General features: G+C 37.9%; 1 protein-coding gene across 1 annotated transcript; it reads left to right on the top strand.

The window, feature by feature from the left end:
- The first annotated feature begins 34,619 nt into the window (after positions 1–34,619).
- On the top strand, positions 34,620–69,473 carry LOC149791263 (m-AAA protease-interacting protein 1, mitochondrial-like). Its single transcript, XM_089969761.1, has 5 exons — positions 34,620–35,054; positions 47,472–47,543; positions 56,647–56,785; positions 64,265–64,391; positions 69,289–69,473. The coding sequence occupies exons 1-5, from the start codon at positions 34,635–34,637 to the stop codon at positions 69,380–69,382; spliced, it is 852 nt and encodes a 283-aa protein (XP_089825887.1). The 5' UTR covers positions 34,620–34,634; the 3' UTR covers positions 69,383–69,473.
- Positions 69,474–72,089: the final 2,616 nt, after the last annotated feature.

The raw sequence follows: 72,089 nt of genomic DNA, 5'->3' as shown, positions 1-72,089 counted from the left end.
GAACCACAAGATTCGGCCTACGTAGAACATGCTCGATGGTCACCGAATTGTCATTACTTATCCTTAGTGGGACCGAGACATTGAAGTAACTTACCATGATCTGTTTATGGATACTTTACAAGAGAACATTCGCACTTTCCCTGTGGAGTTGAGAGAAAGGATTTCCCGAGAGCTGGTCAAAACACAAGTGAAACGTAAAGAACAATTGCATCCGTTACGTCACCAGATGTTTAATCACTGGTACCTGAATGCTATAAAGGACTGATTCAGTTGAAAGTGTTCTATTGGACAGACATTGATCAACAACCCCCTGGTTTTAAAAAGGATTGGTTTGCTATTGATGATTCTATCTACTACAATGTAAACTTACTGCATCGAATTCCAGAGGAAGAGTTAACGAATTACCGACATCTTTTACACAATGTCAGCTTAGTGAAAGAGGAAACTTCTGAACGAATTGTAATGAGTAAATTAGTGACTAAACGATTTAAATTTGGCACTGAAGTAAAACCATGTCAGTGCAAACGGTACATTTCTTGTGTTAGAAAGAGGATTTAGTATGACCTATTCATGGAAATTTTGCTAGAGAACATTCGTGCTTTGCCTGTGGAGTTGAGAGAACGTATTTACCGAGAGCTGGTCAAAATACAAGTCAGACGTAAAGAACAGTTGCATCCGTTACGTCACCAGATCTTTTACCACTGGTACCTGAATGGTATAAGAGAACTGATTCGTCAGAAATTGTTTCAGTGGTCAGACCTTGTTCAATACTTCCAGGGCCCTGATGATCCACGTGTTCATCATTTTGGTTACTTCGAGATTCACCTAGTGCAACGCATTGAGGAAGACAAGTTAAAGGATTACCAACATATTTTACGTGGAATCTACTTAGAAGAAGAGGAAACTTCTAAACAAACTCTGACGTTTCGGTTACAGTATGCAAGATTTAGATTCCCCACTGGAGAACGAAGATCTCTGGCTAGAAAGTACGTGTATTGTTTCCGAAACAAAGAGAGTATAAAAACAGGCTGCCATGCCACGACTTATGTCACATGTAATTGAACAGATTCCGTGGCAGGAACTCAATGACCATATTCAAACCGTGGATCATTACCATCAATTATTACAAGAACTGTATCCATTCAATTTGGGACGACGCATAGTGTGTGTCTTAGTGACTTGTTTTCTAGAATTTCGTTTACCAACCGATTCCTTGTGGACTCTATACGATCAGTACTTACCACTCCAATGGCCTTAAATGGTCACGAAAGACTCCTTTTGCTCAAAGCTTTGCGTTTTCATCTGGATACTTCTCGACCTCTAAGGGAAAAAAAGATTCAATTTGGGACGACGCATAGTGTGTGTCTTAGTGACTTGTTTTCTAGGATTTCGTTTACCAGCCGATTCCTTGTGGACTCTCTACGATCAGTACTTACCACTCCAATGGCCTTAAATGGTCACGAAAGACTCCTTTTGCTCAAAGCCTTGCGTTTTCATCTGGATACTTCTCGACCTCTACGGGAAAAAAAGATTCAACTTTTAGCTACCCAAGACGTGTATGAAGATGTGTGTGTAGCTTGTGACTTACACCCCCATTGGACAGATGTCCGTGCCTGGAAAGAATGGGATTTTGAGGCTTGGACCCAAGAAGTGGCCCAGTATGCACGAGAGTTGTTCAAGGAAAAAGGTCACTTTTCAACCAGTGTTAGTGACAGTACCAGAAGAAGAACCCGTCACCCAGGACAGGACTGTCGTGGACATGCCTGAAAGACCCTTTCGGGAAGACACTTGTGTGACCTTACCCCCTATAGAACTGGTCAGAACATTACCCAAAACATGTTGTACATACACTTGTTTCTATTCCACGTTGATCGTTTTGATGTGTTTTTTATTCCTGTACATAACTATTTGGCTTTTATATATTTTTGTCTTTCGTGTTGTTCATATTTGAAACATTCAATAAACGTGTCCTGAAAAAAGTATATAAACTCTCGTCTTGTCTGTTTTCGTGTCACAAGTGACATTCCTAACACTATGGCTACCTCTGCTGTCTCTGCTCCCTCTTCCTCCACTGTAAAAGTCATCGACGAACACTTAGATTGTGCCAGTTGGAAGGCTTTGTATCTTCGTCATCCCTTTAACATGCTCATTGCTGGACCTAGCGGTTCAGGCAAAACCGAATTCGTCAAACGCTTGATCGAACATAAACATCATTTGATCGATCGACCACCTCAGCGCATCGTGTGGTGTTACAACGAGTGGCAATCGGCGTACAGCCTCTTGCGAGAAAATCAAGGCGATTCCATCGTGTTTGTGGAAGGCATTCCTAGCGAAGACGACGGAATCGTGTCTGACTCCCGTCAAACCCATTTGGTCATTTTCGACGACATGTTAGGAGAAGACGAAGAAGAAATTAAACTGTGGTTCACGCGCAAAGGGCATCATCGTAATGCCAGTGTCGTTTACATCACTCAAAATTTGTTTCAACAAAGTAAAGCCCATCGCACCATCAGTCTCAATGCGCATTACGTGGTCTTGTTTAAAAGCCCTCGAGATAAATCGCAAGTGCAAGTCTTAGCCAAACAGTTAGGAACGCCTTGGCTGACTCAGGCGTACGACGATGCCACTCAAACTCCACACGCCTATTTACTCGTCGATTTGAAACCTACGACCCCCGATGATTTGCGATTTCGTACCCACTTGTTTCACCACTGGTGCCAAGACGGAGGGCCTGTCCTGTACACGTCTCCGTCCTCGACTTAACTTCATTCCACAAAAAAATCTATAAAAACCTCAGACACTTTTCGTCTGTCTCACACAACGTCAACATGACGTCCCTTCAGTCGCATCTTCCCGTCAAATTGATTCGTGCCTTGTATGGCATCAGTCGAGAAAAAAATCCACAAACAGGAGCTCGTGTCTTAGAAGCTAGTCTCAAAGAAGTCTTACGATGGTTCACGGTGACAGCACGTCAATTACTACAAGGGATCATTCAGATTCCTCATCAAACCAAACGCTTTTTTGATCGAAACAAAGTCGCTTTGACCCAACTGGCCGATCCCCGCATCGACACTCAAACCAAAAAACAAATCATTTTGAAACCTGGGGGGAGCGGTACTCTAGGAGGGGTCATCATTCACTCTCTCTTAAGATGGGATCATAATGCCCCCAAAGTTTTCCCCAAGAAAAAAGTCAAACGAAGCTCCAAGAAGAAGAAAAAGACCAGGTCCCCAAGGAGAACTTCTCCAGTGGCAGGACCCTCCTCTTACCAGACACCACCCCAGAAAAAGAAAAGAAGCCCCCAGAAAAAGAAACAGAGAAAAGGTCCCCAGAAAAAGAAAAGTCCACAGAAGAAAACTAGTCGCAAGAGAGGCACTTCGGCCAGGACGCAACCTTACACTCGCAAACCACGACCTGCCACGGCGGTGACTGCGTCTCCGGCAGCCTCAAGTTCATCCACTTCTCCGTTGATGACACCAAGAACTGAAGAGTACTTGGAGACGTTGATCACACCAAGAACGTCTCCGTTGATGACCCCAAGAACTTCCCCAGTGGCAGGACCCTCCAATTTAGTGGCAGTGGCTGCTACTCACAAAGTACCTTCTCCCAAAATCAAAGTCCAAGAAAGATCGGGCATGTTACAAAGTTTGCTGAATTTGTCCAAGCAAGAACTGGCTCGATTTAGTCCGTTACGTACCCCTGTACGACGTGTCATGCCTGTCCTCAAGTTGATACGACGTGAAGACAATCAGTGGCGACGCGTTCCAGTATAAAAAAGGTGTGTGACCAAGTAGGGTATCAGTGTTTTGGTGCTCCTGAAGATGTCACCCTCCAGAAAACATCCCTCTTCTAAACAACCCCAAGGAAAGAAAAGAAAAGGACTGCCACCACGTTTAGTCAAACATGGGGACATGTTATCTGTCCTGTCCAAAGCTTCTCCACCCCTACGAAAAAAACTCATTCAATCAGCTTCCAAAGAGGTCATCGATACCGTCGGCGAATATTGTTTGAACGTCTTGAAAGGTACGATCCCTTTGTCCAAACACCAGAAACAATGCTTAGGCAAACATCGTCACGTTCTTCGCCAAATGGTTCAAAAGAAAATTCCCATTCGTCAAAAGAAGAAGATGTTGGTCCAACGTGGAGGCATTTTACCCCTCTTGTTAGGCCCATTGCTGAAAGGAGTCTTGGGAACCATGTTGGGAGGACTGGTGGGAGCAAGATAAAAAGGCTCTCTGAGGTCCCAAGATCACAGAATCGACCCTTGACAACCCCATGGAAGGACGAAAACTAGCTTTAGTGCCTTACAAACGATGGATGGAATACCATCGTTGGCAAGAACAACGCACCCCGCATTTACCTCCTTATCCCCATTTGAGCGAAATGTCCCAGTTACAACACGAACTGCAGTCCCTGATGGGTCGCCAAGATTTGTCCGAAACAGAAAAATCGCAAAAGTACGGTCAACTCTTGCAAAGACTACAACTCTTTCACCAGAAAGCTTTAGACGAAACAGCTCTACCCACTCTGAAAGATTTTAAGACCTTGATGAAAAGTCCAGCACCATCACCAGTACCACCACCACCACTACCAGTGACCAAGACAGAAAAAGAAGAAGAAGAAGAAGGGTTTCAAACTCCACCAGAAAAAGTACGCAAGTTAACAATACCACCTACCTCCAGAATTGTATGGATTAAAAAGATGATGACTACCCCATCTTCATCACAAGAGAAAAAGAAAGTGAAGACAGAAGTGAAGACAGAAGTGAAACAAGAACCGATATCTCCTGTTCCGACATCCTCCTCTGCGACACCTATTGCTTGTCGCACACGCAAAGCATTGCAATCCAAGAAAGTACCCCTGGAGAAAAAGAGTAGCATCTTCCAAGAGTGGGTGCTTTATTAACCCACAAACACAAAATGGAAAAAGTCTTAGCCAGAATATACTACGATCCCTCGCATCCTGCAGGTTACGCAGGAGTTCAAAAATTGTATCGTGCTGCCAAAATGCGACTGAAAAGTCTCCGTTTACCTCAAGTGCAACGATGGTTACAAGAACAAGCTACCTACACTTTACACAAACCCATTCGACGCAAGTTTGCCAGAAGTCGCACCCGAGTGCAAGGCATCAATCATCAATGGCAAGCCTATTTAGCCGATGTCTCTCATTTGGCCAGCTACAATCGTGGCTACAAATATTTGTTTTGTGTCATCGACGTCTTTTCCAAATTTGCCTGGGTCGTGCCCTTGACTTCCAAATCGAGCAGCGAGTTAGTGTGAGCCCTGCAACGAGTGTTGAAACAAAGCGGTCGTCACCCTCTTCGATGGCAAACGGACAAAGGCACCGAATTTCTGAACCAAGCTTTCCAAAAAGAATTCAAGAAACGTGACATTCATTTTTTTACCACCGAGAATCCCGAAACCAAAGCTAGCATCGTGGAACGTTTTCAACGCACTTTGAAAGAACGTATGTGGAAATATTTTACGCATCACCACACTCTGAAGTACATCGACATCTTACCGCACCTGGTGCAAGTGTACAACCAATCTTACCATCGAAGCATCGGACGTGCCCCGCAAGAAGTGACTCCCGAGAACGAAGTGCTGGTGTTTGAGCGCCTGTTTGGTACGTCCCCGACGAGGGCTGCCCCCAAGAAAAGTGGAGTGTTGACCGTAGGAGATTGGGTACGCATTGGCAAAACCAAACGCACTTTCGAATAAGGTTACTTACCTAACTGGACGACCGAATTGTTTCGTGTCACTGGACGAGTGCATGGCCGTCATCCTGCCGTCTATAAATTGGAAGACATGAACGGAGAAGTGCTCAAAGGAACGTTTTACTTACCCGAGTTACAACGTGTCACCAAAAAAGAAGACGTGTACGACATCGAAAGCATTCTCGAACGCAGAACCCGTAAAGTGGGTAAACGACGTGTCAAAGAAGTCAAAGTACGTTGGAAAGGATATCCACCCAGTTTTGATTCTTGGATCGAAGCTTCGCACGTCATCGACTATAAAAAGAAGTGACCATCATGCCCTTTCACACAGACGCAGCTACGTCGACCACTCCTTCACCCAGTTCTTCTCTGCAAGATTTACAGAAACAACCCTTGTGGGTGTGGTGCGGAGAACGTGTGCCTAAAACGCAAATCGTCTTTTTCTGCCAAATCTTCTTGGTGTATTGTGTCATCGGTGCAGCCATTGCCAATTTGAGTTTGCAACAAGGAGACAAACAATTGTGGACCATTTTATTGAGCAGTTGCATCGGTTACCTGCTTCCCAATCCCTCCCTGAAATTCTCTTCCAACGGGAACCACGGGAACCTTGTGTCCAGTGCCAGTGTCAGTCACCACTCCAATAACAACAACAACAACCCTATTTTGGGCGGAGACACGCCTCTGACGTCCAGTAACCCCTCCGACAGCCTCAGAACTCTGGAATTATGAGTCACCAAAACCAATTTTACTTAACCTTACCCAGTGACAGTTTCATGGAGGTGTTTCCCAAGAACACGTTGTGCTGTTACACGGCCAAATTACCTCAGGCCATCCCATTAGATCACGAAGCCCATTGGGAAGTGGCTTTAGTAGAAATCATTCACCCGACCCAAGTCCTCAATGTTCTTCCCAATCAAAACTTTTTTGATGTGGAAGTTCATGACGAACAATTGCAACAGTATTTGGATACCTATGACAAATATGACAAGAAAACCCCTGGCACAAAAAATCAAAAGTACACCACCTATCACTTGTTCGTTCCCTCAGGCTATTAATTTAGTGGTCAACATTTGGTCAGCACCATAACCTCCAGGTTTAATGTCGTGTTTCTGAAAGCTTTGGAAAGTGTCAAAAAAAAAATGTCACCATGGAGTACCACAAAGCAGCTCGTCGCTTCTTGATGAAATTTGAACGGAGTAAAATCGTGTCCATTTTATTTTGTCGTGAATTGTTTGACATGTTGGGCGGAGACATGGACATGAGAATGGCCATGCTCAAGAAAAACGAATTACCAATCATTTACGACATCGAGTCTTTTAGCAAGTTATTTCGTGCCCCGGTAGAACTGAACCAAGGACTGAATTTGATGTTTGTGTACTCCGATGTGGTGGATTATAACGTGGTGGGACACACCTCTGTGCCGTTACTGCGTGTCATTCCTTTCAAAGTGGATTCTGCCACGACCGCTGACGAGCAAGGTGGAAACACTTACCACGTTCACCGCGAATTTGTACATTCTCACTATTTGCCTGTCAGCACGTTGTATTTGGACACGGTCAACATTGCTATAAAAGGAGATCTGGGACAAAATATTCCATTCGCCAAAGGAAAAGTCACGGTGAAACTCCATTTTCGAAAACGGTTCTCTCACGACTCGTAAGTCATGTATCCAGTGTACAGAGGGGTTGCTCGACAGCGAGGACACGGTTTAGGAGATATGCTGAAATCGGCCTTTCGTTCGGTGGCCCCGGTGTTGAAACCGATGGTGACACGCGGATTGCACGCCTTGAAAGATGCGGCACTGACACAAGGCAAAGAATTTCTCCAAAATGTCATCATCGACAAACAAAATCCTAAAGAAGCCTTCTTGAGGGCTGGCAAGAATGTCTTGCTGCAAACGGGGAAAGACCTTTTGGGCCGACGAGAAACACCTATAAATGCCCTGCACGCTACCGAGTCAGACATTCAGCAAGGACAAGGCAGAAAGAGACGACGAAGAAAACACCCTTTCACCAGACTTCACACGTCTAAAGCTAGAAAGACAAAGAAAAGAAGAACCGTTCGAGACTTAGACGTTTTTGATCATTGAAAAACAGAAAAAAATGATGCATCGAGAGTCTTGCGCCTGTTCCAAGTCGGAATTGGATCTGTTTGCCATGCCCCCCACCATGATGACCATGCAAGAATCCCAATGGATGGAATTTCATCCCGTCTCCTCTTTGACGGATTCCGCTCCCATCGAGTTTGAAATCAAAGGACAGCCCGAAGATTACATCGATCTGAATAGCAGTTACCTGTACTTGAAATTGAAAGTGATCAAAACGGACAACACCAATCCAGGAGGCGATGCTAGAGTAGCTCCTGTCAACAATTTCATGCATTCCTTGTTCAGCGAAGTGGACTTGTACTTGAATAACAAACTGGTCAGCAGCAGCATGGATACTTACCCATATCGTGCCTACCTGGAAAATCTCTTGACGTACGGAAAAGAAGCCAAGAATACTCATCTGGATGCTTGCGTGGTATGGAAACCTGACACGGTAGGTGTAGCCACGTTTAGCGACACAGTCCTGACAGAAGATGACAATCCTCACAATGTGGGGTTTAACGACCGTCGTAAGAAAATTCTGCAAGGGCGAAGTTTAGAACTGTTGAATCGTTTGCATTTGGACATGTGGTTATAAGAAAAGTATTTGCTCAACGGGGTGGATATCCGTCTGAGACCGAATCGTAGCAGTGCCGCTTTCCATTTGATGGCCCATGCCAATGAATACAAAACTATCATTCAAGAAGCCCGACTTTACGTGCGTCGTGTGGAAGTGTTGCCTAAAGTGGGAAACGACGTCAGTCACACGTTGAGCAGAACGACCGCCAAGTATCCGATACGACGCGTAGAAGTGAAAACGTTCACCATTCCCGCTGGACAGCGATCCATGATCGAAGATCATCTGTTCCAAGGACAGTTGCCCAAGCGTTGGATTGTTGGTATCGTCAGGAATTCAGCCTTCAACGGAACCCACGATCAAAATCCTTTTGAGTTTCAACATTACAATGTGTCCAAGATCGAAGTCAGTCGCGACATTAAGACCTTGTGCACAAGACCCTTTGAGCCCAACTTTGTTGTCGCGAAGAATTATTTGAGATCGTACTTGTCCCTGTACGAAGCCACGGGACAGTTAGGAACCAACACCAGTCACGGTATTTCGTACGACGATTATGCAGGAGGCTATGCTTTGTGGGGTTTTGATTTCACTCCAGACCATGGCAGCGACGAGGGACATTTCCACCCTATAAAATCGGGTCAGATTCGTGTGGAACTTCAGTTTGCAAATCCACCTCCAGATCACACAGTGAACGTCCTCCTGTATGCAGAATTTGACAATACCATAGAAATCAACAGTTTGAGAGAAGTCATTCTAGACTACTAGAACCCATGGAAGACTGTTATCTCTCTTTGCCTAGTGGAGAAACTTTGAAGATGGAATGTGAGGAGACCGGGGAAGAAGAATCTCAAGACAAAGACGAAGAAGTTATCATGATGAAGTCAAAATGGCCAGAACAAGAAGCCAATTTAGTCTCCTGTTTTGCCAAACACTTGGTCGAAAAAATGACGGAATTGATCAAGAAAGATTGCTATGGATGTCAAAACGATCATCCCAGTCAAATTCAACACGATAAATGCTTGATGCTGAGTCAAGAAGAAAAATTGAACGAGTATCTGGACGAAGCTTGGAGTCTCATCTCGGACGAATTCGTGTTGCATGAGTGGTATAAAGACTTGCGTGAACATTCTTGTCCACCATTAACCACTCAAGAGATGCATCGTATCGAAGCTCTCCTGAATCAGAGTGGGGAGACGAAGCGAAGAAACAGTTATTTGTCAGACATTTTCAAGCAAAAAGTCAGGATCGAATTGATGACTTATTATTACCTGTGAAAAAGAAACAAACCACACAAAACATGGATACCTGGGAACTTTATTACCTTTTGAACCACAGTTCGTACACGGCTTCTTGGAATCCTGTCGTCTGTGCCAAAGATGAACTCCTTCATCGCAAACCTCAAGACCATCTAGCTTATGTGATCAACACGGACGACAGTCATCTCCCAGGAACCCACTGGGTAGCCGTCTACTTTCCTCAAGAAGGATGTGTGGAATATTTCGATTCGTACGGATTGCCTCCTTTGGAAGACTTTATGAGAAGAAATGCTCAGACCACCCGATTCAATAATGTGAAATTACAAGGCACAGATTCCTTGGTGTGTGGACAATATTGTGTGTATTTTCTGCATCATCGCAGCCTGGGTTATTCCTTAGAACATTTAGTGACTCATTTTGATCCTCGTTCTTCTTCTAGAAACGATGTGAAAGTAGATCAATGGTTTTGTGACCATTATGCTTATCTTTTGTCTCAAGCTAGGAAACGTAGTGTCCATCAATGGCCTAATGACTTCCAACAGTGGGAATCACAGTTTTATTCACAACGTTGTCAACCCTGTTTAAAGTAGAGTGATAATTGAAAAAAATGTTTGTAATTAGAAAAAAATGTTTGATGTTATATTGTTGAATTATTATTATTAAAAATGTTATAGTTGTTTGTTAGTATTAAGTGATTTTGAATAAAAAATGTTGTGTTTTGAAAAAAATGCCTTTGTCTTTTGTTTGGCTATAAGAATTTTGATTCATGCTCTTTGACTTCTTACTATCCCTCTCATGGCACTCATTGAACGTTCCGGCTCGAAAACCGTGAAGGGATGTTTTCCTTCACGTCCGCGCTTTGACTTTAAAAACCGGGGTAGTTTCCAGTCTAACCATCCATTGCCGACTCATCCTCCTACGAAGATGTGCTCCAAACTAGATAAGCTAAACGAAGCCTACGTGAATTTGCATAGGGTCAGACACAGTCTGAAACCGAAGCCTGAAGAGACAGAGAATGTGAGAATGTTAAAAGTCACTGAAGACCTGATAGAAGAGCTCTTCAGAGAAGAAGTGAACAGGGAGAAAGAAGAATGGACAGAGAAGTACAGACTTCAGAAACAGCAGAGAGAGCAGCAACAGCAGCAACAACAACAGCAGCAACCTGAACCTGACAGAGGCTTTGTCGATTGTCGTATCGACACCAAAGAATTCTTCTTCTCTTTCCGAAGAAGCAGACCTATCGGCAGAAAGTTTATCGGCAGAGGACATCGCATTCTTAGAAACTAAATGATTGCCGTAGCAAAAAAAAACAAAAAAAAACAGCCCTTTTCAGGGCTACCCAATATTCTAGAAAAGAAATAGTAATCCATTTGCCAATATGTGTATGTAGAGTAGTGTGAATATAAACACTGACTCTTTTGTGGTGTGAGTGTATGTGTTTGTGTATATGGTTGTGTGCTTGTAAGCACTCACGTACGTTTCTGTGGATAGTAGATTGTGATCATGTTTTTTTTTTTGCTGTTTGACGTGAGTGGAGAATAGATTTGGGATTTGATTTGATTGCCTTGCGTATGTGGATAGTATATTGAAGTGATTAATGAAAATTTTTAAATTAGTAATGGGTAATATAAAAAAGTGAGTGAGTGTTTCTTTTAGGTCCGCGCGTTTGTTTGGTCATGATCTAGGTAAGATCAATTTTGTTTTAGGGTGATGTTTTCCTTCACGTCCGCGCTTTTAGTATAAATTGAAACTCGCTCGGCAGTCTAGCTACCCTTGTTGATTGATCAACACTTGAGAATGAGCAGAAGGCTAGCAAAACTGTTGGAACTTCATGTGCACCTGGAATATTCCAGGCACATACTAAATGAATTGGCCGCGGAAGCCATTGTAGAAGAGGGAAGGATGAAAGAGGAGGAGAGAAGAAACAAAGAAGAGGAGGAGAGAAGAATAAAAGAAGAGGAGGAAAAGGAGAGAGGAATGGCTGTACCACAACCACAAGAAGAAAATTTCAGAATCCCAGAGACAGAAAATTGGGATTCTGAAGCCACTTATCCCGCCTCTGCTCTCCCCCAAAAAAGAGTGAAAACAGACTGGGGAAGAAGATGTGTGTGTGGTGCCAGGCCTGGAAGGTGCCATCATTAACCAGGTGCCATGGAGGTAAAAAAAATAGCCCTTTTCAGGGCTACCCAAACCTTTAGAAAAGAAATAGTAATCGATTTGCCAATGTGTGTAGGTAGAGTAGTGTGAATATAAACACTGGCTCTTTTTTCCTTGTGTGTGTCTGTGTGTGTATGTGTGTGTGTGTGTGTTTGTTTGTAAGCGCTCACGTACGTTTGTGTGGATAGTAGATTTGGGGTTTCATTTTAATGCTTTGCGTGTGTGGATAGTAGATTTGGGGTTTGTTTATTGCTGCTTCACGTATGTGAATAGTAGATCATATGAAATGAGAAAAGTAGGGGATGTTTTCCATCACGTCCGCGCTTTCACTATAAGAACCCACAGTATTCGTCGTTCAAACCATTCTACAAAAAGAATAAAAAAGAAGATGGCTTCAAACCAACTTGATAAAATGAAAACATTGCAAGACGTCCTGGACAATTTGGGTATGATGGAGCAAATGTTAGTTAGGTTAAACGAGGATCACTATTCTTATAGTCCCCATCGAGTGAAGATGGAGATCAACAATTTAAGAAAAGTAAAAGAATTGATCAGTGATCTGATGAAAGAAATAAAGGAGGAGAAGGAGGATGAAGAGGAAAGGATAACGATGAGAGTATGGAACGAAAAAATTGAAAAGGAAGAAGAAAATGAGAAGATGAAGAAAGAAGAGGAGGAGAAGAAGAAAGAAGAGAAAAGAAGGAAGAAAAGAAAGAAAACAAGAGAAAGAGTGTAGGACAGAAAATAAGAAGCTAGTGGAGAAATAGAAGAAATTAAAAGAAGAAGAAACCCAAAGGCCCTTTTCAGGGCCACCCACATCTCTCGAAAAGAGATAGACTTTCCATTGCCTACCGCTTTTTTATTTTTTTATTTTTAATAAAAAAACAAAAAAATCCCATGTTAAATTCCCCTTGTCCCTAGAATTGCTTTTTTCTCCCATGTTAAATTTCCCTTGTCGCTCAACAGACCCACGATTTATTCCCCGTGTTAATTTCCCTTGTCGCTCAACAGACCCAAAATATATTCCCATGTTAATTTCCCATTGTCGCTAAAGTGGCCCAGGGGTTTACGTAATGTTAAATTTCCCATTGTCGCCAAAGTGGCCCAGGGTGGTTTTTAATGCTAATTCCCATTGTCGCTAAAGTGGCCCCATTCACTATTCATGGATCTGTGTTTTAAGATTCCCTGGGTATAGCCTTGTAGTTTGGGCAGGCGTTTGTGTTCTTGTGTTATAAGGGCTTCCTGTAGGCAGATTACGTCCGGTTTTACGGCCGTATTATTCAGTTTGTTCTGCAGCTCTGATAGGTTTTTAAAGATTCCTCTGCAGTTCCATTGCCAGATGGTGATTTTATTACTGCCAGGGTGCTAAAATCAATCCAAATGGGCGACTTCAAGATGGAAAAGCTCAAACGTTCGTCTTTGGCTTCACATTGTCGTTTCAATGTGGTTAACAAAGAATCTCATCTCTTGGTGATGCATCTGTCCGCTTTCTCCAACGGTACTTCGGACTTTAAATCTTTAAACCTCACCGGATACGTGTAAGACGTAGTTCTAAAATTTCTAGAGGAGCGCTTTTCCGTCTCTCGAATGTGGTAGTACCTTTCGGGTGATACTGGTGAACTTTGGTTGGTTGTAGACTCTCTGGGTCTGGATTCGGGCTCATTCATGTCAGCTTCAAATTCGGGTCCCTATATCCATGTCAGACTATTGTCTTCCCTTTATAAAGGGTCAGTGTTTTCCCTCCCAGTATTCTTTTCACTCTCAAACCGACCAGAGCGATGGAAGAGCCCACACATATCGAACTTCTGAGCAGAACTTTGCGAGGTGTCTGACGAAAGTTTTCTTCAGACAAGCCGACGGATTGATCACCCTCCTTTCGAGATAAAAGTCAAGATGCTTGCTATATCTGTAAGAAGAAAGTGCATTGGGCTGCAGAATGTAAAGACCGTCAAGAAAGAATGACAGTTGTTAGAAGAGACAAAAGTCAAGATACTTGTTATCATTATCAAATAAAATTTGTAACAGAATATACTAGACAGAAAACGTAAGTTTCTCTTGGTTTTGATTTTGTATAATCGTAATAAGAACCTACACTCAAATACTCACTCACACACATCATGGGAAAACAAAAAAAGAGGGATTTTAAGTTTTAATTGATGTTGGCAAAATGAATACTATCTCCTTTCGAGAGAAGTGGGTGGTCCTGAATAGGTCCGTTGGGTGTTTGTTTTTTATTATAAATATGAAACTCAGGAACCTCGAAGTAATCAGCTTTAACCGCCTTAAGCCTTTGCCACGGCCTAGGCTTACTTCTGGCCTTGCTCTTGTCGATGATGATTTGGTAGAAATCACTAGGGCTGGTATCCCAGGTGAGATAACAGGATTGGGCTGTTTGGCTCGGGAAGGTCTTTTTCTCTTGGGTCGTATTAAAGAAGTCTGATACACTTATTTTAGACTCCTCAACTCTGCCAAAATGTCTAAGGGTACCGTCACCGTTTGACTTTAACTGTCCTTCTTCTTTCCTAGACCTTGTTTCTTCTCTGCTGCTGCTGCTTCTTTTTCGTGTCGCCTCCTTCTTCTTGCATCTTCTTCTCCCTGTTGATGTTGCTGTTGAAGGAGAAACGCTTGTTCTGCTTCTTTCTGCTGTTGTAAAAATTTCTCCAATTCTTCTTTTTGTCTCTGTTTAAAATCCTCGACGTGTAGTAAAGAACGAGAAGGTGGCGAAAGTGCTGATACCGGAACAGATTTTTACGAAGAAGAGATAAAATCCACTTAATCCCAATTAAACTCGGTCTCTTCTGGAAATAGGACTGTGTTGATTTTCGTAGCCGTTGCTATACTATCGAGTACGGCCGGTGCACCCCGTTTCATAGTCTTCTTAGTTTCCGTCATGTTTGAAAATTTTGTCGCATTGATTCACTGCTCACAGACGCTAGCGCATCTGTATAGGGAATGTGACGTCGCAGGCAGCTCTCTTCGGATTGAAAGACAGACTCCACACAGTAATTGAATTTTGTAAAGCATTTTAGGATTGGTGAAAAAACTCAATCCGCTTTGATCCGCTTTTCCACTATAAATAACCACGCTCACTTCATTCCCTTCACCTGTTCTCGTCACAAGATGCGAACTAACGTTGAATGATCTACCCTCGTATCATCGATGCTGTTCAGTGCGGACTTACCCATGTATATCAGATCATCATGGACAATCATCCGGATCACCGATACGAGAGTTTGGAAAAGAATAATCTATGTGGAGAGACCAGGCTGTCTGACGGTCCAGAAGTCAGAAGAAGTTTGAGGAAGAGAAGAAGACCCATACGATGCCCTTTATGTTAACGGAATGACGTTAACAAAACAGCAAAGGCCCTTTTCAGGGCCAATTATATTCCTCGAAAAGTTTTGCTTTCTTGCCTAAAATATGTTTTTTCTCTTCCCTCTGTGCGTTCAGTATATGTGTTGCTTGTTTCTTTTTCCTCCCGTGTGTGGATAGTATATTTGGGGTTTGTATGCGTGCGCGTCCGTTTTGTGACTAGTATATTTGTGTTTGTTTGGATAGTAGAGTGTATGTTTGTGTGGATTGTAGAGTGTGTGTTTGTGTGAATAGTAGATTGTATATTTGTGTGCGTGTGCGTAAGTTTGTGTGGATAGTATCTTTGGCTTTTTATTCTTCCCGTGTGTGGATAGTATATCCGGGGTTTGTATGCGTGCGCGTACGCTGTGTGAATAGTATATTTGGGTTTGTGTGGATAGTAGAGTGTGTGTTTGTATGCGTTCGTGTTCGTTTGTGTGGATAGTAGATATTGAAGTTTTTTGGTAGTACATATTGGGGTATTTTTGATAGTAGATATTGGGGTCTTTTTTACCTTTCCGTTCTGTGTGGATAGTAGAGTGTGTGTGGGTTTTTTCTCTTCCCTCTATATGGATAGTATGTTTTGGGTTAGTTTTCTCTTCTTCCGTCTGTGTGGTGGGTGTGTATTGGTGTGTTTGCATGCATGCGCGTACATTTGTGTGGATAATAGAGTGTGTGTGTGGATTTTAGAGTGTGTGTATGCATTGGTGTACGTTTGTGTGGATAGTGGATATTGTGTTTGTATGCGTTCGCGTACGTTTGTGTGGATAGTAGAGTGTGTGTTTGTGTGGATAGTATAGTGTGTTTGTATGCGTGCGCGTACGTTTGTGTGGATAGTATATTTGGGTTTGTTTGGATAGTAGAGTGTGTGTTTGTGTGGATAGGAGAGTGTGTTTGTATGCGTTCGCGTACGTTTGTGTGGATAGTAGATCTTGTTTTTTTTATAGTAAATATTGGGATATTTTTGATCGCAGATATTGGGTATTTTACCCTTCCGTTCTGTGCGGATAGTAGAGTGTGTGTTTGTGTGGATCGTAGAGTATGTATTTGTATGCGTTCGTAAACGTTTGTGTAGATAGTAGATATTGTATTTGTATGCGTGCGTGTAAGTTTGCGTGGATTGCAGATATTGTTATTTTTTTAAATAGTAAATATTGGGGTAATTTTGATAGTAGATATTGGGTTTATTTTCCGATTCCCTTCTGTGTGAATAGTAGATTTTGGCTTTGTTTTTGTCTCTTCCATCTGTGGTGTGTGTGTGTGTGTGTGTGTGTGTGTGTGTGTGTAAGTGTGTGTGCGCACGCCTATGTCTTTTTGTGTGAGTATGTTGTGGTCTTTCTTTGTCTCTATAAAACTCCCTTTATCCACATCAAATACATTTCACCTACCTACCTACTTACAGTAGGGCGTATTCAGGTCAGCCACTTGCAACACTGTTGCCATTATACCCATAGTGTTCAGTACAGTAACGTCACTGTAGCTGAAAATTTTGAGACTATAAATATAGATTTGGGTTTTTCCACAGGTTGTAGCTATAAAGAGATAATAGGGTTTTTAAACAGGAACGTCACACAAGTTGAGGCTATAAATAGAGAGTGGTTTTTCCAAAAGAATTTCCCACAAGTTGTAGCTAGAAATAGATTGTGGGATTTCACAGGAATTTCAAGAGGTTATAGCTATAAATAGATACATTGCTGTTTATCCACGATCGTCAAACAAGTTGAGACTAAATAGTTACTAGGTTTATCCATTTTAGTTTAAACCAATGTAATCTAATGTTTGGAGATCTGTTTAGTCTCTTTTAAATTCTTGGACAATTTCGTCATTTTAGCGTTACTTTTCGTCACATCTATTTTGGCGTTGTTTTTTCGTGATCATAGCTATTTATTGCATCATTACAATTACGCAAATTTATGAACACCGCCAACATAATTTCATTTATACATAATGCTTTATATATAAATCTCGGGCTTGTATTAGTATATGTCTGTCTCTGTCTCTGCTGTGTTTGACCCTCTATCATTATTGTCCATAGACAGGCCCTATACGATTTCCCCATTGTCCCTAGACAGTCCTAACCTATGTTAAACTTTCCCTTGTCCCGCTATAGTCCCACCCATGTTAAATTTCCCCATGTTCAATTCACCTTTCCCAATACGTTCCCAGGGTGTTTTTCCTTATATGTTCTCATTTTCCCTACGGTAATTATTTATGTCTATATGTTGTATTTGCTATATATGTCTATATCTCTCCTGTATTTGTCTCTCCCTAAAGTAGCGCGTATTCAGGTCATCCCTTTGCTACATTGTTACCAGTATTAAGTACTCTGACGTCACCTCACCAGTTCCATTCCTATTATCCTTATAAAACAACCCCACTTTCCCTCGACGCTATACAGTCCCAATATTCCCCATGTTCAATTCCTCTTGTCGCTATATCGTTCCAGGGTTATCTGAAATGTCTTGTCGCTATATCGTACCAGGGAGGTCTGTAATGTATTTTCCAGTGTCGCTAAATCGTCCCCATACACTACTCTTATCCTTGTCAGAGTTAACCATTTCGATTGATGAGAGGTCTCAACTCTTCTATGCCATTACTTCGTATGGTTCCCGTTAGAAGGAATCATTATTTTCGTTTTAAAGAATTTTAATTACGACTTAATTTTACTTGTTTCTTGTTCTACAAACTGCTCGGCAGGTGCGGCCAAATACACGGCTACTTGAAGGCGTGATGATGATCTTTGACCAGATGACAAAGTACGATTATCAGTGGCAGTGACATAATTATTGATCGAGTATATTTAGCTCCACCAGTTTGGTTTCATGTATTTAACTTCCCATTACCATCTGCAGCTATTTGGATTAAATGAACCCACGTTTGTAGAGTTAGCACATAGAAATCAAAAGGGATTCAAATATCCTAGTAGAAAGGGTACTTCTAAACATGAAGTGTTACTGTAAGTGGTGAGTAGTAAATGGGGTCACCCTAGCGACAATGGGAATTAGCATTACAGAGACCCCTGGGTCACTCTAGCGACAATGGAAATTTAACATGGGGAAAAGTCGTGGGTCACTCTAGCGACAAGGGAAATTAACATGGGAATAAATCATGGGTCTGTCTAGCGACAAGGGAAATTAACATGGGGAAAATTGTTGGGTCACTCTAGCGACAAGGGGAATTTAACATGGAACTATAGTGTGGGTCTGTCTAGCGACAAGGGAAATTAACATGAGGAATAGAGTTTGGGTCTGTCTAGGGACAAGGGGAATTGAACAAGGGGAATAGAGTTTGGGCTTGTCTAGGGACAATGGGAATTGAACATGGGGAATAGAGTTTGGGTCTGTCTAGGGACAATGGGAATTTAACATGGGGAATAGATCGTGGGACTGTCTAGGGACAATGGGAAATTTAACATTACGGAAACCTCTGGGGGATATAGCCTCAAGGGAATTTAACATATGGATATTGAACATGGTGGATCTGTATAGCGTCAAGGGGAATTGAACATGGTGGGACTGTCTAGAGACAATGATGGTAGAGGGTCAAACACAACAGAGACAGAAACATACATACACTAGTACAAGCGTGGGATTTATATATAAAGCTTTACGAAGACCTGAAATAATGCTGGGGTGTTCAATAATTTGCATAATTGTAATGATGCTATAAATAGCTATAATCCAGGAATTGCTCAACGACAAAATGGATGTAACTAAAAATAACGTTAAAATGACGAAATTGTCCCAGAATTTAAAGGAAAATAAACATATCCCCGAAAATTAAGTTACAATGGTTTAGACTAAAATGGATAAAATTAGTAACTACTTACAATATCAACTTCTGTGACGATCGTGGATAAATACCTATGTATCTATAATCAGCTGAAATTCCTATGAAATCCCACTATCTATTTATAGCTCCAACTTGTGGGTTTTTCCTTTGGAAAATCCCACTATCTTTTTATAGCCTCAGCTTGAGTGACGTTCCTGTTTATGAATTCTAGTATATATGTATAGCTACAAAATGTGGAAATCCCCAAGTCGATATTTATAGTCTCAAAATTTCCAGCGTCAGTGACGTCACTGTACTGAACACTAGGGGATAAATGGCAACAGTGTTACAAGTGGCTGACCTGAATACGCGCTACTGTAGGTAGGTAGGTAGATAAAGTGAGTTTTATAGGGACAAACAGAGACCAACACACACACACACACACACACACACACACACACACACAACATACGCGCGCAGACTCACACACACACACACACACACACACACACACACACAGAGGGAAGAGGAAAAAACAAACCCCAAAATATACTATCCACACTCGGGAGGAAGAAAAAAAACAACCAAATATACGATCTACACAACGTAAGCGAACAAACACACACACACACACACACTCAACATACGCGCGCAGACTCACACACACACACACACACACACAGAGGGAAGAGGAAAAAACAAACCCCAAATATACTATCCACACTCGGGAGGAAGAAAAAAAACAACCAAATATACGATCTACACAACGTACGCGAACACACACACACACACACACACAGAGGGAAGAGGAAAAAACAAACCCCAAATATGCTATCAACACAGAAGGGAGATAATACAAACCCCAAATAAACTATCCACACAAACGTACGCGAACGCATACAAACCCCAAATACACTATCAACACAGAAGGGAGATAATACAAACCCCAAATAAACTATCCACACAAACGTACGCGAACGCATACAAACCCCAAATACACTATCAACACAGAAGGGAGATAATACAAACCCCAAATAAACTATCCACACAAACGTACGCGAACGCATACAAACCCCAAATATACTATCCACACAACGTCGCTAACGCATACAAACCGCAAATATACTATCCACACTCGGGAGGAAGAAGAAGAAAAACAACCAAATATGCGATCTACACAACGTACGCGAACACACACACACACACGCACACCACAGAGGGAAGAAGAAGAAAACCATTATACACTATCCACACGCAGTGAAGAAATAACCCTTTATATATATACTATCAACAGAGAGTGAAGAAAATAACCCATTATATTCCATCAACACAGAGTGAAGAAGAAAAAGTTTTTTGAAAGCACCTAAGCCCTCACCTGCAATGACCAACTCTGCCAAACACCTACACCTCACCCACCCCCACTCCCAACACTACAAAACCCATTTAACCCGTTATTTTATGGCATCAGTGTGTGATTTAGGAAACATCAAGACACAAAATGATGGACGAATAGACTGACTATTGTTTACGGACTTGCATGCCTAAAGAGCGTGCGTGAAGGAAAACATCCTTCCATTTCAATTCTAACTAAAACATCATCCAGAGGGATAGAGAGAGGTGAAAGAGCACAATTTCATAAAGTGTGAGTAAAAACAAAACACGCCATCCTTATTATACAATGTCAAGACCAAGAGACACTTACGTTTTCTTTCTGGTCTATTCTCTTTTAGAAGGTAGTATGAAATTTCACATCAGGGCAAACGCATCGGCTCACATTGTCAATTTTTCCATTTCCATGTTTTTACTGGCACAAGTTCTTCATCATCTTCAATTTCTTCTTCTTCTGAATCCCTCTTCTCTGTTTCGTCTTGTTTTTGTTTCTTCTCTTTTCTCGTAGGGCACTCTGAATTCCAGTGTCCTTTCTCCTGACAACGATATTAGGTATCTTGACTTTTGTCTCTCTTTCTTAGACGAAGCAGGTATTCTGGAGACAAATACCCATTTACCTTTGCAGATATAGCAAACTTCATTAGCACTTACACACTTTCGTATGACTCTCATCAAATCAACGACCAAAAGAGTAAGTTTTGTTGCCACTTTCGCATGTGAATTATGCTTTCGTATGACTTTTAGCAAATATTTGACCAGCAGGTCGATCTGTGCTGACTCTTCCATCTTCTTGATCGTTTGAGAGCGGAATGAATACTCTGACGCTAAGACACTCTCCTTATATACATGGACCTGCTGCGTATGAAACCTAGTCAAATGTAATTTTGCAATAAGATGAAACGATTTCATTGAGGAAGTAAAAAGCAATGATGTACCGTATCGCCTCACACAAAACCTGAAGTTTTAGTTCAAATCCGTGTCAGCGATTTCGAAGACGACATAACTGAGCTTTAATCAATGCTCGCCAATTATGCCACAAAACCACGAGTCCTGATTCACGCCAAAAGAAATTTCGTTCGGTCCATAAAAAATAGTATCACATCTGAGAAACGCAAAAACGAACTTCCAGAAAACTGAGAACGACGGCTTACACCTACAACGTAAATGTGTGAGTTCAAGTAGTGCTTAAAACTTAGTCAAATTAGATTTTTATAGTCAAGACGAAACGATCTCTTTTCGAACAAGAAAGCAGACACCAAGCGATAATGGCGATCCGTGTCACACAACACTTTTCAAAATGTATATTATCAGAGGTTTGTTCTAGCGATCTGCACGGTTAAATTAAATGTTGATGTATTTTGCAATAAGACGGACACAATTTCCATGGGATCGCCCATGGTACGATTGTTCGTGCATTAGTTTAATTTAAAAAATATTTTTTATATAAATTGCCTATAGGATAGACCCAGTAAAGCATGGCCATTCTCGTCACTGTCTGAATAGCTACTCAAGTCAATTCGAAGCGAACGCGGTAAGAAAATAAGTATAGCCAATGAAATGGCTTACAACGGGTGATGCATTGTTTTGTTCTAGGGCTGTGTGGCATAATAATCCCTATGTTCTTGCGTTGTTACCATTACAGTGCAGACAGACTGAAATGTGAACTTACAAGCCCTCTTTGTGTGTGTTGTACCATTTCCTCTTACCACATCAAAATACTGAGCGTCACAGTATTGGTTCGCGTTTTCAAGCTGACCATTTTTTTATATCTCACTTAAACATTTCGACATAAACACTCACATCAGTAGAGTCATAACAGACGTGTTACAGTATTGAGGGGCATGTTATCTTTTCTTTTTCAAACTAATAAATTTGGGGTTTGTATGAAGTAAAGAACCGAAAGTACAGTGAAACTCAAGGATGATGACCCAATCTGTCTGTCTATTGATGCGTGTATTTACTTAAGAAGAAATATGACCTCTAAAACACAAAGAGATACGGCAAGCATGATTAGATTAAACACAACGATGTTTTCCTTCACGCCCGTGTAATTTAGAGTTTCAATCGTCTTTGAAGACAAACTTGGTCTCCTTTTGTAGGGCTTGAAATAATAAAAAAACTGAAAAATCTTAAGCACTTTGCTATAGATAATTTCATCAACAGACCAAACAACATAAATACCGTTACAACAATAGAAAGCCTTAAATCTTCTATCAAAAAGAAATGCATGAAAAAAATTAAAGATTAACGATAACTAACCAATGAAACCGAATTTAACAAAGGCAATGACATGTGAAGAAATGCCTCTCACTTTGGAAAGGTAGGCGAATGTACTCTGTCATGCACCGTCAACTTGAAAAAAAATTATAAACAGAGAGAAACCTGAATTCAAAATTCAGTTGTTTCTTTTTCTTCAAAATTATTTCCTTTCTTTTTTTTTTTTTTTTTTTTTTTTGAACAAATCTAAGCACTAATATAGAGTGGAAAAGGGAAAATGCACATACAAGCTTTGATATTTCTGAAAAAGGAGGGGATATTCCTAACGTTCATAACCACCTATATATGCTTGGACTTGTCTGTGACTTATCCACAAAACAAGATATATATATTTCTGGTCAAGCTGCAAGTGTGTGCGTGTTTTTGAAAATGGTAAAAATTGGATATACAATTTTCTCGTGACACTTATAAAGTGAAGAGTCTGTGCAAGTGTCAAAAGCCAAAGTCATATAAGTTTTGTATTTTGTACGGCTTGTAAAGATTTCTACTTTAGAAAATGTGAAGTATCACAAGTTATTATCACAAACAGAAGTGGAACATAGGGGCTTGCAAGAAAGAAAATAACCCAGACAGTTGGTGTCATCAAGAGTGCTAGAGACGGTACCCGAACTTGCTTGCCTGCTTACTTGAATTAAAGTGATTTTCGCTCTAATGGAGCATGTATCACTGGTTTAATAACGCACCGCGTGATTTTTAATTACTCCTGGGGAAGGAAAGAGAGCCTCATCCCCCAGGCTTTTATGTACTCACAGACTATTTTTAAATTTAGCCACTCAGGTGTAGGACTAACTAGTCCTTAACAACCTGACTGAAAGACTTTAAACATGAGTGGGAATTGTCTCACCACACACTCATTTTTCTGTCCGAGCGTGGTAAAGGAGGAAAAAGGTGCTCAGCAAGACAGCCATGGATGTTAAGTACTCACCAAAACGCTAGCCCGTACTTATTTCAAATCAAGTCCCGTTTTTGCTAATGGACAATAAAAGGTACCAATAATGTGTTAACCACCTGTGCAATTAGTTCAAATCTAACGAGTCTGTTAAATTTCCTACTTCCTAACATATCTGTCTAATATTAGTACTTAGTGTACATAAAAATAGCCATACTGATCTTATTTTAAATTATTATATCTAAGCGACATATGCCAGTTTGGTCACTGTTAGGTTTAAAAAGTTAAGTTTGTTGTGGTGTTCCAATGGGTCAAGTTTGTTTCGAGAATAGTTTAGTCAAGGAGGGATACCAAGCCAAATATGGTTCCCTATTTAATAAAAAGCAATCTTTTGGAGCCCTAAAAAAAAGTCTGTTTTTTCTGTTAGAAGGTAACACGTCTCTCTTTTGCTTTCACGTTCTTTCCCGCACTCCTAGTCTCATGATTCTTGATATCAGGATGAGTCGACAATGGATGGACAGACTGGAGACACAACACAACACAACAATTTTGAATTAATTGTTGTGTTGTGTTGTGTCTCCAGTCTGTCCATCCATTGTCGACTCATCTTCCTACGAAGATGTGCTCAAGATAAGCCAAGTTGAACGAAGCCTATGTGAATTTGCATAGGGTCATGACAAGTCTGATACCGAGACCTGAAGAGATAGACAATATCATAATGTTGAAAGTCACTGAAGACCTGAAAGAAGAGCTCTTCAAGGAGGAATTCAAGAAGGAGAAAGAAGAATGGACGGAGAAGTACAGACTTCATAAACAGCAGAGAGAGCAGCAACAGCAGCAGCAGCATGAACCTGGCAGAGGCTTTGTTAACAGTTTTATCGACACCAAAGAGTTCTTCTTCTCTTTCCGAAGAAGCAGACCTTATCCTGTGAGAAAGCCTGTCGTCAGAGGAGGCCGTCATCTTATAACCTAAGCGATCGCCATAGCTTCAACTTCCCCCAAAAAAAAATTTCAGGGCTACCCCATACTCTCGAAAAGAAATCACATTCCATTGCCTATGATACGTTAGTCAGTTAGAAGAAAAAATACAGAAGTGAGTCTATCAGCACATGATTTCTTTATCTTGGTTAGAAAGTGTGACTCTAAGTTGTTCGTTTCCGTCGCTTATCAAAATTTTAAAAATAGTAATGTTCTGTAAAAAGTGAATGAGTGTTTCTTTTAGGTCTGTGCGTTTTGTTTTCTTTTGTTGGTGATAATATGGATAATGTATGTTCGGGTACAACGAAATTTAAAGAATTAGGTCCAGAACTCGGTGTGGAGGAAAGAAATATACGCAACAGCAGCGGGAGCAAGAAATGCAGACCTAGCCAGTTAGCACTCCACCCACCTCGAGAACACAAATAACAGCTAGTCAACAGCCGACTATACCTAAGAAACAACCCGTCCCGGAAAGAGTGGTGGCAAAACAAAGGTCCAATTATGTTACACAAACGGTATGGCAAACTCAAATGTAATTATCGGAGGCACTACGTTCTTTTTTCACTCCGATACTACAGGCAATCTCAGCTGAAAGAACAACCACAACAACAATAACAGCGACAGACACCATAGCAGCGGATTTGAAACTATCTACCTCAACTGAAGAATTAGTATCAGAACCAGAAGAGGAAATTGAGCCGGTTGAGGAGGAGGGGGACGCTGACCCTCGTTGAGAAGTACACCGAAATGGGGCTAGATCAAGCATTGTATGACGTCAACATAGCAGGGCAGTTTATTACAGCCATACAATACGTTGCCTACAAATCTCTAGACACCTTTAAACCAAGACCTTCTCAATGGGGATTAGGGGTCAGAGTTCTTCCCCAATTCTACAGACAAGCCTACACTGGATACCCCCTCAGTCAACTGGTAGAAACCGCTGCTTACATTACCGCCCATCATGGCTACGCATTTCCTGATATCAAGAATCATGAGACTAGGAGTGCGGGAAAGAACGTGAAAGCAAAAGAGAGACGTGTTACCTTCTAACAGAAAAAACAGACTTTTTTTTAGGGCTCCAAAAGATTGCTTTTTATTAAATAGGGAACCATATTTGGCTTGGTATCCCTCCTTGACTAAACTATTCTCGAAACAAACTTGACCCATTGGAACACCACAACAAACTTAACTTTTTAAACCTAACAGTGACCAAACTGGCATATGTCGCTTAGATATAATAATTTAAAATAAGATCAGTATGGCTATTTTTATGTACACTAAGTACTAATATTAGACAGATATGTTAGGAAGTAGGAAATTTAACAGACTCGTTAGATTTGAACTAGTTGCACAGGTGGTTAACACATTATTGGTACCTTTTATTGTCCATTAGCAAAAACGGGACTTGATTTGAAATAAGTACGGGCTAGCGTTTTGGTGAGTACTTAACATCCATGGCTGTCTTGCTGAGCACCTTTTTCCTCCTTTACCACGCTCGGACAGAAAAATGAGTGTGTGGTGAGACAATTCCCACTCATGTTTAAAGTCTTTCAGTCAGGTTGTTAAGGACTAGTTAGTCCTACACCTGAGTGGCTAAATTTAAAAATAGTCTGTGAGTACATAAAAGCCTGGGGGATGAGGCTCTCTTTCCTTCCCCAGGAGTAATTAAAAATCACGCGGTGCGTTATTAAACCAGTGATACATGCTCCATTAGAGCGAAAATCACTTTAATTCAAGTAAGCAGGCAAGCAAGTTCGGGTACCGTCTCTAGCACTCTTGATGACACCAACTGTCTGGGTTATTTTCTTTCTTGCAAGCCCCTATGTTCCACTTCTGTTTGTGATAATAACTTGTGATACTTCACATTTTCTAAAGTAGAAATCTTTACAAGCCGTACAAAATACAAAACTTATATGACTTTGGCTTTTGACACTTGCACAGACTCTTCACTTTATAAGTGTCACGAGAAAATTGTATATCCAATTTTTACCATTTTCAAAAACACGCACACACTTGCAGCTTGACCAGAAATATATATATCTTGTTTTGTGGATAAGTCACAGACAAGTCCAAGCATATATAGGTGGTTATGAACGTTAGGAATATCCCCTCCTTTTTCAGAAATATCAAAGCTTGTATGTGCATTTTCCCTTTTCCACTCTATATTAGTGCTTAGATTTGTTCAAAAAAAAAAAAAAAAAAAAAAAGAAAGGAAATAATTTTGAAGAAAAAGAAACAACTGAATTTTGAATTCAGGTTTCTCTCTGTTTATAATTTTTTTTCAAGTTGACGGTGCATGACAGAGTACATTCGCCTACCTTTCCAAAGTGAGAGGCATTTCTTCACATGTCATTGCCTTTGTTAAATTCGGTTTCATTGGTTAGTTATCGTTAATCTTTAATTTTTTTCATGCATTTCTTTTTGATAGAAGATTTAAGGCTTTCTATTGTTGTAACGGTATTTATGTTGTTTGGTCTGTTGATGAAATTATCTATAGCAAAGTGCTTAAGATTTTTCAGTTTTTTTATTATTTCAAGCCCTACAAAAGGAGACCAAGTTTGTCTTCAAAGACGATTGAAACTCTAAATTACACGGGCGTGAAGGAAAACATCGTTGTGTTTAATCTAATCATGCTTGCCGTATCTCTTTGTGTTTTAGAGGTCATATTTCTTCTTAAGTAAATACACGCATCAATAGACAGACAGATTGGGTCATCATCCTTGAGTTTCACTGTACTTTCGGTTCTTTACTTCATACAAACCCCAAATTTATTAGTTTGAAAAAGAAAAGATAACATGCCCCTCAATACTGTAACACGTCTGTTATGACTCTACCGATGTGAGTGTTTATGTCGAAATGTTTAAGTGAGATATAAAAAAATGGTCAGCTTGAAAACGCGAACCAATACTGTGACGCTCAGTATTTTGATGTGGTAAGAGGAAATGGTACAACACACACAAAGAGGGCTTGTAAGTTCACATTTCAGTCTGTCTGCACTGTAATGGTAACAACGCAAGAACATAGGGATTATTATGCCACACAGCCCTAGAACAAAACAATGCATCACCCGTTGTAAGCCATTTCATTGGCTATACTTATTTTCTTACCGCGTTCGCTTCGAATTGACTTGAGTAGCTATTCAGACAGTGACGAGAATGGCCATGCTTTACTGGGTCTATCCTATAGGCGATTTATATAAAAAATATTTTTTAAAATTAAACTAATGCACGAACAATCGTACCATGGGCGATCCCATGGAAATTGTGTCCGTCTTATTGCAAAATACATCAACATTTAATTTAACCGTGCAGATCGCTAGAACAAACCTCTGATAATATACATTTTGAAAAGTGTTGTGTGACACGGATCGCCATTATCGCTTGGTGTCTGCTTTCTTGTTCGAAAAGAGATCGTTTCGTCTTGACTATAAAAATCTAATTTGACTAAGTTTTAAGCACTACTTGAACTCACACATTTACGTTGTAGGTGTAAGCCGTCGTTCTCAGTTTTCTGGAAGTTCGTTTTTGCGTTTCTCAGATGTGATACTATTTTTTATGGACCGAACGAAATTTCTTTTGGCGTGAATCAGGACTCGTGGTTTTGTGGCATAATTGGCGAGCATTGATTAAAGCTCAGTTATGTCGTCTTCGAAATCGCTGACACGGATTTGAACTAAAACTTCAGGTTTTGTGTGAGGCGATACGGTACATCATTGCTTTTTACTTCCTCAATGAAATCGTTTCATCTTATTGCAAAATTACATTTGACTAGGTTTCATACGCAGCAGGTCCATGTATATAAGGAGAGTGTCTTAGCGTCAGAGTATTCATTCCGCTCTCAAACGATCAAGAAGATGGAAGAGTCAGCACAGATCGACCTGCTGGTCAAATATTTGCTAAAAGTCATACGAAAGCATAATTCACATGCGAAAGTGGCAACAAAACTTACTCTTTTGGTCGTTGATTTGATGAGAGTCATACGAAAGTGTGTAAGTGCTAATGAAGTTTGCTATATCTGCAAAGGTAAATGGGTATTTGTCTCCAGAATACCTGCTTCGTCTAAGAAAGAGAGACAAAAGTCAAGATACCTAATATCGTTGTCAGGAGAAAGGACACTGGAATTCAGAGTGCCCTACGAGAAAAGAGAAGAAACAAAAACAAGACGAAACAGAGAAGAGGGATTCAGAAGAAGAAGAAATTGAAGATGATGAAGAACTTGTGCCAGTAAAAACATGGAAATGGAAAAATTGACAATGTGAGCCGATGCGTTTGCCCTGATGTGAAATTTCATACTACCTTCTAAAAGAGAATAGACCAGAAAGAAAACGTAAGTGTCTCTTGGTCTTGACATTGTATAATAAGGATGGCGTGTTTTGTTTTTACTCACACTTTATGAAATTGTGCTCTTTCACCTCTCTCTATCCCTCTGGATGATGTTTTAGTTAGAATTGAAATGGAAGGATGTTTTCCTTCACGCACGCTCTTTAGGCATGCAAGTCCGTAAACAATAGTCAGTCTATTCGTCCATCATTTTGTGTCTTGATGTTTCCTAAATCACACACTGATGCCATAAAATAACGGGTTAAATGGGTTTTGTAGTGTTGGGAGTGGGGGTGGGTGAGGTGTAGGTGTTTGGCAGAGTTGGTCATTGCAGGTGAGGGCTTAGGTGCTTTCAAAAAACTTTTTCTTCTTCACTCTGTGTTGATGGAATATAATGGGTTATTTTCTTCACTCTCTGTTGATAGTATATATATAAAGGGTTATTTCTTCACTGCGTGTGGATAGTGTATAATGGTTTTCTTCTTCTTCCCTCTGTGGTGTGCGTGTGTGTGTGTGTGTGTGTGTGTGTGTGTGTTCGCGTACGTTGTGTAGATCGCATATTTGGTTGTTTTTCTTCTTCTTCCTCCCGAGTGTGGATAGTATATTTGCGGTTTGTATGCGTTAGCGACGTTGTGTGGATAGTATATTTGGGGTTTGTATGCGTTCGCGTACGTTTGTGTGGATAGTTTATTTGGGGTTTGTATTATCTCCCTTCTGTGTTGATAGTGTATTTGGGGTTTGTATGCGTTCGCGTACGTTTGTGTGGATAGTTTATTTGGGGTTTGTATTATCTCCCTTCTGTGTTGATAGTGTATTTGGGGTTTGTATGCGTTCGCGTACGTTTGTGTGGATAGTTTATTTGGGGTTTGTATTATCTCCCTTCTGTGTTGATAGCATATTTGGGGTTTGTTTTTTCCTCTTCCCTCTGTGTGTGTGTGTGTGTGTGTGTGTGTGTGTGTTCGCGTACGTTGTGTAGATCGTATATTTGGTTGTTTTTTTTCTTCCTCCCGAGTGTGGATAGTATATTTGGGGTTTGTTTTTTCCTCTTCCCTCTGTGTGTGTGTGTGTGTGTGTGTGTGTGTGTGTGAGTCTGCGCGCGTATGTTGTGTGTGTGTGTGTGTTTGTTCGCGTACGTTGTGTAGATCGTATATTTGGTTGTTTTTTTTTCTTCCTCCCGAGTGTGGATAGTATATTTTGGGGTTTGTTTTTTCCTCTTCCCTCTGTGTGTGTGTGTGTGTGTGTGTGTGTGTGTGTGTGTGTGTGTGTGTGTGTGTGTGTCTGCGCGCGTATGTTGTGTGTGTGTGTGTGTGTGTGTGTGTATTGGTCTCTGTTTGTCCCTATAAAACTCACTTTATCCCTATCAGATACACTCTACCTACCTACCTACAGTAGCGCGTATTCAGGTCAGCCACTTGTAACACTGTTGCCATTTATCCCCTAGTGTTCAGTACAGTGACGTCACTGACGCTGGAAATTTTGAGACTATAAATATCGACTTGGGGATTTCCACATTTTGTAGCTATACATATATACTAGAATTCATAAACAGGAACGTCACTCAAGCTGAGGCTATAAAAAGATAGTGGGATTTTCCAAAGGAAAAACCCACAAGTTGGAGCTATAAATAGATAGTGGGATTTCATAGGAATTTCAGCTGATTATAGATACATAGGTATTTATCCACGATCGTCACAGAAGTTGATATTGTAAGTAGTTACTAATTTTATCCATTTTAGTCTAAACCATTGTAACTTAATTTTCGGGGATATGTTTATTTTCCTTTAAATTCTGGGACAATTTCGTCATTTTAACGTTATTTTTAGTTACATCCATTTTGTCGTTGAGCATTTCCTTGATTATAGCTATTTATAGCATCATTACAATTATGCAAATTTTTGAACACCCCAGCAAGATTTCAGGTCTTCGTAATGCTTTATATATAAATCCCACGCTTGTACTAGTGTATGTATGTTTCTGTCTCTGTTGTGTTTGACCCTCTACCATCATTGTCTCTAGACAGTCCCACCATGTTCAATTCCCCTTGACGCTATACAGATCCACCATGTTCAATATCCATATGTTAAATTCCCTTGAGGCTATATCCCCCAGGGGTTTCCGTAATGTTAAACTTCCCATTGTCCCTAGACAGTCCCACGATCTATTCCCCATGTTAAATTCCCATTGTCCCTAGACAGACCCAAACTCTATTCCCCATGTTCAATTCCCATTGTCCCTAGACAAGCCCAAACTCTATTCCCCTTGTTCAATTCCCCTTGTCCCTAGACAGACCCAAACTCTATTCCTCATGTTAATTTCCCTTGTCGCTAGACAGACCCACACTATAGTTCCATGTTAAATTCCCCTTGTCGCTAGAGTGACCCAACAATTTTCCCCATGTTAATTTCCCTTGTCGCTAGACAGACCCATGATTTATTCCCATGTTAATTTCCCTTGTCGCTAGAGTGACCCACGATTTTTCCCCATGTTAAATTTCCATTGTCGCTAGAGTGACCCAGGGGTCTCTGTAATGCTAATTCCCATTGTCGCTAGGGTGACCCCATTTACTACTGTGGTGTGTCTAACCATAAAGTAAATTAGCCATCCTCAGATTGTATAGATAATTTAAATTCAGCTTATATTGTCATAGGTAAATATATGGGTGACCTAATGATAGAACTCCATCCACTAGAAAATTTAGTAATCTTCCTGAAACAGTCCTCTCATCAATATAACGATATCTATTACATTTACCAGCATAGGGCTGTTCTTTTCACTCTCGATACATAAATATCCTTTCCTGGTTTCGGAGCTGTAAAAGAATAAACACAGTTGTTTTTTTCTTTTACATTTTTGGAACCAGCTTTTAACGAATTCAGGCCCCTTGCTTGCTCGAAATTTGATGGGCTTGCGATCCTGAAAAATCTCTTATTGCGCTTAATAGGATTTATTTTTCATTTCATTTTTTAAAGGTTTAACCCAAATGTACGTGGAATATATATCGAATACAAGAAGTAACAAAAATTATTCCAACATTTTCCTTTACTAGGTTTGCTATTACCATGAGATCTGCATCAACGTTTCATCGTTAGAAGTTGTAAACGTGTCGAATTTTTTTCTGCATAGAATACGCATCTTGTTTACTGAACCACCCTTTGACGTAATGTGAACCGTTCGGGATATATTCCACTTAAAATTGTATACAGTTTTGTGGACCAGAAAATGCAGAAAGATTTGGTTTGTCAAAATCATAGTTTTCCAGAAGTTATTCTTTCTATTTTCTTCATTTCTTTTGACAATACTAAAGAAATAATAAAGAGTACATGCATGAGCATATGTTTATATACTCCGTTTAAGATAATAACATATTCCTATTTACAATAAAGTATATTATTTCATAAGGGTACGATTTTCAATGCATACAAAAAGTGCAATCGTTCCATATATATCCTTGCCATTTATGTCATTATATTTTACTTGAATGACTCGAGTTCCGCATTTTCTGATGCCGACGAATCGGCGTTATCAGGCATTCAGGATAGCGATACGGTGATAATAAAACATGCTTGTCTTCATGGAATAAAAAAGATCCAAAGCTACGTAAAAATCTGCAGAAAAGACGTTGCGATATTATATTGATTGCCTAAGAAGAGACCCCTTTTCAGTAAGGTACAATTTTAAGTCTAAATTGTAACAACTCAGGGCAAGCTGGTAACTGGCCAAGTAAATCAGTGCTAATTATTTGACTTTTATATATATATAAAAAATGGAACTAGTCATACAAAGAAAAAACGTTTATAAATATTTAAGCTGTGAATGACACTGCAACTTATCTGAAACTTTATCTGTTCTCTCCATAAATAAATGGCTTTTCCTATATACAACTTTATTCTTTTGAGTTTAAGTCTTTTCCTAAATATAATTGTCCTCTTTAGTACAGGTTTCCAGGAGACTAAACCAGACTAATCAATATGTTGTCACGAGGAAAATCTATGGACTTAAATTTTAGTTTCGATAACTTAATTTTCGTTTCGTTAAAGTTTATGTTCTGATTTTAAATGTTTGGCGGGCTTTGTAGTGCCATCGATCGTTTTAGTTTTTTGGTCACGTGATTCCGCCTGTGGCTGCTATGATGGTGCGTTATGAAGTGGTATTGTATCAGGACTCACGGTACTAATTCCACTCCAATGGTAAACATATGGAAACACTGTCATATTCAAAATTCAATAACTTAAAATTTATGGGTGCTGATAATGACACCTATAATTTTTCGTGCACATCTAACCTTGGTGCAAGCTTATGTGTGGAGAACACCATATGACCCGCGGCAATTTGTTTACATACATGTGCATGAAACACGTGTTATTGATTCTTCACCAAATGAATCAGGTGCTACTTTCAGTATTGAGTACTCCTGAGTCAAGCCTGTAAAAATGCTAAAATTGCATCAGTAGAAATTTGTCAATATTTTTTTTACATTACATATAGGACAAGCTCTCAAAAGATATTTTTCCTAAAATTTTAATTTTCATTATTAACCAATTATGGACCACCAAACCTGTAAATACTCTATCATTTCTTCACCCATTTCTAGACTGGTTCACAGTTCTTCCGTATAATTAGTACCGTGTGTCCTATCAAGATGTCCCCATGCAAGTGAAGCAGTATAACCACCCCGCCTGAGCATGCACATTTGGTCGTATTTCGTCGAACAGGTGCGAACCAGGCCAGGGAATCGGAAAAGAGTAGGGACACTATATTTCGTCGACCAAAAGATGTGAGCTGCATGGCTTGTAAAAGGAACACGGTGGTTTTGCGACAATACACGTTTTGACTGAGGATAACTCTTCTTTCTACATTCGCACTGTCGTCTCTCTCTCTGTCGATCTCGGTCAGATAACGACGCGACTCTGCGACACAGTCTGCTACTGGGCGACCAGAAGAAGACACAGTAGGCGACTCTCTAGTCAATCCTGTGACACAGTCGACGACTCTGCAACCAAGTCGGCGACGAGAGGTAGACCCAGTCTGCGACTCTGCGACACAGTCGGTCACTCTGCAACCCGGTCGACGACTCTGCGACCAAGTCGACGACCAGAGAAAAACCCAGACTGCGATTATGCGACCCAGTTGACGACTTCCACGACGAAGTCAGCGACACATTCGTTGACTTTGTGACCAAGACTGCGACAGAGTCGGCGACCCAGACGACGATCCAGTCGACGACCTAGTGACTAAGTCGACGAAACGTGGCGACCACAGGACACCCAGTCGACGAGTCATTGTGCCAGCGACTCAGTCGGCGACAAGAAGCCATGAATAGCACGGTATCCCGCTGGGGAAGAGATCTGTTGCACTCTGGAGCGCCATTTCTCAGACAGATTTAGCGGGGTATTACTCCAAATACAAGACCTATCCTAAAGAACCCGAGATAGCGAGACTCGGAGTAGTGTAGCTGAGAGTGTTCCGCTACTTTTTATTATTAAATAATTTAGATCGCTGTGTTGTATTATTGTGTTTTTTTTTAAATAAAAAGTGATTTTGAAAGAACTTTAGTTTGGAAGGAGAAAAAAATTGTGACTTAATATTTGGGGGTCTCTGACTATTTCGTGACGAAAGGATAGAAATCCGCCAAAATTGAGTGATGTCATATATGGATGGCCCCATATTCAATTTAATTATTTTGATTAATAGATACCCAATGCAAGTTATAATAAGATCGACCAGATGCCATCTATGACATATATTATGTTTACGATTTTATGTAGGACAACCGTGTAATGCAACGGCAAATGAAATACGTTTCGGGTACAGAGATTGTCCGCAAATATACTGTCTTCTAAGCGTTACCTCCCTTGAGCTACTCTTCCTATGGTCATGAATGTCCAAGGTTTATTTCGATATCCACTTTTCAAGACGAATTTTCTGACAAAAGCACCTGATAGAAGGAAATGCTTCGACAATATTTTAACATTCGGAAGTGTTATATCACATCACTGTTTCAGAGTAGAAGCAAGTTGCCGCCTAAGTTCCCAACCATGCTCCCAGTTTTCGCCAAGGAATCTGGTGACCTCACTTGTTGTTAAATGCCAGTCGGCAAACTGGAGGCAGATTCGACAATATCATGAGTCTAAAAACCCATTTATTTCAACATTTTCAGAGAATTTCAGACCATATATATCAGCTTCATTAATAAACTCATTAGTTAGGAACAAATATTTTGCCTTTTTCATCCGGCATCAGTTGGAAGATACCTTCACAATAGACGAGTTTAAGAAAGGTGCTTTTCAGGTAAATATTGCAGATTATAAAGCTGAATATCGTTCTCTTAGTTTTACTAAGTCTTGTGGATGACTGCAGCTTATGAATAGCCGCGATTTACTAAATTTATCACCCACCCTATATACATCAAATCCTTATCATAAGACGTCGACGCTATGTTTCATCAGAATAGTGGAGAACTCGCCCTGGGAGCACAGGGGCTTGTATGGTTGCTTACAATTGACTTGTCATACATGTACTATATAATAACTACAAGGGAGAACACTTCTCTCCTTGCTCGCGTGACCTATTTAAGAAAAAACGCTAATATTTCAAGCTACGCTTTGCATTTCTTCATTGGCCAACTGAAAATAAGTTATAAATAAAAACAGGACGTCATTTTCTTTTAACCAATGAGAGGACAGTGTTCCATTCAGCACTTTGTTCTTGCATATTAAGCGGGCGTAATCAGGGCTGTGTCGAGCAGTACCGTGGGAAAATGATTTGGCATTCCTTAAAGGTATGATATTAAGTCTAACTTTTGATAGGGATACAGTCGAATGCCTAAACTAGATATCGGTACCCAATTTATTAAGCTTAAATAAATTGCAAAATAAACAGGATTATGCTATTTCATTGTATATAACAACCCATTATCATGCATACTAATGGGATTTTGTTACCTTAAATGCATATTTGAACTGCTCGACCTACTTAGGACATAATGAGAAAATTATCTGTCAAAACAAATTTAAGTGTCACATTTAAATCCTGGACTAAACTGAATTATATTTCACTTGGTCCGAATCATCTTGGAAGTTGGGTTGAATCAGCCAGAAATCTGGGCCAAATCAGTCAGAATTTTTGTACAGGATCAGCCGAGTTTGAGAGTAAAATACTACATTAATGAATAATGTTTAGTATAATAGATATATCAATCAAGAAAGTTAACAGTAACCTTTGTTTTTACAAAAATTTCTCGCGGTGTTCTGGTATCTGTTATAAGAAATCTAATGAGTTTATATGACCACACAGACTTTCAATTATAAGTGACATTTTTGTATTATCGACATTACACAAACAAGATCAATGCAAAATGGGAAGTAAGGGTTTATATATACAACGAGTGGATAACAATCATTAATGTAAGTGTGGAAGAAAAATGCATATTCATCCGATGCAATTACATACAAAATCAAAGATGCATAATAAATTGATGTTGGAAACATTGAATGACAAAGCATAAATTTAATGTTGTTTCATTTAGTAGATAATTTTATACTTTTCAGAGATGGAGAAAAAAAGGGTAAAAAAAATTAGGATTGTTCCGGTACCTATGTTGAAATAATTCTACAATATAAGTATCAGAGTTCAACAATGATATACAGATGGATTTCAAAACGAATACTTGTTACTACCAATATTGAAACACTTTTGCCATGTAACTGTCAGAGATGAGCATCATGCAAGATGACGTCATTAGTTCCCATATTATTCAGTACCAAGCGTAGGATCATCTTAGAGAATTAAAAAAAACCATTCAGTTATTCGCTAAACATCTTCAGTCAAGGAAAAGGTATTCAGCGATCTGTTTTACAACTTGAACCCTCTACTTGTTAAAAAATGACTGTGACTCCTTAACGGTACGTTTGATAAAACTAATTACATTTATTGGACCATCTAGTGATGGGAATCAGTCAGAAATTCATAATCGATAATCAGTTCCACTTAACCAACTGATAATCGATTATAATCGGTTACTAAAAGCAAATTTTAACTTTTGTTTGTTATTCAGTTATATCTTTGATCAATAGTTCAAGATGTTAGTAAATGTACAGGAGTAATCAATTGTAATGACATGCATACTTTAACCTGATAATAATATTACATTTTTGTATGTTGTGTTGCATGTTATTTTTGTTCTACATTTTTGTTACATGAATGCAACTTTTTATGGCTGATAAGTCATATGCAACTGAAATACTGCTACAATCCACCAAAATACTTTCATTCATATGTGATGTGTCTATAATTTTAAGTGTAGAAGGACATGGTTTTCTTGTTTGTCATTGTTTACAAATACTACAAATAATGTTGCATTTAAAACTGAAACAAATCATCAAAATGTGTTTAAATTTATTAACTCAACTATTTAACAACTTGATCATGTAATAATAGTTATATGTTCCTAATTATGAAATTTTGCACCTATGAAATATCATATGGTTTTATATTTGTAGTTGTGAAGGGAATTAATAAATTTCAGATCAACTTTAGTGGCTGGGAGTTTTACTAACCTTTGTGCTTTGCATACAACTAAAAGGTAGTCTCCCTTTGCATACAACTAAAAAGTAATCTCCCTTTACACATAATCGATTATGGAGTTTCACCATCGATTATCTTATTGGTTCGCTCAACCAACTGATGACCGATTATAATCGATAATCAGAACAACGCTATGACCATCAATGAATTTAAATCAGTTACACATGGGACTTAACATAGATTTTGTCAAAATGGGTTAAGGACAAAAATGTTTATATCAGAGTTAAAAACAATGACGACTCATGCTTTTTATATACAATCGAATCAATTCTAAATAATTCCGTAAATGAAACTGATATAAGCAATATTCATTTTTAAGCAAGTGTTCATGTTATTATTGTAGATGTCTGATGAAACTTTAAAATAATCTTATATGATGTGATAGTTGGGGCTACCATCTTGGACACCACACTGATGATTATATCATCGTTTTTGGTAACTTTCAGACAAACAAGTCAGATCTGAGACCTCACAATGGTGACAGTTCTAAACACCATCAACAATAGCAAACCGTGATTCCAAAATGATAGGTAACAATAGTCTGACATAAAGAGCTTAAGTAAACACTTGAAATGGAAAAAGAAGCGTGTGGGATGGTATATTGAATTTCAGTGTGAATGTTAATCACGATGAATTATAATCTCCATTACGTAGATGAACAATTCAAAATGCAATCAAATAAAGCGGTAACCAACATGTGGCGACATCTTTGTTGCTAACAGTATTGTTCTGAGGTACACATTTCTATATTTTAAATAATTTTTTTATTTAAAAAATAACTATTAAATAGATTTTCTTGGTTACAAGTTTTTGGGTGACTTCTTCAACCATTTGGATGACTTCTCCATCCACCCTTGGACGACTTCTCTAGATATATTGGGGTGAGTTCTCCCAGGGTGAGTTCTCCATGTACCGTTTCATCAGGCATATGATGGTCAACACGTTGCATTGTAGAGCTAATATGTCTCCACCCCCCTCACAGTGAGACATGATCATAATGCCAGATCATTCACATATATGATGCATCATAAGCAGTTTGAAAATGTCATTATTATTGCAATGATTTTACAATTAACCCAGTCCATAGAAACACCGGAATGCATTGAGAACACCGAAACTCTATATCATATATACCAAAACGTATCATTGTTTGTGTATTCGTAACTTTGAAATTTAATATTAGTTATATAATGTATTAATATCTACTTTCTTTACTGCCAACAAGTGGTGCAAATTTTATAAAGCTGGAAATTGTGAATTTTGGTGATAGTTTTAAAAGTAAATAAATTTAATATTTGTAGCATGTATTGCAATTTATACATTAGTTTAATGCTTAAGCTATTAATAATAAATTCATATTAGTAATGATTTATTAATAATGAGTGGATGTATGAATTTTGTGAAAACAGTAAGTAAAACAGCTTTACATTGTAAGTGTAACTGACAATTATTTTAATGATCTAAATACAAAGATATGTGCAAGAATGGCTTGTCAAATCATTTCCATATATATTGTGGTATTTATCTCACATTAAAAGTTGTTTGCCCATCATTCAGAGTAGTTAAATTTTTCATATCGATTTCCAAAGGCATCACACCTCTACCATCCACAAATCTGGTGTACATTTGTGATGACAACTCACACCTCCACCCTCCACAAATCTGGTGTTCAGTTCTGATCATTTCTCACACCTCCACCCCCCACAAATCTGGTGTACATTTCTGATGACATCTCACACCTCTACCCTCCACAAATCTGGTGTACAGTTCTGATGACATCTCACACCTCTCTCATACACATTCTATTGTACAGTCCCGAGTGACATCTCCAGATTCAGTTGTGGCAAATAATATGACCACATTGGCATCTTTATTGCTGCAATCTGGGCATATGTGTGTGCTATTTCAGAATAAAAACTGATGACACTGGTATGTATCTTTGTATAAAAATGCTAAAACTCTGCATATCTTTGGTAAGCTCGCTATGCTCTTTATTGGAATCAGTATAGATGGCTGAATTTCCCTGTGGCACATCTAAATTGGAATGTAAAAATGATACCATTCAGTGCTACGATTGTTGTAAATGGTACTGTTGGAAGTGTAATCATACGTCTCAACAAGAACTTAAATCTTGGTCTTTAAAATCACTAAAATTCCTCTGCAAATCCTGTGCATTTGAAGATGACATCATTTTTGTTACATTTTCACTTTATTATAATTAATACAATGCTCACATGATTAGTGGATTAAATGTATATGATATTGTATTGAACTCCAATGATAGGCATTGACTAGTATTGAACTCCAATGATAGCCAATGGCTAGTATTGAACTCCAATGATGTGATTTTGATTTTTACATAGCTTTAACAATTTTATAAACCTATTCTGCTATCAGAGGAAAAGTTTGGGATACCAGATAGTTGCAGAAATGAGTATAATACACAAAAACAATTTTTGGAACATATTTCAAAATGTATTTGTTTCATTGGTTTTTATATATATATATATATATATATATATATATATATATATATATATATATATATGTATATGTATATTTCAAAATTATTATACAAGGCAATTCTGATGTACCCACTCAGACAGCAAATAAGACTAAATATAGCAAAACAAATAAAAACATCCCAAGTTATATCAGTTAAACTGAAGGCGATGAGTGCCATTTACTTGAAGACATGGATTCAGATCTCTGTAGAGTACAAATTCAAAATTTTCTAACCTGTATGAAAGTATTATTTTGTATTAAATTTTAATTCTGCCAAGTATTATCAAGTACTGACCTATAGAATCCATGGATATCACTTTCTGTTGCATTTGGTGCATATTTGTAATTCTCTCTCCTTCTCTCTCGATTGAGACAGAGTGTACTGGTCTGAGTATGATAATGCTTTGTTAGGTTTATGAAAATTAGCCTTTATAATGAATATTGCACTATATACAAATAGTGTCCAATAAAGCGTACATGCTAAAGTGTCTTCCATGTGGTAAAAGAAATGAATGTATGATAAATCCATTATTATTTTAACTATCTTCCGCCTAATCGCATAAATTCAACCTTCAGAAATCAGCCAGCACTCATTCTTGCCTTCATGCATTGAAGTAAAGATTATATAATCAGTAGTCATTGGCTATCATTGGAGTTCAATACTAGTCAATGCCTATCATTGGAGTTCAATATTAGCCATTGCCTATCACTGGAGTTCAATACTAGCCATTGCCTATCATTGGAGTTCAATACTAGCCATTGGCTATCACTGGAGTTCAATACTAGCCATTGCCTATCATTGGAGTTCAATATTAGCCATTGCCTATCACTGGAGTTCAATTCTAGCCATTGCCTATCATTGGAGTTCAGTACTTGCCATTGCCTATCATTGGAGTTCAATACTAGCCATTGCCTATTATTGGAGTTCAATACTAGCCATTGCCTATCATTGGAGTTCAATACTAGCCATTGGCTATCATTGGAGTTCAATACTAGCCATTGCCTATCATTGGAGTTCAATACTAGCCATTGGCTCTCATTGGAGTTCAATACTAGCCATTGCCTATCATTGGAGTTTAATACTAGCCATTGGCTATCATTGGAGTTCAATACTAGCCATTGCCTATCATTGGAGTTCAATACTAGCCATTGCCTATCATTGGAGTTCAATACTAGCCATTGGCTATCATTGGAGTTCAATACTAGCCATTGCCTATCATTGGAGTTCAATACTAGCCATTGGCTATCATTGGAGTTCAATACTAGCCATTGCCTATCATTGGAGTTCAATACTAGCCATTGCCTATCATTGGAGTTTAATACTAGCCATTGGCTATCATTGGAGTTCAATACTAGCCATTGCCTATCATTGGAGTTCAATACTAGCCATTGCCTATCATTGGAGTTCAATACTAGCCATTGGCTCTCATTGGAGTTCAATACTAGTCATTGCCTATCATTGGAGTCCAATACTAGCCATTGCCTATCATTGGAGTTCACCGCTCCGGTGGCCAAGTGGTTAGAGCATCCGCCTTGGATACGGGAGGTCGGGCATTCGATCCCCAACCGAGTCATACCAGAGACTTACAAAAATGGTACTAACAGCTGCCTCGCTTGGCATTCAGCATTAAGAGGTTAGTGTTAGGACTGGTCGGCCTGGTGTCAGGATAATGTGACTAGGTGGGACATCATGTTACATGTCTGTGGTTTGATGCCCCTGTGCTGGACATCACTATAAACTGCCACACTGCAGACATCGTAGCGATATGACTGAAAAATTGTTAAAGCTACGTTAAGAATCCTAATCACACACACACACAAGATAGTACCAATCTGCAGCAAGATAATACCAATCTGTATTGATGGTTTTACCAATGGTCAGTTAATAGAAGTTTGACACAACTTACCAAATGACCAGTAAACTGCCATTTTTGATGTAATGAATTAGCATCTATATTTTAGCATTATTTCAATCATGTACTACTTGAATAGCTATATTTGTTAACTTTACACTGATGTATGGGTTTTCCATATGTGATGAATATTCTTTTGCTTGTGATGATTTTCATAAAGTATACACCTGTAGTGTGGACGAATTAAGTAATACACTTATTATAAAGAAAATTGTAAAAAAAATGATAATATAGCTCATAAATAATTATTTATTTTTCAATTGCTTGCCATTGGAATACAGTAAAATAAAACAAAAGGTCTTAACTGTTGCAGTACTGGTTTAGTTAATATTGACCATCAGGCAAAACAATGCATGTTTCCTATTGGTTTTGAAATTGGGATAAGTAAGGTAGGTTTCCTTTTCTACCACACAGAAAAAAAGCTAGGGTCACCATTGAAAAATTGGGACTGGAAACATATACGTTGTTTATGCATTAACTTTAAAAAAATATTTTGTAAGAAAAAACTAACATCCATTTATTCTTGTATCTGTATATACATAAACCACAGCACTCACTGCAACAAAAAAAAATTTGCAGCAAAAAGACAAAAAGTACTAAATTTTCATACATGCTTGATGCTATAACTCATTTTTTAACTTTGAAATGGCCATGAAAGTTTCTAATTCAATAAAATAGTAACATACAAGGAATCTTGCAATCCAAAAATAGCCATTTAGAATGCAGGGGAATGGCTGTTACAGACGGAGGGTTTGACGGTACAAATGACATTACATGTAATACACATTAGATACTAATTAAAGTCATCAGATATTATTTTGTTGGGCAAAATAAGCAAAACCAAAGCTGTAAAAACACTATAGTTAATGAGTCGAGTCTCATTGATGAAAAAGAATGTATACTTCTAAGAATAATAAGGCAGGTCAAAGTGGGTGTGTGTGTGTGTTTTGACAGCTATTAGTATCTGAGAGACGGTTTCAGCTACTGTTATTCGGGATAAGAACTTAACAACTTCAAATGACTTGAACTCACAAGTTGGTGCTTCATTCAAATCCAGTGTAACTGTTATGCTGTGAAGTTTCATCTCTGTCAGGACTAGATCATTCTGGCACATCATCTGCCAAAGCATTGACTTGGTCTAGAAAACTGCATAATATGCCAAGCACAGGAGTTGTTCATCCATTGCATTTGCAAGTTAAGAATGTTACTTTGAAGGATGCAGAAATTTGGGTGAATGCATAAACAAAAAATATATTGAACAATATAACATTAAGTACTACGGATGTTGATGAGGTTGAGGAAAATGTCTCATTGGAATATGAGCAGGTTGACCAAGAAGAACCCATAAATCATCCTTTTAATGAATAGCTTTCTTGCCATAAAATTCGATACAAGACAGTCAAAGGTTTGTTTCTGTACATGAGTGTGTGAAATAGATGGTGAAAGCATGGTAAATTTAGAATATCTGGAAAGAAATGGGAAAAACTATCAGCATCCATATATTCATGATGAATCTTGGCAGTCACAATCTGATATCATCTGCAAACTTAATACTCCAGTTTTTCTTATGACTGGAACTAGAATGAAATCTGTGTTTCATCTTAGAGAAAACCAGAAGGAGCTTATCTATCAAAAGCATACCAGTGTAAGCTTTTGCAAGAAAGCGAACAAGTAAATAATATATACATGTGCATAATCATATGAAGTTCCAGGATGAAATCACTGATGTAGCATAGTTTCTTGCTGTGTTGTCAATTCTAATGGATGCTAAATCTGTTTTGTTTAATTTGCATAATTGATGCTGTTGGACTGAGTAATGTTTATAGTGATTAATCACATACAGTTTTGGATGAAATTGTTGAATGTGCTTGTATTAGCTAATTAGTATTGTGGAGTTATAATAGAAAGCTTTCTTTACATGTACTTAAATGTGGCCAATAAAAGTTAAACTAGACAGAAACTTGTCTTTCCCATGCTGGTTTCATATGCTAGAAACATCATCTTACTTGGAAAAGAACAGAAATGCCTCAAAATGCAAATTTTGTACTGTTTTTCTTATACAGCTGAATGGGCCCATTTACTGTGTAACAGGCAAGATGCAAATTATTGATCGCTGTGGACTTTTATGATAGTAGCCAGGTGCTAAACTGGGTCAAGTTTGATCATAACAAATGACAGGGTCGTACGAAATTTGTTTTTAACATGTGCTATTTTCATTGTGACATTACAGTGCATGACATTCAATCTGGTTTTAATTGGATCATTCCTTTAGGTTGACCTTGTTTTAAAATAGCCATGTAATTAAACATTGATTTTGACATAAGTATTTGCTGGGGTGTATAAATAATGAACTACCAAAAAAGAAATTTGGATGTATGAGGATTCAGGGTAAAATGAATAATTACCATTTAAAGTTTGTGTCATAAAATCCTAACAAATGACATTCTTTACTGAAATAGTTCTGAATGACTACATAACTATAAAAGAAGGAAATTGTCTAGGAAATTACCTCATTATAGAGAATTAAAAGAAGAAAAGCAAAAATCTTCACTCCATCTGGAAGACAGTTCTTTATTTTAACCAGATATCTTTTGTTTGATTAGATGACTTTTACATTTTAGCATGGAGTTTAATTGTCTGCATCAAGCTTAATCACTTATTGGAGTTATGGCTTAGAATCCATCCCATATGTTTTGTCCTTTCATTCAGTTTTGGTCCTTTCATTCAGTTTGGTCCTTTCATTCAGTTTCTGCCCAGTTAAATCCTCTAATTCTGAATGTATTTCATACAGCCTTGGCATTTAGCTTAATTGTGCAACATTTCAAATTCAAAAGAAGGAAATTGTCTGGGAAATTACCTCATTATAGAGAATTAAAAGAAGAAATGCAAAAATCTTCACTCCATCTGGAGGACATTTCTTTTTTAACCAGATATATAAAAGAAGGAAATTGTCTAGGAAATTACCTCATTATAGAGAATTAAAAGAAGAAAAGCAGAAATCTTCACTCCATCTGGAGGACATTTCTTTTTTAACCAGATACATAAAAGAAGGAAATTGTCTAGGAAATTACCTCATTATAGAGAATTAAAAGAAGAAAAGCAAAAATCTTCACTTCATCTGGAGGACATTTCTTTTTTAACCAGATATCTTTTGTTTGATTAGATGACTTTTACATTTTAGCATGGAGTTGGATTGTCTGCATCAAGCTTTATCATTTATTGGAGTTATGGCCTAGAATCCATCACATGTTTTGTCCTTTCATTCAGTTTCTGCCCAGTTAAATCCTCTAATTCTTGGGGCCCCGAGTGGCCGAATGGTCTAAATCGCTCACCGTTATGGATCACTGCCATCTCACCTCTGTCTGCGTCGGTCCAAGTCTCGGATTCGGCTAATGTGGTTATGTGAGAAAGCTTGCCAGTAGCTTCTCGTGGGTTGGTGGTTCTTCCCGGGGGTTTTCCAGGTTCTTCCTCCACCATTAATACTGGCCGCCATATATAGCCTATCTTGTGCTGAAAAATGGTGTTAAGCCCTACAACAACAACAAAAATCCTCTAATTCTTATTGTATTTCATACAGTCTTAGCATTTAGCTTAATTTGAGCAACATTTCAAATTCATTTATTTTAATATAACATTATATGAAATACTTTGACCCAGTTCTGATGTTAAGAAACTTAACATATTTATTTTTCATTCAAAATTTGATTTCTAACTATTCTTGTTACTAACCAGATCTCACATAGCATTGAGTATCCTAATTAGATAATACACAGCTTTGATACCTGTATTTTGCTTGTCCAGATCTCACACAGCTTTGATACCAGTATTTTGCTTGTCCAGATTTCACACAGCTTTGATATCTGTATTTTGCTTGTCCAGATCTCTCACAGCTTTGATATCTGTATTTTGCTTGTCCAGATCTCACACAGCTTTGATATCTGTATTTTGCTTGTCCAGATCTCACACAGCTTTGATGATCCATATTTTGGATACTACAATATCCTGATGCTGTTAAATTGAATCAATTTTGTGTCAGTAACATCTGAGTGTCCAGCGAATTACAGCGATTACAGGATTTGGTCGCAAATCTTGCAACCAATTCAACAGTGATTCTGTAGTCAGTGGCTTCTCTGTGACATGGCATCTCCTGGATGTAGTGCCCCAAATTCAACCGTAGTAAATTAGAATTTAAAAAAGAGCAGAATTTGTTCCTTTAAAGATAATGACATGAACCCAAATGTGGGATGAACAAATGTTTGGAGCTTATAAATTCATTGCCCAGTAGCCATGTAACAAATTAAAATCCATTGCCCATTAGCCTGGTACAACTAAAAATCCATTGCCATGTAGCCTGGCACAACTAAAATTACATTGCCCAGTAGCCTGGTACAACTAAAAATACTATTCCCAGTAGCTTGATACAACTAAAAATACATTGCCCAGTAGCCTGGTACAACTAAAAATACATTGCCCAGTAGCCTGGTACAACTAAAATACATTGCCCAGTAGCCTGGTACAACTAAAAAATTTAACTCATGCTGCCAATGTTGGCCCAACTGGACAACCAGTTGTTTATGTTAAGGGTTCAGATATGTGTTTGCCATGATGCAGAATCAGTGCAGTGAGCAGTCTGCACGAAATAGAAATGATACTGTATGGGAACTTTTGCCTTCATTTTCATATAATTTTCAATTTGTATAATAATTTGATAATCACTTTATCAGTAGAAATTAATCTTAAAATTTTAATCAGAAAACCAGATGTTTTTGCTGGACAGTGTTATTTTTCACTTTGGTTGTCTGATGGACAATACTTTTTTCATAATTTTTTCTTTGTTTTGCAGTATATGAATTTAATTGCCTGCAATCAATCATCCCTAACACTGTTATAATCAGTTGTTAAACAAATCATCCCTAACACTGTTTTGATCACTTGTTCAATCAGGCATCCCTAACATTGATGTGATCACTTGTTCAATCAAGCATTCCTAACATTGATGTGATCACTTGTTCAATCAAGCATCCCTAACATTGTTGTGATCACTTGTTCAATCAAGCATCCCTAACACTGCTGTGATCACTTGTTCAATCAGGCATCCCTAGCACTGATGTGATCACTTGCTCAATCAAGCATCCCTAACATTGCTGTGATCACTTGTTCAATCAAGCATCCCTAACACTGCTGTGATCACTTGTTCAATCAAGCATCCCTAACACTGCTGTGATCACTTGTTCAATCAAGCATCCCTAACATTGATGTGATCACTTGTTCAATCAAGCATCCCTAACATTGCTGTGATCACTTGTTAAACTTGTACATGGAAGATTAAGGTTAGATGTTTTTGTCAGACAGTTAGATTTTTCATTCAGGTTGTCTAATAGACATTTTTTATATATAAAAATAGTCTTTCTACCCCCAAAATATAATTTTTATTTGCATCTTTGCAAATGAAGAGTCAGATCTAAAAAAAAATATAATTTAAGACTTATCCTGTCCTACCCGTCAGCTCTTTTCAGTAAATTACAAATATTTTATCACATTGAAGTATTGGTAAGAATTCATTCTTTTAAATAGAAAGGGTGCTTCTAATAAGTGATGTTGAAATGTTGTTTATTCAAGATACAAATTTACTATGCACTTTTCTTTTTGTTTTTTGTGTGGTTAATTTATTTAATGCTTTGATATCCTTTATGTTTTATTGCAGGCAGTTCTTTTTGCATCCAGATGTATTGCTCGGGGACAACTAGACAACCTTCAGGACCTTGTAGAAAGACATGTGAGTTTTATTAAGGTAGTAATGGCCTTGGCAATGTATCCATATTTGCCTTTGATTTATTGCTGGAGTTGGATGTTTAAGAGATAGATGCACACAATGAATAACTTTCTCAGCCGCAAAGATGACAGCGCATCAACATTAATTATGATTTTGTTTAATTTGTTTTTGTGATGACAACAGTCCATTGTATTCAGAATTTATTTGCCATGCACTTTGAGCTGGCTGCTTGTTAAAATTGAAAGGTGATGCATGATGGGATGTGGAGGCATGCAAGCCAGTTACATACTCTACAGCCCGTAGGGATCAACATCTCTGAATGGGAGTCCATGCATTTGTAACTGCTTATTAAAACTGAGTCTGTTTACATTGTTTGTAAAACTATTTCCAAGTGGTTGAACTTGTTGGTCATAAATAGATGTGAAGACTGATGCAGGGATTAAGCTTGTAAAGCTGTCAACTGCATCAAAAAATAATTGATGGAAGTTTAATTATAAGCTTAATTTTAAAGTCTAATAACTTTCTGGGCTTGGATGTAACTTTAGAGTAAACATTTCTGCCCTGGAATGCATATCATTATGGAAATGTCAAAACTTTCAAGAGGTGTATGATTTACGTAAAGACAGTGACTTTGTATTTTAATGATTTTACACTTTTTCCCCCGATGTCTTTGTTTTGTATGCTTTTTTGGGTGAATACCTAAACTTAGTCTGGACTGCTGATGTGCTCTTTAACCCTTTACACACACAAAAACACACACATTTGCCACTAATTTTCCTTAACAGGAAGTCCATGACTTATTGATTATCATTCTTGGAAATCCCAGCCTTCAATATCGGAAATCCCCAAATCTTTAATAGTTTCATGGTTTTAAATTTCTTTGCTGTGAACATATTAGCACACTGTCTGTTGTATTTGTTATGATCAAGAGAAGTAAACATCTTAAAGATAGCAGGTCATTCATTTTCTGTTTTTGTTTGTGCAGTCATGGGAGAGGACTGAAGATTAGACAGGTCCAGAAATTTAACTTTGTTACAGGATGATCATGAAATTGGTGGAGGGAGGATGTATTAGACTGAGTTAAAGAGAAGAATACGATGTACAAGACATTATTTATTCTTGATTATTATGAAACCACTATCATCAGTCTGAGTTTCTAATAACTGACAAGTAATTATCTAATTATCATACTACACAGCTGCTACATTATAATGCTTGAACCCATTTTCATTTCTTATTTAATCTGAAAATTTGACAGATACGGTTTTGCTTGTTATCTTCTTTTCACTTTTCTCCAGTGACTGACAGCTCAAGGAAATAAAAAAAATTGAATCTGCGGCTTTAAAGCTAAGTTTCATTAGTTTTATATAATCACCTTTGAGCAGCACCAATCAGCATGTAAATAAAAACATAATTAAAACTTTGCACATCAAAATTAGTTTGGAGCATATTTTTCATGTCATGTTACAGTGTCAGGAAAGTCTTGAAATTTAAAGTATACTCCATATTTTGCAAAAGCATTTGATGTTTTTGTAGCATGGCAAACTTTGCAATAATGGCATTCAGTGCTTTTGGCATGGCAAACTTTGCAATAATGACATTCTGTGCTTTTAACATGGCAACCTTTAAAAAGGCATTTGATATTTTTGTAGCATGACAGACTTTGCAAACCTTCATAGAGTTGTTATTAATCTGCAGCCAATCAAATTATTCTAAGCATTTGCTTAAACAATTCCATTTTCTGATTTTGTTATGAATTTGAATCATCCAGATGACATTTCGCAGACACTTTTTTGAAATGGGAAGAGTTCATCATACTGCAATTATAGAGCAAGTGAATCAAGCTATTTTGAACCATGCTTTTACCAACTGATTGACAGAACTAGATATATATAATATATACTCACCAGCTGGCTGATAGAACTAGATATATATTATATATATTCACCAGCTGGCTGATAGAACTAGATATATGTAATATATACCCACCAGCTGGTTGACTGAACTAGTTAATATATACTCACCAGCTGACTGAACTAGTTAATATATACTCACCAGCTGACTGAACTAGATAATATATAATGTATACCCACCAGCTGGCTGACTGAACTAGATATATATAATGTATACCCACCAGTTGCTGACTGAACTAGATACATGTATTGTAATGTATATCCACCAGGTGGCTGACTGAACTAGATATATGTATTGTAATCAATACCCACCAGCTGCTGACTGAACTAGATATATATAATGTATACCCACCAGCTGGCTGACTGAACTAGATGCATGTATTGTAATATATACCCACCAGCTGACTGACTGAACTAGATATATGTAAAGATAACCCACCAGCTGGCTGACTGAACTAGATACATGTATTGTAATATATAACCACCAGTTGGCTGACTGAACTAGATGCATGTATTGTAATATATACCCACCAGCTGACTGACTGAACTAGATATATGTAAAGTATACCCACCAGCTGGCTGACTGAACTAGATACATATATTGTAATATATACCCACCAGCTGGCTGACTGAACTAGATGCATGTATTGTAATATATACCCACCAGCTGGCTGACTGAACTAGATATATATAATGTATACCCACCAGTTGCTGACTGAACTAGATACATGCATTGTAATGTATATCCACCAGCTGGCTGACTGAACTAGATACATGCATTGTAATGTATATCCACCAGCTGGCTGACTGAACTAGATGCATGTATTGTAATATATACCCACCAGCTGGCTGACTGAACTAGATATATATAATGTATACCCACCAGTTGTTGTTGTTGTTGTTGTTGTAGGGTTTAACGCCATTTTTCAGCACACGATAGGCCATATATGGCGGCCAGTATTAATGGTGGAGGAAGAACCCGGGAAAACCCCGGAAAGAACCACCGACCCACGAGAAGCTACTGGCAAGCTTTCTCACATACCCACACTGGCTGAATCCGAGACTCGAACCCACGCAGACAGAGGTGAGATGGCAGTGGTCCGTAACGGACAGCGCTTTAGACCACTCGGCCACTCGGGGCCCCCCCACCAGTTGCTGACTGAACTAGATACATGCATTGTAATGTATATCCACCAGCTGGCTGACTGAACTAGATATATGTATTGTAATGTATACCCACCAGTTGCTGACTGAACTAGTTATATATAATGTATACCCAACAGCTGGCTGACTGAACTAGATGCATGTATTGTAATATATACCCACCAGCTGACTGACTGAACTAGATACATGCATTGTAATGTATATCCACCAGCTGGCTGACTGAACTAGATACATGCATTGTAATGTATACCCACCAGCTGGCTGACTGAACTAGATGCATGTATTGTAATATATACCCACCAGCTGGCTGACTGAACTAGATATATATAATGTATACCCACCAGTTGCTGACTGAACTAGATACATGCATTGTAATGTATATCCACCAGCTGGCTGACTGAACTAGATATATGTATTGTAATGTATACCCACCAGCTGCTGACTGAACTAGATATATATAATGTATACCCAACAGCTGGCTGACTGAACTAGATGCATGTATTGTAATATATACCCACCAGCTGACTGACTGAACTAGATATATGTAAAGTATACCCACCAGCTGGCTGACTGAACTAGATATATATAATGTATACCCACTAGCTGGCTGACTGAACTAGATATATGTAAAGTATACCCACCAGCTGGCTGACTGAACTAGATATATATAATGTATACCCACCAGTTGCTGACTGAACTAGATACGTGTATTGTAATGTATATCCACCAGGTGGCTGACTGAACTAGATATATGTATTGTAATCAATACCCACCAGCTGCTGACTGAACTAGATATATATAATGTATACCCACCAGTTGCTGACTGAACTAGATACATGCATTGTAATGTATATCCACTAGCTGGTTGACTGAACTAGATACATGCATTGTAATGTATACCCACCAGCTGGCTGACTGAACTAGATGCATGTATTGTAATATATACCCACCAGCTGGCTGACTGAACTAGATATATATAATATATACCCACCAGTTGCTGACTGAACTAGATACATGCATTGTAATGTATATCCACCAGCTGGCTGACTGAACTAGATACATGTATTGTAATATATACCCACCAGCTGGCTGACTGAACTAGATATATATAATGTATACCCACCAGTTGCTGACTGAACTAGATACATGCATTGTAATGTATATCCACCAGCTGGCTGACTGAACTAGATACATGTATTGTAATATATACCCACCAGCTGGCTGACTGAACTAGATATATATAATGTATACCCACCAGTTGCTGACTGAACTAGATACATGCATTGTAATGTATATCCACCAGCTGGCTGACTGAACTAGATATATGTATTGTAATGTATACCCACCAGCTGCTGACTGAACTAGATATATATAATGTATACCCAACAGCTGGCTGACTGAACTAGATGCATGTATTGTAATATATACCCACCAGCTGACTGACTGAACTAGATATATGTAAAGTATACCCACCAGCTGGCTGACTGAACTAGATATATATAATGTATACCCACTAGCTGGCTGACTGAACTAGATATATGTAAAGTATACGCACTAGCTGGCTGACTGAACTAGATATATATAATGTATACCCAACAGCTGGCTGACTGAACTAGATGCATGTATTGTAATATATACCCACCAGCTGACTGACTGAACTAGATATATGTAAAGTATACCCACCAGCTGGCTGACTGAACTAGATATATATAATGTATACCCACCAGCTGGCTGACTGAACTAGATATATGTAATGTATACCCACTAGCTGGCTGACTGAACTAGATATATATAATGTATACCCACTAGCTGGCTGACTGAACGAGATATATGTAAAGTATACCCACCAGCTGGCTGACTGAACTAGATATATATAATGTATACCCACTAGCTGGCTGACTGAACTAGATATATGTAAAGTATACCCACCAGCTGGCTGACTGAACTAGATATATATATAATGTATACCCACCAGCTGGCTGACTGAACGAGATATATATAATGTATACCCACCAGCTGGCTGACTGAACGAGATATATGTAAAGTATACCCACCAGCTGGCTGACTGAACTAGATATATATAATGTATACCCACTAGCTGGCTGACTGAACTAGATATATGTAAAGTATACCCACCAGCTGGCTGACTGAACTAGATATATATAATGTATACCCACCAGCTAGCTGACTGAACGAGATATATATAATGTATACCTACCAGCTGGCTGACTGAACGAGATATATGTAAAGTATACCCACCAGCTGGCTGACTGAACTAGATATATATAATGTATACCCACTAGCTGGCTGACTGAACTAGATATATATAATGTATACCCACTAGCTGGCTGACTGAACTAGATATATATAATGTATACCCACTAGCTGGCTGACTGAACTAGATACATGTAAAGTATACCCACCAGTTGCTAACTGAACTAGATTCATGTATGTAATGTATACCCACCAGCTGGCTGACACTCTCTGCTCAAGTTCAAAAGTTAAGTGAAGATTAAAGATTTTTATTTTTTTAACTGTGCATTTTTCGAGAAACTTATCAACATCAAAAAAATTTTAAAACATAAATGGTCGCCCTTGAGTAACGATATTTGCACAGGGCCATTTGTGCTATATTTATGATACTTACATGTGTAATGCGTAAGCAGTAATTGTGATTTATGTTAACATCTATTCAAGAGTGATTAATCCTTTTCTATTACCTTGATAATTGGGAGGAAAACAACTTTTATCCTTAGGTTCATATTTTTAGGAATGTCAAATAATGTTCATTTGGACATACAGAAAATATCATCGGAAGTCACTAGGATGTCAGCCCTCACAATCTGAGGCATCGCCATGGGAAATTTTTTTTATATAGTATACAGGGTCATGAATTTGAATCCCTAATACATACATACATATATATGACATAAATTTCTACCCAAATATGCAGCGACTTTTCCTAATAAATATATTTAAGCACACACATACACAGACACATAAATATGCCTTAAAAATGTCTACCCCAGTATGCAATGACTTTTCTACCTGCATTAGTGCCTTTAACAAAGCACTTTTGAGAATCATGGATAATTTATGCAATGTTGTGTGAGAACATCTGCTTTAAATATAAGGTCTTGGCAAAAATTAGTGAAGAATCAGAGAAATCATTTTATATAAATCTGTCTGGCATCATTACTTTTGTCATTGAATTATTTCCCTTTCATTATACCAGCTATCTCTGTACAATGTCTGTTAAATATGTAGAAATGGTTTATAGGTTCATCCATCAGAAAAAATTGTTGGTTTGCTTCTCCCTGAACTGGACTGTTTAATGGTGGTAGGTATGTTTTGTTTCTGCTGTGCAATTCAGTTCTAACCAGTTTTAACATTGGGCATATTGAAACAATGAAGCTAACGATATCATCACATTTATGATGACTGCTGTAAAACCCAATTAAGAGATAAAAGGAAATGAGAATTTTGCTTAACAAGACTTATTTAATTGGTATTTATTTCCTACAATATTGCATGCAGTATGTGATTACCAATATTTTCAATAATTGATATTTCATTATGAATTGCTGTTTATTGAAGAAAAAAAAATTGTTCAAGAAAATCGGGCAAAATTTTTTATTTCACATTCAAATTTGTAACTTTCAAGATAATAAGTCCATATTTCCATTCAATGATCATGAGTTTCAACAACAAAATGAGTGGTATATTCAACTTTAATTGACTAGTTATCATTGCTATTGACCAGTTGTCATTGTTAACATTTTATATGTTAACCCTTCAAGAGCTTGTTGTTTTATAAATTTGCTTTTGGTAGAGGTCTCTTAGAGATTTCGCAACATGTGCCCTTTTCAGGTAAGCGACTGGTTTACACATTTGGGTTCCTGAGCTGTAACACAAAAGGTTGTGAAACTTAGTAGATTATTTATACATTGTTTCCTGGAACAAGCATTCTGTTGAATTTAAACAATACATTCATAAAAAAAAAATGTTATACAAATGTTTGGCTTATATATGCGCTATCTAAAACTTCAAAATGGCTGACTTCCAACATGATTCATCTTAGGTGATGATTTCATTTGTCAGATCTTTGTGATGATGACAGTGATTTTGAAAATTTTGAATTATATGAGATTATGAGGTGAGAAGGTGTTACTGGAAATACCAGTAAGTGATTTCGAGCCTGAAGATTACGTTGAATACAAGCCCGATGTACATGTTGGCTGATCAGACACAGACAGCATGCTGGTGACCCCCCCCCCCCCCCCCCGTTCGGCAGTATTTTGAAATTCAGTGTGTAGAAATGGAGAATACCAATCCTATAGATCTTTTTTTCTTCATATTTTGAAAATGATTTCTTGCATTTGAACATAGATTAAGAAAAGACTTAATTGACAACAGTTGCCTATCACACCTGATGAATTGAAAATCTTTTTTGCATTAGCTGTTGTCATGGCTTTGGTGCATAAATCATGATTTTGATTTTTACTGGGCAGCTGAATATTCGATAACTTCCTCATACTTCAGGAAAAATATGTAGGGATATATTTTTTAATATTCTAAGAAAGTAACACCTGAACAGGCAATGAACTAAATAGATGCCTGTGTTTGTAATCGGTAAGTGGACTTAAGATGACAGACATCTACTAATTAAATAAGAAGAAAAACTCCACAGCTTTAAACTTTCTTGTGGTATTCCTGGACTGGATATTTTGTAACTGTACGTATTCCAAAGGTCTCGGAAACACACATTTGGATGCAGTTTTTTTTATCTGGGACGCAGAAAATCATGTACGCAGGAGTCCTCTGTACGCACACAATAGCTTGTGTGGCATATTCAGTGGCTTGCCAGTCCTGCTTCAACCACTTGCTGAGTGGGAAAATGTGTTGATTAATTGATCATTTAAGCTGTGCTGATATTTACAATGTCAGTGGTGTAAAGAATTTGGAAAAGTAAGCTCAATGACAACCACTGGTTCTTCTCATATTTAGCCATATCATTTATGATGCTAACATTTTATAACTGTTTTATAATGGTCACTGCCTTTATTTCTGCAGAACATCAGCTGAAGCCAAATCTTTATTAGGGAATTGCCAATTAGGTTTTCTAGAGGGGGCTATATGCTTAAATCAGTGTGCAAGTTCATTCAGATTTGTTTGAATAAAGTAAAAGCATAAACTTGTTAACTGTGTTAATATTATCTAACATTCGATTTGGCATCATATTGATTTCATTATCTTCATTAGAGCCAGGAAATGTGTATTCTCATCTGATAACAATGTAAATAAATTAACAACTCCCCCCCTCCATGAATCTCTACACAGCCAACCACACCCATTTGATATAGACCATGTCCACTCCACAGTGGTCATCCAAGATGACTGTGAGAAATCAAGGTGTGCAGTGCATTTATTCATGAGCCACTGCGGCAATTCCATCTGGATGGGCAGATTGAGGGTGGATGGTTTTTTCATAATAATTTCCACTCTCTCCATCCCCACTGTGACGCATGGGTTTCCTAAAAGTCACATAAGCTTTACTGTAGATGAGTTTTTTTCCAATGTGATTGGGGAAGTATTCTAAGCTTTACTGTAAATGAGTTTTTTCCCTAATTTTAATGTGATTAGGGAAGTATTCTAAGCTTTACTGTAAATGAGTTTTTTCCCTAATTTTAATGTGATCGGGGAAGTATTTTAAGCTTTATTGTAAATTAGTTTTTTCCCTAATTTTAATGTGATCGGGGAAGTATTTTAAGCTTTATTGTAAATTAGTTTTTTCCCTAATTTTAATGTGATCGGGGAAGTATTCTAAGCTTTACTGTCAATGAGTTTTTCCCCTAATTGTAGTGTGATTGGGGAAATTTTTAAAATATGTACTTACTGGCTAAATAATTAAAATGTAAAAACATTTAGAAAGGGATTTGTAAAAAATCTCAAACATGGTAAAAAATAATTATTTTTAAATGGTTGATTTTTTACAGGTTTTATAGTATATTCCTCTGGTTTGATTTCAGGTGCTACAGAAGCTGCGGCTTTTGATATCTGACATGAACAGATCAGATCAACAGAAACTTGAAGTAAATGAGGAGGATGTCTTGTTCAAGTTCATTCATCACATCGGTGTGTTGTTTGATTCAGAGGACAGGTCCAAGGGTTAGTTGAAATTTTAACTTTATTTTCTTGCCAGTAAATGACAAGGTGTATTACACAGCATTTCTTTTTCAGCAAGGATTGTGATGGCCACATTGTTGTAAAAAAATGTTAAGCTCTGATGTAAAAGACTTATAAAGTCATCATCATTCTCTAAAAGTCATCAGGATTCTATAAAAGTCATCAGCATTCTATAAAAGTCATCATCATTCTATAAAGTCATCATCATTGTATAAAAGTCATCAGCATTCTATAAAGTCGTCAGTATTCTATAAAAGTCATCAGTCTTCTATAAAAGTCATAGCATTCTATAAAAGTCATCAGCATTCTATAAAGTCGTCAGTATTCTATAAAAGTCATCAGTCTTCTATAAAGGTCATCAGCATTCAATAAAAGTCATCAGTCTTCTATAAAGGTCATCAGCATTCTATAAAGTTACCAGCATTCTATAAAGTCATCAGCATTCTACATCAACAGCAGCTAAGTTAAAATTTGCTTGACTGCTTCTCAAGATACTAGCTGTAAAAGACGTTTGTGTACTGGGCTAAAAACATGAATCAAATACAGTGGTCCCTCTCTTATAAAGTCAACCATTCTGCAGCATGAAAGTGGCGTTGTACGAGGGGTGTCCTTCATAGAGGTGGGTCATGCATGTGAGTAGTAATTACTTTTGAAGTAAGAAGGTCACAACTAATTCTGAAATATTGAATATTTTAATTTAAAAATCAGATGCGTGTTGTGGAATCACTGATAAGCTGTTACAGTACATGCATTGCATTTTTTGGATAGCCCACTCAATCCAGTGGGTATGGACAGAGAGGCTGTGGGTTACGTGTCCACTATAAGTAGTGGAAGTCTACTCATTCTGGTGGATTTTCCTGGTAATCTGGTGGCAATCCACCTAATCTATTGGAAATCTGTTACAGATTTTATTGCAGCCATAATGGGTTTTGTGACACAGCTTGCAAATACTGTTGTATTCTCTATGCAAGTTGACACTCTAAACAAACAGATGGGAGAAACCCTGACACTAAACCCAGCTATGGAGGATGTCAGTTTCATACCTTTACCTGTACATTGTCTACATTGGTTACATATATTGTGGATACATACAGACAAACATGCATAACATAGAAAAAATAAAACTTCAGTGTTGTGCTTTATTGTTTCAAAATGTACATAACATTACGTTGAATGAAAATATGACAAAACTACAAACCTCAAAAACAATGTTTATGTGAAATAAATATGGACTGAGAAACACATTTGATATTAAGTTTTTATATTGTCATATAAACTGGTCTCTAGTGTTATATGAAAAACTTTTTAATTTTCTAATTGAGAGGCCTACAGTTTAACTTAAATTTGGGAAAAATATGTAATCGCCTTGATGCACATCTAAACTGAGTTCTTTATTTCTAAAAAGTATATTTGTTTGAAGCTATATCCCATCCCTTCTATCTCTTTCTCTCCCAGCCTTCAACGCCCCCACCACTCCATAGCATAATAAATGAAGTCTTAAATGACTTACGGCAGTTCCTGGCAGCTACTAGTCAGTGTCATGCTTCGACATTTCAAAATAAACACTGATGAATGAAAATGATTCGTGTTGTCACAGAATCAAAGCTTTGAAACTAAGAAGATATTAGTGTGTGATAATTTTTTTAATGTGTATAATTTCTCTGCATGGTGGGCTGCTCTTTATCAGTGTCTGCCATGATTGTGTTTTTATGAAAACATCTACTTTCTTTATGACATTTATTTGTGAATATTATCTTCAAGCACCTGCCAAGGAGTGAAATTATTACTTTGAAGTCAACCACTACTCTTGTTAACAATGACCAATGAGGAAAGTGTTGAGCTTCAGATGTTATGTTTTAGCACAACTTCTGAATGTAATTTCTTTCTGTTGTTTGTAGAAGAAAAAAATTTGAACTTGGACTGCAAAACACATTATTGTTAAATTGTGATATTTTTGCATATTAGTGGTTTTTGTATCTTATTATCTTTTGTTGAATCTGGCCAAAGCTTCTTGAATTCAGTAGACTGAAAGATGAGTGAGCATTACTGCGATAATCAAAGTGAACTCAGTCACATTTTTTTAGACAACCTTAGAATTAATAAGAACAGTTCAAGATAAACAGGTAATATTGGGATTTACAATCTCTGAAGCCAAACCTCATCCCTCAGAAGATTGGAGCAGTTAACAAAGTTGACCAAGGATACCTGTTATAAAGTTTATCATGAAAAATAAGAAGCCACATATTAATAGCAATTAGCCACATATTAATAGCAATTAGCCACATATTAATAGCAGTGAGCCACAATAGCAGTGAGCCACATATTAATAGCAATGAGGTGCAGATTTTATAACCATGACAAATACATGGCTTAGCCATTTTGGACAATCTATAAGGCATTATTGATCGATATAATGTTGTCAGCTTATCCCTAAAACTGTACAAGTTAAACAATGAGGTGGGGGTGGGGAGAGGTATGAGCAAGAAGAAATTCCACATAGTTAAAGCTCAAACCAAACCATCATACAAAAGCTGTTTTATTCCAAATCAAATACAACCATAATTACTGCAGATACCCATTTCACATCTAAATTGGCATAATGGTTTGCATTTCAGCTGAATTGCAAAAGAAGATATAATGTATGTACTAAGAAGTTAACTGCAGCATAGGGAAAAGAACATTCTGTTTATTATTGCTTTCAATTGTACTAGTCCCATATTTGTCCTGAGACTTGAAACTTATTTTTGTTTCAGAAATATTTGGTGCCATTTGGGCAACTTTTGCATAATTTCACCTTGTTTGCCTGATTGCTAAATCATGTATATATATGCACTTGGATCCATGCTCCTTGAACACAAAATACAAAATGTTTGATTTCTATTCACATCACTTCATAAAAAGAATAATTGGGACAAAATAACTAATTTTTGTCTAATTTGACCTTGTTTGCCTATTTTTCACCTTGTTTGCCTATTTGCTAAATCATGTATAAATATGTACTTGGATCCATTGCAACAAAATGTCTGAATTGTATTCATGTCACTTCATTAAAAGGCTAATTGGGTCAAAATATGTCAGATTAGAAACTAAACTGATAAACAATATTTGCATGACATATTGGTACTGTTTGTTGTATTTGCCATGTGGATTTAAAAAATGTACTGTAACAAATAAATTGCATTTGCATTTACTGAAAATAACACATTGAGCTTCATCTCCTAGCAAAAGTATTTAAGTTGTTCCAGTTTTTCATCACTTCCCTTTTTGTAATATTACATGTAAACTCATCAGATGGCCAAATCAGCAATCCTAAGTATTTTTATTAAGCTGTTGATTATAGACTGCAGCATTACCTGGTTCATAGAGCCTGTGTAAAAAATTTCCTGATTTGGGACCATGCATTTCAACGTAAGATATCATGGTTCTGATTCAGATAATAGTGCATAGAGTAGAAGTCGGATCTTTTAAATCAGAATTCGGACATGTCATTGGAATTGTTATGAAAACATCAGGGGTTTCTGTTTAATGAAGTCACTTAAGCTGGGATAATATCCTGTAATGCAAGGGCTCAAAAGAATTGCATCCGCATTAACTGAAACAGTACAAGTTCATCTACTGAAAATATTTAAGTAATTACACTTTTTCATCACTTTCACCGGTCCATCCTGTAGCATTACATGTAAAACTCATCCAATTACCAAACTAGCAATCATAAGTGTAGTTGCTGGTTATAGAATGCAGCATCACCTATTTGATGGAACCTGCTAAAAAATAAACTGCAGGTCAGTCATAAAAGTAAACACATGTTTAGTTCCTGAGAAAATGTGTTGCATGGACATGTATATTTGGGCCACAAGTATTAAACAGTCCTGACTAGCAGAAGTTGGATATTGGATAGCTCTGTGTATATTTCATTGTGTGGGAACATTGTTAAGCAGACAGTTTAAAAGTGACTGGCAGAAAGAAACCCACTAATGCGTTAAGTAATTTCTTTTTCCTTTTATTTTTCTTTAAAGCAGAAGCTGTCTAATATTAAAATACTACAATTAAACTTTCTATATTTTGTGAAACACCTAAATACTCTGGACATTTTTGCTTGGAAATCTTTCTTCCTTCACAATACATATATGTGATTGTGTTTTAGTGGGTGAGTCCTTGAATATTAAATGGCATTGTGTACTACAGTAAAACCTGTCTTGTGAGACCACTGCTATGGAAGACCACCTGTCCTTAGAGACCATGTTCTCGTTGCAGATTTATTGGTTATATAGTGTTTTGACTTGTCATGAGAGACCACCTGTCTCGAGAGACCATTATTTCTTGGCAGAAGAGGTGGTCTTTCAAGACAGATTCCACTGTACTTAAAAAGATCATTTTGCACTATGTACAGCAGCTGAGCCAACAGGATGTTGTTGTTGTAGGGTTTAACGCCATTTTTCAGCACACAATAGGCTATACATGGCAGCCAGTATTAATGGTGGAGGAAGAACCCGGGAAAACCCCGGAAAGAACCACCGACCCATGAGAAGCTACTGGCAAGCTTTCTCACATACCCACATTGGCTGAATCCGAGACTCAAACCCACGCAGATAGAGGTGAGATGGCAGTGATCTGTAATGGAGAATGCTTTAGACCACTCGGCCACTTGGGGCCCCTCTGAACCAACAGGTAAGTTTCATGCTATATAGTGGAAATCCACTACTATATATTGCTCTAATTCTAACTGGGGCAATACAACTTGATCCATTTACTTCAAGCCCCCACATAGACAATCCATGATGGCTTCTATGTCCTGACTGAACAAAGCATGAAAAGGATTATGGTCCATTGTGGGAACATGTAGATTCCGTAAAATGCTATGCATGTACTGTGCTATTGTCATTGATAACAAAAAATATTATGAATAATCATCAGTACACCTCTCCCTTGATAACTCGCGCCCTGATAATTCATGATCCTGCTTATAATGCGGGGTCATGCGTGATCCCATTTTTTAAACCAGAAAATACCCAAAAATTGGTAACAGAAACTTTGATGTATCGCTCGTTCTGACCTTGAAAACGGTAGATAGGACCTGGAAATTTTAATCAACACTATGAAATATCACATTTAAAAATAGGTCATACAATTGTTTATATTTTCTTTCCAAACAGCATTTGTAGTACACTGCAATTAACAATATGTAAGGAAATTTTAATCAGTGAAAATGTCACGACGAGATGAGGCAGTACTTTAAAAAATAAATACAAATTAAAATTTTTTATCAATTGAAATTTGTTCTAGTCCTGTCTTTTAGTTCCTTTTAAGTGTGATCATCATAAATGCAATGTGTCCTCTTGTAATTAAACATAAAATGCATCAATCTACCCTAACAGCTATGTCTGTGAGTGTTTTTCTGAGAACCTAATTAAGTGCCAACTGTGTTTTGATAACTGACTTCCAGAAGTATTTGTTGCATTGTTGCACTGAATTAAAAGCTGGCCTCCTTTGTATTATCACGTTAATTATGTCTTTTGAATCAAATAAAGGAGGTGGAATGAAAGGAAAGTTAAAAATGCACGTAAAACCTACAAACTTAAAATCTAGCGGCCCCGGTCATATGTTGGGTGAACTCACTTCATTTGATCAATCAAACACTTATAAATGTTGTTGTGTATGTAACATAAACTATCTTAAATTAACGACTGTTTCATTACTGTGATCAAAGATAACAAGGCAGCCAGACAAAATGAATACTTCGTAAAATAAAGAGCTTGATTTCACACATACGGACCATTTTGGGCAAGCTAGTTTCAGAGAATTCTTGAACTGGCACTTAGAGATAACCTCAGTGATGGTAGGAAGTTTCATTATTTCTTCCAAAGAAGTCACGACATCAATATTGTACTAATTGAACAATACAAAATTGTGTTTTGACGTAGACAATTGTCTCATGAAATTAATGTTTTAGAGAAAAAGGAATCTTGTTTGGTGGTGTATTAATAGTTACTCTAGTTCCCTACTCTGTGGACTCCCGATTTGGCAGAATGTTAAACACCACTACAGGAACCAGACTCATCAAGAAACCAAAAAGCAGTGACATAATACACATATTTTTTCGCATACACATAATGGTTGAAACCAGTCAGAATGATCTTTCATATGTTGGACATTTTGAAAATAAATGTTGTTTAAACAGAATAACATGCAGCTTCATTAGAAAAAGCACATTATTAAAAATTATTATCAACGTGATTGTAAAATGAGGATTCAGTCAATAAATGGCCCAGTTCCCTAACGCTGCTCCTCCCCCCACCCCTACCCCACCCCGTTTTTCTCTATGTCAGAGTGATTTATTTCTTCGATTTTTTGAGGTCCCTCAGTAACTCGCGCCTCGCTTATAATGCGGTCTATGTTTGTGAACCAATTTGTGTGCAAGTTATCGAGGGAGAGGTATAATTTTAATATTACTAATAATATTGCATGCCTCAGTATAATGTACCATTTCCTTTAATACTCTGCACTTTTATAGCTGCCATAAAAACACTTTATAATGAGGGAGCAGTACCAGTGTGTGCCCTAATAAATTATATGACCTGTGTATTTCATGTGCCTTTGGGGAGATGTGGTAGCTCAACAGAGTGTCAGACTCATAATCCAACAGTCATGGGTTAGATACCAACCCAGTCCAGGCCCAGGTCTGATTCATAATCCAGGGATCATGGGTTTGATATCTATCAAGTCTAGTCCCAGCTCCAACTCATAATCCAGGGATTATCTAGCCATTCTAGGCCCATGTCAGACTCATAATCCAAGGTCATGGGTTTGATATCTAGCCATTCTAGGCCCATGTCAGACTCATAATCCAAGGTCATGGGTTTGATATCTACCCATTCTAGGCCTAGGTCAGACTCATAATCCAAGTTCATGGGTTTGATATCTACCCAGTCTAGGCCTAGGTCAGACTCATAATCCAAGGTCATGGGTTTGATATCTACCCAGTCTAGGCCTAGGTCAGACTCATAATCCAATGTCATGGGTTTGATATCTACTCATTCTAGGCCCAGGTCAGCTGACATGATTTGTCCTTAGAAAAGGCACTTATCTCACATTTCCATATGAAAAGATCACAGACATAAGCAGACCAGATAATTATATTGCATCTTTACTTGATGTCTTTGTATTCAGTTTTTCATAGAAGAAATAAATTCAAAATACTTTCACAAATCCCGTAATCAGCAGATCGTAAAACATTTTAGTATGGGGGCCCCAGGTGACCAGTTGGTCTAAAGCATTCGCCTTTACCAATTTACCAATCACTGCCATTTTGCCTTTCATTCAGTCTTGCGGTTTGGCCAACGTGGATCTGTGACAGTTATACTGACTGCTGCTATGTATAGCCTATTGTGTTCTAAAAAATGGTGTTAAATGCAAAACAACATTTTAATATGAGAATTTTCATTTTCTTTTACCCTCTAATAGGGACCAGGCTGGAAATAATGTTCTGTATGCAGTATCTTCGAGATCGTAATAACCCAGAATTACAAATGTTAGGAGGAGAAAAGTTGATGGAGTATTTCAAAGAAAACACCTTTATATGTAACTATAGGTGAGTAAATATACTTTAATATCATCTTATAAATAAATAAAATTGAATTACATCCCTTGGCAATCTCTCAGTGACTTAAATCCCTTGGGGAAAACTTGAGTGAATTACATCTCTTGGGCAATACCTGGGTGAACTCCAAGTATTTATCTATGCTGTAACGTGTCTGCATTGTACTGCTTGACAGGAATTACACGTGCCATTTTTCTAGTGGTTCCATGAAATTGAAGCTGTTGGCAGGTTAATATATGTGGATATCATCATAAATGTTTTTTTATTTTCCCTGAAAATAATTTAGTATCTAATCCATTTATGAGATTAAGAGTAACTTGGTTATTTAATAGTTACCCTTGCACTTTGTACCAATCCTCTCATGTGGTTTTCTTAAATGTACCATGTTTCCAGACATTTGACATGGTTCTGTTTTAAATTAACTGTAGCATGTTATTTGACCTCTTTTGGTTCTCTTTTAAACATACCATTTTATTGGACCTTTTGTGTGGTTCAGTTTTAAATGCTCTGTGTTACCAGACCTCCATATTGTTCTCGATTAAATGTACCATGTAACCAGACCTCCTGTTTAGTTCTGTTTTAAATGTACCATGTAACCAGACCTCCTGTTTAGTTCTGCTTTAAATGTACCATGTAACCAGACCTCCTGTTTAGTTCTGTTTTAAATGTACCATGTAACCAGACCTCCTGTTTTGTTCTGTTTTAAATGTACCATGTAACCAGACCTCCTGTTTAGTTCTGTTTTAAATGTACCATGTAACCAGACCTCCTGTTTTGTTCTGTTTTAAATGTACCATGTAACCAGACCTCCTGTTTAGTTCTGTTTTAAATGTACCATGTAACCAGACCTCCTGTTTAGTTGTTTTAAATGTACCATGTAACCAGACCTCCTGTTTAGTTCTGTTTTAAATGTGCCATGTAACCAGACCTTCAGTTTAGTTCTGCTTTAAATGTACCATGTAACCAGACCTCCTGTTTAGTTGTTTTAAATGTGCCATGTAACCAGACCTCCTGTTTAGTTCTGTTTTAAATGTACCATGTAACCAGACCTCCTGTTTAGTTCTGTTTTAAATGTACCATGTAACCAGACCTCCTGTTTAGTTGTTTTAAATGTGTCATGTAACCAGACCTCCTGTTTAGTTCTGTTTTAAATGTGCCATGTAACCAGACCTTCAGTTTAGTTCTGCTTTAAATGTACCATGTAACCAGACCTCCTGTTTAGTTGTTTTAAATGTGCCATGTAACCAGACCTCCTGTTTAGTTCTGTTTTAAATGTACCATGTAACCAGACTTACTGTTTAGTTCTGCTTTAAATGTACCATGTAACCAGACCTCCTGTTTAGTTCTGTTTTAAATGTGCCATGTAACCAGACCTTCAGTTTAGTTCTGCTTTAAATGTACCATGTAACCAGACCTCCTGTTTAGTTGTTTTAAATGTGCCATGTAACCAGACCTCCTGTTTAGTTCTGTTTTAAATGTACCATGTAACCAGACTTCCTGTTTAGTTCTGCTTTAAATGTACCATGTAACCAGACCTCCTGTTTAGTTCTGTTTTAAATGTACCATGTAACCAGACCTCCTGTTTAGTTCTGTTTTAAATGTACCAACTTGAGATCTCCATTGTGGTGATGTTCTAAATGTACCATGTTAACTGATCTCCAGTGTGGTTCTGTTTCAAATATACCATAGTTGTCTTAGTCAACTGAACCTCACGTGGTTCTGAGAGATCTTTGACAAAGACAAGTCTGATGAAAGAACTGGGTTTTCCTTATTTTACCAGAATGAGGCTTTTGTGAGCATTGACTTTGGCACACAAAAAAATTTAACAATGAGAACAAAACAAACAATTTAAGACCTTCAAAGATTAAGAAAGCTAACATTTATATCAGTTGGAAATAATGTTGTAAGATCAGTTTAGTGGTATATTAGCTTAACATTATTTGTTATGGCTTGCACATTATGACATCATAATCTCAATGATGTCAACGGATGGGATCAATCAACAAGGGATGGGATCATAATTTATCCACAGGTTCTAAACAATCCACAAGGGATGGGATCAATCCACAAGGAATGGGATCTAAATGTATCCACTGGTTCTAAACAATCCACAAGGGATGGAATCAAAATGTATTCACCGGATCTAAACAATCCACAAAGGATGGGATCAAAATGTATCCACTGGATCTAAACAATCCACAAGGGATGGGATAAATTCACAAGAGATGGGATCAAAATGTATCCACTGTTTCTAAACAATCAACAAGGGATGGAATCAAAATGTATTCACTGGTTCTAAACAATCCACAAGGGATGGAATCAAAATGTATTTTCGGGATCTAAACAATCTACAAGGGATGGGATCAAAATGTTTCCAATGGATCTAAACAATCCACAAGGGATGGGATAAATTCACAAGGGATGGGATCAGAATGTATCCACTGTATATACAATCCACAAGGGATGGAATCAAAATGTATCTTGGGGATCTGAACAATCACAAGGGATGGAATCATAATGTGTCTGTGGGATCTAAACAATCAAAAGGGATGGATCCATAAGATCTATAAAATCCACAAGGGATGGAATCAAAAATGTATTAATGGGATCTAAACAATCTGCAAGGGACAGGATTCAAAATGTATCTGCTAGATCTAAATAATCTACAGGGGGTGAGATCAAAATTTATCAACCGGAATTTAATAATCCACGATGGATGGGATCAAAATGTATCTACTAGATCTAAATAATCCACAAGGGGTGAGATTAAAATTTATCCACAGGAATTTAACAATCCACAAGGGATGGGATCAGAATGTATCGGCTAGATCTAAACAGACCTCAGGGGGGTTCAGTTTTTTAAATATATTTGCCATTGAGTTCTGAAAATTTTGCAGATACAGCCTGGTCCGGCCCAGACTGTCTAATATTTACCCATATAATAATAATACCCTGCTGTGAACAGCATACACCTAGCATCTCCAGAAAATAAAGTCACCTGATTTAAACAAAATGATGCCCCATGAACACAATTAAGCATTAAAAGATCAAAGTATTCCTTAAGATTTTTGTGATCTTTGGAAAGGGCTTATAAATATTTGGTTTGTACAGATAGATATTTTATGAAAATTATGGAATGTGATTTATCAAACACATAAATTATGTTCCAAATATAAACTGATAGAAAAATGCTTGACAAAGTTGCATCATGTATGTGAGGATGTAATAAAAGCAAATCATTGGCTGTTTAGACAATGTCTACTAGTCTGTCCATCAAACTAACCTGCCTACTCTCCTCAAAGCACCAGAGGGCAGCAATTCCAATGTCACTCTACCAGCTAACTGAGCAAAATAATTTAGGGAAAAATGGGCTTGTCAATTCAAATATAATTTCTTAGCATAAAATGGGATAATTACATCGTTTCCTTGTGCAACAGGCATTTGCAGTTGCTGTATTGTCTCCAATAGTTCAAGATAACACAACACCAATTCACTAATTCTTTCTACTCCACCAATTGAAACAGAATTTCTGGAACTATGAAGTCTGAAAGTTTTCAGTATCTATCCAGATAATAGACACCCAACTGCAAACAGTGGAAACCACGATTCACTGCATGTCTGGGTCACTGCCGTTTACTTTTGGGATTGATTTTAAGCAGACATTGTGGTAGTCACTTTCAACCTAAACTCTTGTGTGACCTCATCAGAACTTTATTATGTAAGTTCTGGTCTGGTAAAAGAAACTGATTTTTACTTGCAAGGCCAAAATGAAGTTTTCCCAAAATATGGAAAAATGATTTGATAGACAGGTGAGGTAGGTACTATAATCTTTTTTTGTGACATTGCAATCACATGTTTTGGGTAAACATGGGCAGTTTCTGTGGCTAATTGAGGCACATCTCCTACATTAGCACCTGTTTACAAAGTGATGTTTAATGACATCCTTTTAAGAATATAATATAATTTTGGCTTGAATGATTGCAGAAGGTGTCTCAGGACAGTTTTGCACATGCATGAAGTGTCTCAGTTGGGTTGAAGGCAGCTAATAGTATAGATTATGACATACATAGCAGATCACCATGATATAGGTTGTCAGATAGCAGATCACCATGACGTAGGTTGTCAGGTAGCAGATCACCATGATATAGGTTGTCAGCAGATCACTATGATGTAGGTTGTCAGATAACAGATCATCATGATGAAGATTGTCAGATAGCATATCACTGGGATGTAGGTTGACAGATAGCAGATCATCTTGATGTAGTTTGTCAGATAGCAGATCACCATGATGTAGGTTGTCAGATAGCAGATCACCATGACATTGGTTATCAGATAGCAGATCACCATGTTGTAGGTTGTCAGATAGTAGATCACCATGATGTAGGTTGTCAGCAGATTATCATGATGTAGGTTGTCAGCAGGTCACCATGACATGGGTTGTCAGATAGCCGATCATCATGATGTAGGTTGTCAGAAAGCATCATGATGTAGCTTGCCAGCAGCTCACCATGACATAGGTTGTCAGATATCAAATCACCATGATGTAGATTGTCAGATAGCAGATTTGTTACATTGCGTGTAACTGCAGTTGGATTCGATACATTGTGTGTAATTACAGTAGGATTTGCTCAGTGTATGTAGCTGCATTAGAATTTGCTACATCTTATGTAATTGCAGTTGGTTTTGCTATATTGTGACTGCACTAATATTTTCTACACTGTATATAATGTGGTAGGATTTGCTGTGGTGTACTTGTTTGTAGCTACTGTTAGATTTGATCTGTTATACATAAATGCAGTAGAATTTGATATGTTGTGTGTAGTGCAGTAGGAATTTTAACATTGTATTTAGCTGCAGTGTTTTCTATCATATTTTGTTTATTTTTCAGATTTGCTCGTGAGTTCAAGTCAAAGACTGAAAGTACAGACTGGGTTATATCTGATATTTGCCAGATGCCAGTTGTAAAAGTTGTACAAATTTAAAGGAAAAACTTACTTGTATCTGTGAAATTTTAGATTTTGTGCAACTTGATGAACATGTATTTTAACTCTTATAAAAACAACAAATGAAAAATGCACTTTTTCTTATCATTTTCTCACTCCAGTCAGGGCGTCATGCATGCATAAAAGTATTACAAGTTTTGATGCAGTGCAACACTATGGACAGAGGGAATAGATAATATTACCACCATCTCGGTCCATTGCCTGAGTTTCTTGCACATCATTAATAATAGGATTGTATATCTTGTACTTGGATGCACATTGTAGTCTATATGCTCAATTTGACCCCAAATGCAAACTGCATTGAACCAGATCTGTCATCGTATAATATGCTGGCCCTGCAGATTTGGGTCTGTGAAGCTTGTTAGGAACAATCAGTGGAATAAACAACAAGACCCTGACATTCTGGTATATTTTGCAATGGCAAATCAGGGTCTCATTTCAGTGTTGTTGGACCAAACATATGTGTTACTGTATATGGTATATTTTCATCAAATCCAAAATTCCTACCATGTCCTACAGTTCATTCTTCAGAAACTTGGGGCAATCAGGGATTCCTGTTCTGTGAACATACCACCAGTTTTTCATCCATCTACACAACTAGCACGTATCAGCAGATATATGGACATTTTTCACTGTCTGTTAACCATTATGAGAAATTCAGGTATGTATTCACACAATTATTCTTTTTGACCCCTTACTTTTGTCTGACCTGTGAAGCCAAAGTGGGACATTTAAGAATAGTATCACTTGCCTTGAAATTGTAGACATGAGTATTAGTGACCAGAACATGGTTCCATTTTATGGATGTTATTTCATAAAACGTTATGAAACTAGAAGATGCATTCATCTTGATCATTCACTTTCATATATTTAAGACAAAACACATTCTTCTGGAACTTGTGCAAAATAGACACCATTTCCCACAAACTAGGCACCAGTTTCCAGAAAAGAAAGATAATTAATGTTCCAAAAATGCAACCCCAAAAATGAACAATGTGTGTGTATTTTTATTTTCAAATAAATTTGCACCAGCTAATTATAAAATGTCCAAATTGCTCTATGATTATTTTTGACCAGGTGAAATGCATGTCCTGATTACTTTATGACAACCAGGTGATATGCATGTCCTGATTACTGTGTGATAACCAGGTAATATGCATGTCCTGATTACTGTGTGATAACCAGGTGATAAACATGTCCTGATTACTGTGTGATAACCAGGTGATATGCATGTCCTGATTACTGTGTGATAACCAGGTGATAAACATGTCCTGATTACTGTGTGATAACCAGGTAATATGCATGTCCTGATTACTGTATGATAACCAGGTGATATGCATGTCGTGATTACTGTGTGATGACCAGGTGATATGCATGTACTGATTACTGTGTGATAACCAGGTGATATGCATGTCCTGATTATTGTGTGATAACCAGGTGATATGCATGTCCTGATTATTGTGTGATAACCAGGTGATATGCATGTCCTGATTACTGTGTGATAACCAGGTGATATGCATGTCCTGATTACTGTGTGATAACCAGGTAATATGCATGTCCTGATAACTGTGTGATAACCAGGTAATATTCATGTCCTGATTACTGTGTGATAACTAGGTGATATGCATGTCCTGATTACTGTGTGATAACCAGGTGATATGCATGTACTGATTACTGTGTGATAACCAGGTGATATGCATGTCCTGATTACTGTGTGATAACCAGGTGATATGCATGTCCTGATTACTCTGTGATAACCAGGTAATATGCATGTTCTGATTACTGTGTGATAACCAGGTGATATGCATGTCCTGATTACTGTGTGATAACCAGGTGATATGCATGTCCTGATTACTCTGTAATCCACCATTCTACCCAGTACAGACCCTTTCAGTTACCACTGGCCCCACAGACTTATGAGCTAATATTGCAATCATGTGACACCATGTCATCTAACACTGCTTTGCTTTTATAGTGGGCAGCTGTTTGAACATATTTACCCACATGTGAAATATATAAATGCTTTGTACGTTTTATCTATGACTGTAACATTTATCACACTTATTTAAAATTTTCATTATCTAAAAAAGTTTTGTGGAAAAAAATGGTAATGTAACTTGTATTTTCTAAGTTACAAAACAATAACTTTCCCAAGATATCCATTCTGTGAGAATGCCTTGGGTGATTCTACGTCATCATAAAATCTCCAATGTTCAGATCCACCTTCTTTTCTTCCTTTACAGTGACCCACCCTTTTTATTTTTGCCTTTCAACCAAATATGATGTGCAGCTTGATATCCATCACACTTCCACTGTGTGATTGCCAGTGTTCTGCATCATTGTCAGTTGGAGTTTTGGCCCCTTGTTTGCCGGCCAACACACACACACACACACACATGGGTTTAATGCCAACTCTCCTAATATGTCCTGCATCATTGTTTATTGGAATTTGGCCCCAGATTAACAAACACACACACGCACACACAGACACACACACATACATATAATGACATTCCAAATTAAGCCCTCCCATTGATGAAAATTTGACTTTTCTGTCTATATTGTGTAGACAAAAGGCAAGAACTCTTGGCTTTATGGAACATGTAGTTTGTTTATCAGTCCTGGTATAGTGGGTGTCTCTGTCATTATCAATGCAAATGACTTCATTTCCATTTTGTTCTTACTT

This window comes from Sinohyriopsis cumingii, chromosome 9, assembly GCF_028554795.1.
Source record: "Sinohyriopsis cumingii isolate HCF-2022 chromosome 9, ASM2855479v2, whole genome shotgun sequence".
NCBI lineage: Eukaryota > Metazoa > Mollusca > Bivalvia > Unionida > Unionidae > Sinohyriopsis > Sinohyriopsis cumingii.
This window is presented reverse-complemented; position numbering and strand designations above follow the sequence as displayed.

Coding starts and splice junctions, on each gene's coding strand:
- LOC149791263 (XM_089969761.1), top strand. CDS start 34,635: ATGGTCATGAATGTCCAAGGTTTATTTCGATATCCACTTTTCAAGACG. Junction 47,544..56,646: donor AGGACCTTGTAGAAAGACAT/GTGAGTTTTATT, acceptor GTTTGATTTCAG/GTGCTACAGAAGCTGCGGCT. Junction 56,786..64,264: donor TTCAGAGGACAGGTCCAAGG/GTTAGTTGAAAT, acceptor ACCCTCTAATAG/GGACCAGGCTGGAAATAATG.